We start from the raw sequence: 72,089 nt of genomic DNA, 5'->3' as shown, positions 1-72,089 counted from the left end.
TGGTTGGTTCCACGGTTGCTCCTAAACGAAGCCCGTGTCTTTCCCTCTGGGAGAACCTACCCTTCATCGGGTTGGAGTCACCCCAGCTCTTCCATATGTAGCACAGCCCTACAGGGTTAGTCCATATGTACTTCTCCACATAACTCCTTCGGGGAAGGATGTGGCTTCCGCAGCGTTCCTTTCCCAGCGAAGGGTACGCTTTCCCAGCGTTATCCAATAGTCTCACTGAATGGGTTTTGGGGAACAGCAGTGATCGACTCTCTCTGTGTTAGCCCTGTCCCACCATCTTCAGGCAAGGGGGTTCAGGTGGCTTGCAACAGAGCGCTGGAAGGGGGCAGCTCCTGTGGCGCTTTGGTAGGGATTCCTATTCGTCGGTCTGTCCGACGTACGTCGAACGTGACCGACTGAATGGGAACGTCTCGGTTACAAAGGTAACCCTCGTTCCCTGAAGGAGGGAACGGAGACGTACGTCCCGTCGCCACAGTCGCTGTACCCCGCTGATGCTGCCGCCTATCCGGTTCGGCTCCTCAGCGAAAACCTGAAGATGCAACGCACCTGCTGCTCATTATATACCCGCGCTGCGAGGCGAGCAGCTGATGCATATGATTGCATGCCAATGTGCATTGGCTCGTTTAGTTACACTCGAAGTAGATTGGCCTCTCTAGCGAGATTCCTATTCGTCGGTCTGTCCGACGTACGTCTCCGTTCCCTCCTTCAGGGAACGAGGGTTACCTTTGTAACCGAGACGTTCCTAATGTCTTAACAACCAGTGTTTCCTCCTGAGACCTGTGCTGCGTTCCAATTCGCCTACTTATACTACGCCCTAAAAGTATGTACTCTTTCTGTGAACAAAAAGTACTTACTTTTGAGTGTGTAGCAAAAGAGTAGACAAGCTTTGGGACATACTAACACGTCATACAATCGCGTCAATTCTCTCTGTCGCATCCAGTCACCGTAAACTGCCCTGTCAATCATCTTACATCCTCCACATTTCATTTAGTTAATTTCCTACCGTATCGGAGAGAAATACAGCACGTTGATCTGCAGTCCCGAGTCTTTCATGAGGAGAACTCTCCTCATATTAATGCATAATGATGCATTTAAAAGTTAATGGCCATTCGGATCTTTATAAAAGTCCACATTGGTATTTGCAGATGAAAAAATAACACGGGTAACATTAAATATATATTTTCTATCAGGTTAAACTGATTATTAGTCACTCAAATCTCTCAGCGTCGATCGCGCGTATCCGCCATGTTTTGTAGTTTTTAACACTTTTTACTCGTGTTTGTAGTTCTGAACTGAATCCTCGTACAACGCGCAATGGGTTGTGGGCAATATTAGCCTTTATAGTGTGCACGGATCCACACTTCAAAAATCTACCGGAAATAGTAGACCATCCGGGGACTTTTGGCATACTCTTTTCAACATACTATGCTTTGGGACACACTTATTTTAATCTCACATACTATTTAGGATGGATAGTATGGACATTGGAACGCAGGGATGGAGATTGATAGTGTGAGTGTGATGTGTTGCAGGTGTGTGTGTAATCAGTCCCAGGAATGAGGTCCTATGGGAAATGTAGTCTGAATGATGGAAAGTCAATATTCAGGTGACGGCTCCCTCTGGTGGTGTGGGGGAGGAAGTGCGGGATTGGCCTGTTCCTCCTGCCTTCTCACTGGACGCTGTAGGTGGTTATGGGCTAGATTCCAGGTCTCCTCGCTTCGTCGCATCCAGTCCGTCACCGATGGCAGATTGGATGGTTCACTGGACCAAGGAAAGAGTGGTGGTTGAAAGCCTTGAACACATTTGAAGGGTTGTGCATTGTGCACTGTCATTTTGCGCCTTCCACAGCTCTGTTCATAGCCCACGTTTGAGCTTAACTGAACTGAACTGATACAGTGAGTCTCAAACACCATTGTTTCCTCCTTCTTATGTAAATCTCATTTGTTTAAAAGACCTCTAAAGAACAGGTGAATATCAAAATAACATGATGATCCCGACGCACTAGTTTCATTAGCATGTTGCTAATGTACTGTTAAATGTGGTTAAAGTTACCATCGTTTCTTACTGTATTCACAGAGATCAGAGTCATGTTGTTATTTTCATTATTAAACACTTGCAGTCTGTATAATTCATAAACACAACTTCATTCTTTATAAATCTCTCCAACAGTGTGTAATGTTAACGTTAGCCACAGAGCATAGCCTCAAACTCATACAGAATCAAATAAACATCCAAATAAATACCATACTTACAATCCAACGTAAGCATGACGAACATTTTGTAAAGATCCATTTGAGGGTTATATTAGCTGTGTAAACTTTGGTTATGCAATGCATTATAGGGAGCGCAAGCATTTAAAGGGGCTGTGTGCTAAATCGGTGCATAGTTATGATGCCCCAAAATAGGCAGTTAAAATATTGAATAATAAAAAATCTATGGGGTATTTTGAGCTGAAACTTCACAGACACATTCAGGAGACACCTTAGACTTATATTATATCTTGTGAAAGAACGTCCTAGGGCAACTTATTGACTTGTCATGCGATACTGATGCACTGCATTCTGATCAGCGTTTTGGTGCTGTTTGTCCCAGGTATGTGTTTTATTGGGTTTTGTCATGTTCTGTGTTAAAATATTAGCCCCCGCTGACTGTTAGTTATTAACACAAAATATGTAAAATGATGGTTAAAGCGATCCTGGGTGGAGTAACTTTCTGTTGACATTCGAAGTATTGTCAAACAAAACAGATCCTCCTCCTGCCCCTCCCCTCCGTGCTTCCTGAAACAGTCATGAACGCGCATTTCAAATGTAAGTAGCTGCCAGTGGCTTGACCTTTTGCCTGTTATTTTTGATTACGGTTCTGGATTGTCCCTTAAATAAAACTGCATTTGGATCTCCAACTTTTGAGACTTGGAGCAGTTTGTGACTGAATTAGTGTGATATATTTTATTTTATTTAATTAATGTATGCTTCATATATATATATATATATATATATATATATACTGCCGTATTGCACATATCTGTGTGTCTTCTGTTCCATATGTATACCACATTATTTATTTGACTTATTTATTATTTTCTTAGTTTTACTTATTTAAATGTTCTTTCTGTTCTCATGTCATATGTATGTGTATATGTGTTTACCAACAGCCCCTGTAGAAAACCACAACACATTTCTTGTCTGTTTGTGCAGTAAAAGCTCATTCTGTTTCTATCATGTTTTTATGTTTATGTGTGAATTTCCAAACAGTCGGACAGTTTACAATTTACGTATTCATTTAGCCTAACTGAAGGGGTTGAAAAAGATGTTCAAATGTTCATTTTCACTTGAAAGCAAAATATAATTGATCCACCTTTGATTGCAACGCAACCTGCCACTATGCAAACTACAAAATAAAAGTCCCTAAGGAAGGACTACTTAAAATTAGTGAGGATGCATGACGCTTTCTTAACTACACTGAACAAAATTATAAACGCAACACTTTTGTTTTTGCCCCCATTTTTCATGAGCTGAACTCAAAGACTTTTTCTATGTACACAAAAGGCCTATTTCTATTAAATATTGTTCATAAATCTGTCTAAATCTGTGTTAGTGAGCACTTCTCCACTTCTCACAGGTGTGGCATATCAAGATGCTGATTAGACAGCAGGATTATTGCTCAGGTGTGCCGCAAGCTGGCCTCTATAGAGGGTATGCACGTGATGTCATCGTCACGTGTTATGACTGCGGTCACGCCCACTGAGTGGCACAAAGACTGAACATTAGTTTTGAGCGGAAATGCAGTGAAAAATACACAAAACACAATCAAAATGGGAAAGAGCTTTGTGATTGACATACAACATTGTGTATTTTGTACAACATTTGCAACTGCTGTTTATCATTGTGTCTTCTGTTAGTTACATAGCGACCACTGAACAGACATTTAAGTGTATTTTAAAATGCAGAGTATTGAAAATAATAATAATAATAATAATAATAATAATAAAAAGCTCTGTAAACACTTTGATTTTTTACAAGACTTTAAGTGTGTCCCATCGTTCTACGCACACTTGTGGTCTTCACGCCCACTTGAACACTTGAGCCAAATACAGGAAATGACAGGAAATACGTCATGTAAGTAGAGAAGTGGTCAAAGTGCAAAGACTGCAAGTGTTAGTATTTGAACAGGACAAAAGAAAGAACCGTTATAGTATCTGTCATTACAGTTTTCTGCACTTCTGCAGTCTTTCAGATTTGGAAACTTAAAATTTCTTGTTCTTTAGTAGCATATTATAATGAAAATTAATAAATCAGCTCCAGTCGGTATTAAGATCTCTCTGTAGGTGTTTAGCAGGTTTTGTTCACACTCATCTCTGTCAGTCAGGAGGGTGTGATTCAGAAACAACAGCGAACATTAATAATATTCATCGAAATCAGATTTTTCTGGAATCTTCGACAGTATGAAGAACAATTTCAAATTCGTTCAGATTGTTCTACTAATGTGCGGTAAGTTCATGATTTCTGTTCATCTTTTTATCAGTTTCGATTTAGCTCGGACACCGGAAACACACCGGGGTGGTCAACATTGTTCCTGGAAAGTCCTGCTGAGTTTTGCTTTAAATGAAACACATCTGAACTAGCTAATCTATGTTTTAAGGGTTACTGGGGAGCTTCGGGCAGGGGACTAAGTTTGTATTTATTTATTTATTTGGTTGAAGATAAGTCTGCAGAACTTCAGCTCTCTCTTATTTAACTAATGATCACATTCATCCAGATGAATTTGTCCTCAACTATTTGTAATTACTTGTCTCCTGCACTTTTATTCAATAGGTGTTCTCTGGCTAAATCAAAGCTGTGTACAAATAAATTAAATACTAACAAACAGATAAATCAGTTCAGATAAAGATGAAATGATGGGCAGGAAGGGAAATGAAGCTATCACTGGCTTATAACTACCTTAAATGAACTTTTGACCAAAGATACTTCATTAGTAGCCTAACATTTCCTTAGTTTTCTCACTGTACATTTCAAACAAACAATCATATTCTACTTCTTTTGTAGTGAGCTGAAATGTTCAAGACTCTGTCACAGCTGAACTAACAAATTCAAACCCACTTCAGAGGTCAGAGAAGGGACTAAATAAATACATAGAGTGAGGTAAAGTTAGTATTGGGTTTGATATTTGCCTAGGCTGCTTGAGGGACTGTCTGCAAATTACCCTACAAAACGAAGTCCAATAATTCATTCAAATGAATGTTTACAGGGCTATAGCAAACTGACTGATTATATTTTGCCAGTATGTTACTTTAGACCAGGGATGGGCAAACTCACCCCTGCTGACCCGCTGTCCTGCAGAGTTTAGCCAAAGAATTTACACTAACAAGAAACGACAGTCAATAGGACTGTCCGGCAGGAAAGTGACGTCGATGCATACCCTCTATATGCAGTGTTACATGTTTTGCTTGTGGTAATGGAGCAACTTGTAGTAGAACAGAACAATTAACCAATTAGTAACACTTTCTTTTTCTCATCCTCTTTTTTATTTTTACGATACTGAGCCTCTGATGGCTTTGACCTTTTCATGATGATGAAACTAAAACATTTAATCCAGGTAAACACAGATGATGACATTCCCTGACGCCTTCTACACCTCATTTCTTTATTCTCTTCCTAACAGCAGCGGCCACTATCACCAGGAGACTTGTCACTCAGATAATCACAAATAATCAAAATGCCTTGAAATGGCCAAATTACGAAATAATAATAATGCATCCAGCTGCAGCCGATGTCGAACGCACCTATTGCCTAGAAACAGCACTGCTCATGTCCCATTAGTTTATATGGAGATGGTGGGGTTTATGACCAGCCAGCCACCAGGGGGATTGAAACGATTTGGCTGTTTTCAGGATTTAATGTTTGTTCATAGCATATTATTTAGTGCACTTAAGAACAATGAATATTAAGAGTGACATTTTTGTACTTGTTGGTGCAAGTTATTTTTGACAGAGACCAGTTCTGTAATTGTGTCTCCTGAGGGATTACTGTTTTGGTGTTATATTGTGTAACTTTGAGAGTGTGATTATGTATTACCTCCCAATCTTAACATTTGTTGGGGAATTCTGTACATTCTGTATTGTTCTGATGGTTCTATGAAAAATAATTTAAAAAATAGAGCATTCAGACAGATGGTGAAAACTGATGCTGCAACAGTGTAAATTTATATTATAAATAGTTTTCTTGAACATTAAATCATGTAAACCCATTTTGCAGACCCCATAATCAAAATTATGAACCCATAAATGAGCATCATAGGAGCCTTGTAATAAGTTAAATTTTGTTTCTAAGTCAAGACTGATTTCTGTTGAACTCTGTTCAGTAACATGAGCAGCAGTGTTACATGAGTTTGATCTCTGAGAAACTGTTTGTGTTTGTTCTGCAGGAGTGTTTGGTGCTGGAACAGATGAAGAGAAGACCGTGATGGAGGGAGATTCAGTCACTCTAAACCCTGATCTTACTCAAATAGAGGAAATTATTCAGATGAAGTGGAGGTTTAGAGATTTATATTCAGTCATTGTTCTAATTAAGGAAAATGACATTTCATATCCCAGTCTCACTGAAATGTTTAGAGACAGACTGAAGCTGAATCATACTGGATCTCTGACAATCACAAACATGAGAACTAAACACTCTGGACTTTATAGACTAGAGATCTACCACGACCGTGGGATCTCACATTGGAATTTCATCGTTACTGTCTATGGTGAGGACACTTTTATTTATGGGTAACTCTTTACATTAATGTTCACTTTGTAAAGGGTTTATAAAGGTGTTTGTTAATGAGTAATAAGTCATTTACAAATGCATTATAAATCATTAATAATGCAGTTATAACTGCATGAATAAAAAGGGCGACTTTAATGGAATACCTGCCAAATAGTGAGCCGTTTTTAACTCACATGTTATAAATGCTTAATAAATGCATTTATTAACACTTTTTTTTTTTAACTCAAAACCAGATTCATGGTTTATTTCATGATGCAGCAAAAATTGACTATCATAATTAGACTAAGGGGTTTTATTTGACTTATTACTCATTAACAAACACCTTTATAAACCCTTTACAAAGGCAACATTAATGTAAGGTGTTACCTATTTATGAATAAGTAGATGTTTTGATATTCATTGTTGTTTTATTAATTAAAATTAATTAAGCTGAGATTTAAACTGCAGTCTGTAAATCTTACAAAAACAGTCTTACAGAATAGCTTTTGCCTATAGAGGGAGCAGATCCAATCAACACAAATAAAAGATACACTTAAATAAAAAAAATATGTTTAAATATGTAGTAAACAAACTGACTGTTAAAGTTAATATTCTAGCACCAGTAACTGTGTTTAATGTTTAATATCTGTGAATCTGTCTCATGCAGAGTCTCCAGCTGTTATTGATGCTTTTAAAGGTGAAATGAAGAGTGTATCAGAGACGGAGGGAGAATCTGTCACTCTTCAGACTGATACTGAAACACACGGAGATGAGCTGATAGTGTGGAGGTTTGGAGATGAAGGAAAACTCATAGCTAAACATGATCTAGAGGCCAAGAGTCCACCATTATATGATCCTGATGAGAGATTCAGAGACAGACTGAAGCTGGATCATCAGACCGGATCTCTGACCATCACAAACACCAGATTATCAGACTCTGGAGTTTATAAAGTGAAGATCAGCAGCAGCAAACAGACTTTACACAAGAGATTCACTGTCACTGTCAGCAGTGAGTAACTATTATAATTGTTTTGTGTGTTTGTTTTCACAAACTCAACAATATTTATATTTTTATGTTCCTCATTTTTTTTCTCAGAAGGCTGTTGTGGCTTTACTGAAGCTGTGATCCGATTGGCTCTCTCTGCTCTGGTGGGCGTGGCTACTGTGGTTGTTCTGGTTTATGACATCAGATCCTGCAGTCTTCAGCAGAAGAAGAGCGTGCAGAAATAACCATCAAAGTTAAGTTTGTTGATATCAAGACTAGGATCAGGCTGTGATCACATCAAATAATGTGTTGTTTCTATGTTCAGTCACTAGTAGGCGCTACAGCAGGATCTGTAGGAGAGACTCACTGAGAGAGTCATGTTGATCCATCAGGATTCAATCGTCTCATTTATGGCAAAACAACACAAGTACAGATGATGTTTAGAGTGGTTCTCAACCTGAGCCCGTCACAAATGATCTGCTGACCACACTTAAAAATTACAGTTTCACTATTTTTTATTTAAATTAAAATGGATTAAATTAATATAAGTTTGAACTATAATGTTTAAATACTTCCACATGATCTAGCATGATGACTCTTTGTGCATTTATTAGTCACCATATCGACAATATATGGAGAGAAAAAATGGTAAAAAGGTTGAGAACCCTGTATCACTCATATTTCAAGAGCATAGATCTGTAATCTTCAAAAATATTTAAAATAAGCTCATTCAAATGTATTTGTTCAGTATTAAACACAACATTTCCAAAGCACTGGTCAGTTTCTGCTCTGGGTTTCACACTTCATCTCTCACAGATTCACATGCATAAAAGCAGAAGTTACTGCAGATTTTGACACTTTTAGCTCCTGAGAGCTTCAGTGTCATGAAAGGATGCTTATCATCATTTGTTTTATCAGAAGAGCATTAAACCGAAGTGTGTTAATCATTAAAGTGTCTCTAAACGAGGGGTGTCCAAACCTGTTGCTGGAGGGCCACTGCTCAAATCCAGTTCAGATTAAAACAAAACTAGATCAAAATGTCTGATGATCCATGTACAGTGAATTATAGCAAAAATAAATCAACAAAGACTGTAATAATCATTTCTGACTGACACTGAGACACACAGATCTCTGTAAAGCTGCTTTGAGAAATGTATTGTGACATCAATAATAAATACATGATCTGTAAATAAGTTTGTCTCACATTCACACTGTTTAAAGAAATTATTAATTCAGAGTGAAACGATTCAGGTTTTACTTCATCTAGACAAGACTGAATTTCACTAGTTTATGTGTTTCATGAAAACACAATGTATCTGAAATAATAAAAAAAAGTGTAAAGTTCTGGTGTGTGTTGATGTTGTTTTCTGAGTGTCCAGCAGGAGGCGCCAGATATCATTATATCGAGATTATCAGTGTCAGTGATTCGATCACGTGGAACCGAAAGTGAAAGTACATCTGAACAGCATACAAAAGCAGTCATTTTAACAGTACAGTGTCGATTGATTTCTGTATTGGAACTAACAAAACGATCTTACTTCATATTTTTGTTTGTTTTCCTTTTTTTTTTTTTTTTTTCTAACAAATGCCGCCGTCACCTTGTTATGTTTTTTATATATTTTAGAATAAGACGACACGGACACGAGATGACTACAGCAACGGGGTCTCTTTACTGAAAAACGACTGCTGATGACGTCACACAGGTACGGGTAGTGCAATCCAGAGCCATATAGAGAGAGAGTTGCGACAACTCCATAGACTCCAATGGAACGGTTTTTTACAGCAATGGCGGCTCGTGGAGCCTCTCAATAGTTCCCGGAAGTAGCAGCTGCGCCGTAGAGTTACAGCAGAACAGACCGTTTGTGATGCACTTTTAGAAGGTAAGCGGTTTAAATTATAATATTTTATAGTATCAGTACATCTGAATCAAATTAACTTGTGTATTAAAGCATGCTAGTGGATATTGTTCACTAAATAAATAGTTCCAGGGGATAGTAGATTAGATAATAGATTAAAACAATTTATTCATCGTTGTGTAATTAGAGAAAAGGGATTCTAAACGGGGTTAAATATAACTTTGGGGCTTGTGGTTGGTGAAAGTGGTAAAATGAGAATATCCTTATTCCTTATTAAATGTACAACCCAGGTGAAAAAATACTATAGTAAATAGTATTGTGTTTTTGAACCATATTATAGTAAATTGTAGTACACTATATTATAGTATTTACAACACGTTGTAATAAATACTGTAGTATACTTTAGTTTTTTACTACAGTATACTGTATATTGTAGTATAATATACCCTAAAGTTGTAGAAAACTTAGTACAGTATTGGGTAACGTAATTTGTTTATATTACTATAGTTGTTTTATTATCACAGCAACTATAGAATTACCACAACAAATTAATTCAAGTACTTTACTATAGTATGGTTCAAAAACACTATGGTATTTACTATAAATTACTATAGTATTTTTTTTCACCTGGGAATAAAGAAAAAAATCCTTATTTTAGAAGTTATATTAGAGAATGTATTGTGATTCTGTTGACTGTCTATTATGTGTCAGCTCAGCTGATTTTTGGATTGATGGGGAGAGGGAAGTTTATAAGTGAGATTAAAAAAAACTGCTTAAAAGCAGCAGCAAAAAAAAAATTATATATAAATATATATATATATATATATATATATATATATATATATATATATATATATATATGTATATATATATACACACACACACACACACATATATATACACACACTAGGCTAAATGGGAAACCATACTAAATACCAAAACTGTATATTATACACTACTGTATTTAATTTATCCCATTTTGTTTCCTTTTATCTTGCTTTCAATACAAGCACAAAGGGGATTCAGATCCTGAAGACTCCATGCAATGATGCTGTCACCACCAGTCTCTGCTCCTTGGATTTTGCAAGCTTTTCCTTGCTCCTTATTTTTAATAAACCTTTAATAAACATAAAAGTTCCCAGTGTTAGTTTTTGTGAAAAAAGGCAGATACACCTTTATATGATTAACACACAACTTGGCGCACAATCTTTAGTTCTATTTAGATTGCTCCTGCTCACTAGAACATAACTTTCTCCTTTCCGTGTCAGTGGGGAAACCATGCATTCATACTGCTTTCTCTGAGTGACTGGATCATCCTCATGCAGCACTGCAAACCATAGCGGAGACTACAAGAACATGTAGGAAAGGACAGACGAAATACTTGACATGCAGTTTATTATAAATGTATAAATCCATTGCACTAAATCAGTGCAAAAGTCTATGTGTATAATCATGTTTTATTTTAGAGTTGAATATATTGTGTATGAATGTATATAGTAATAAGTGAATGGGGTGCATTACGCCTAAGCGGCGCGTGAGCAGCGCGTATTTTTTTCGGCGCCCATGTTAACCAACGGATGCATTCACACAGGCAGCAGGAGCAGCGCGTAAGCAGCAGTGAAGCGATCGTTTCGGCGCCGAGTCTATTTTTGCTGCGCTGCTGACGCTCAATTAAAGTGAAAGCACACTTTTGATGGACAAAATAAATATAATTTCACACAAAAAGTGTTCAAAATGCACAGAATAAGCATGTCTAATGTGTTTTAACAAGAATTTGAGTATGACAGGAAAAAAAAAATTAAGAATCAAAAATAATTATACAAGATTTACCTATTTAAACTTGTTTTTAATTGTTCAGTTTGGGTTAAAGTATGGTGTATTATGAAAAACTAAAGTAAACTAGCCAGAAAATATGATATATAAACATTATTTTAGTTATTACACAGACTGCTGGCTTTTTTCGCCGAGTTTGCTGTATTGTAAATATGTGCACGCGGCAGATGATGTTAAACACAAAGCTTACCTCATTCGTGTGCAGCAATGGATAACACGAGGCTTTTATTTGTATTTATTTTTTTTATTTATTCATTACGTTTATATGAGAATGTTGTACACCTCCCCATGTTAAACTTTCAAGACTCTCAAGTTCATAAATGACCAACTTATAAAAACAAATTTATAGCTGTCTTGATAAAGAAATGCTCACTTTATATGCATCTTCGAGCCGCTGCTGTGACGCTGTACAAACGCTTCCAGTGTGAATACTCGCGCGTCTCTGCAGCTGCAGTGACGGTGTAGTTACGCTCACGCGCTGCTCACGCGACGCTCACGCTTGCAGTGTGAAACAGGCGTTAGAATTGTTAACATTAAGATTAATTAAATTTCACTTAATTCAATTTTACATTTCACTTATTTGCAATGGTTTTTTTTAAGGCAATCACCTGTCACCTGCAGGTCTCCTGTCCCTCTAAAACCATAGTGAACATGACATGATTGCCCTTAACTAACATACAAGTTTAAAAACATTAAAATAATTCAAAACAACTGCAACGCAATCTTTAAACAAGGTAATGTTAGCCAGAAATATGTTAACAAGGCAGGCAACGCTGGTTGACAACACTAATCCTCAAATATTAGCAGGTTTTTATGTCTCTCAAACCCTATCATTTTGAATTGCCGCCGAAGCACTTCCTGGAACTATCTGAAAGCTACACGAATCACGTGACGATCAAGCGTTTTGAACTTCCGTTGTCGCAACTCTGTCTCTCTATGGCTCTGGTGCAATCATACAAAATACATTACATCCCCCTTCTTAAGTTCAACTGTCCAACTTTTAATCATTATTGCTTAACTAATGTATCTTGACACCAATCTGCAAAACAGTCTTATCTATTTAAAGTCAGTCTCAAAAGGTGATTTAGTAAACACTTGTAAATATAAACTCTTTATAACATATTTTGATTAAACAGTTATAAATTTATGAGCAATCTTATGAACATTGAACATTGAACTTTTTTTTTTTTTTTTTTTTTTTTAACTGCACAAATTATGCAAAACAAACTTAGGTTACCACTGAATACACATTTAGTGTATACCACTGTTCAGTCCTTGTACCTTGAAGGCATTTTCACTTCTCTACCTGACCTGGTAATGTATCCCTGTGTTTGAGACTCAGGTAATTCAGTGTTTTGTGTGTCCTTGTTAGTTGTAGATGATTGGGTGTCAGTGACATGCGAGTCCATCTCACTATTGGTGTCATTTACTGTGTTGTCTGCTGTTGTTGTGAGACTTTTTTCTCCAGTCTTGAGAAGATGTTTTCTGTTCCTCCTGTATGTTTTTCCATCTGAAGTTTGTATGATGAAGGATCTTGGTTGCTCATGTTTTTTTATGATCACTGCAGGTTGCCAGACATCTCCTCGTCGCACTCTCACTCTTTCTCCAATGTGAACATCTGGAAGCAACCTTGTTTGTCTGTCAAAGTAGGACTTTTGCTTGTCTTGTCTTTGTTTCAGGCTGTCTTGGATTTGTATCTTGCTCTCGGGTGACAATAAGGTGACTGAGGTAGGTATTTTGGATTTCAACCGACGTCCCATTAGTAACTGTACTGGTGAGTACCCAATACCATCCAATGGCGTATTTCGGTATTCCAACAAAGCAATGTAGGGGTCACTCTTGGCACTGTGAGCTTTCTTTAACAAGCTTTTTATGGTTTGAACTGCCCGTTCAGCTTGTCCATTCGACTGTGCGTGTCCTGGGCTGGATGTCACATGTTCAAATTCCCACACTTTTGCAAAGTTACTGAACTCTGCGCTGGCATACTGTGGACCATTGTCCGAGACAACAGTATCTGGTATGCCATGCCTCGCGAACATAGATTTCATTGCCACGATTACACTCTGAGCAGTTGTGTCAGACAGTTTGCTGATTTCTGGGAATTTAGAGTAGTAATCAACAGACAGTAAGTAATCAGAACCATTGCGGAATAGATCTGTGCCAATTTTTGACCAAGGTCTTCCTGGTATTTGATGTGATATCAATGGTTCTCTTGGATTACTGTTCTTGTGTGCGTTGCAAACTGAACATTGGGAGACAAACTCTTCAATTTGAGTTGACATGTTCGGCCAATATAGAACATCCCTGGCTCTTTCTTTGCATTTTACAACTCCAAGATGTGATTCATGAATTTTCTTCAGCATCTCTTGTATCAACTTGCTTGGAACAATGAGCTTTGCAGATTTGAAAAGAAGTCCTGATGTGAAGCTTATTTCTTCCTTGAATGTCCAGTATGCTTGAATCAGTTCTGGAACTTCACCTCTCTCTTTAGGCCATCCATCCATAGTCATTTTGCACAGTAGTTGCAGTTCTTGATCAGCAGCTGTTGCACTGCGGAAAACACGCAGCTTTTCTTCAGACACAGGCAAATATGTCGTTATCCAGCACAGCTCTAACTCTTGACCAAGTAAGTCTTCTGTATGCTCATTCAGATATGCACGACTTAGTGCATCAGCAATATGCATCTCTTTACCTGGTTTGTAGGTTACCTTTAGGTTGTATCTTTGAAGTCTGAGAAGCATGCGCTGTAATCTGGGTGGAGCTTGGTGCAGTGATTTCTTGAAAATACTTTCCAGTGGTTTGTGATCACTTTCAACTTCCACTTCCTTGCCATAGATGTATTGATGAAATTTCTCGCATCCATAGACTATTGCAAGTAATTCTTTTTCAATCTGTGCATATCTTTTTTGAGCATCAGTTAAGGCACGTGATCCATAAGCAAATGGTTTTTTATCTTGCAGAATGACTGCCCCGATGCCTTCTGAGCTGGCATCAACTGAGAGTGTTAGTGGTTTCTGTACATCAAATAACTTCAATGTTGGAGCATTCGTCAGCAAAGTCTTCATTTTTGTGAAGCTTTCTTGTTGCTCTTCCTCCCAGTGCCACTGAATATCATCTTCTAGCAGCTTTCGGAGAGGAGCACTGACATCCGATAAGTTTGGAATGAATTTGGATAGGTATTGCACCATACCCATGAATCTCATAAGTGCTTGTTTGTTTGTTTGTTGCTTTATGATTACACCCATGCTTTCCATCTTGCGTAGCTCTTCAACTATTTTGTCCTTGAGTGCTACAGGAACCTTTCTTGGTGAATGGATCACTGGTGATACATCGGGGTCTGTTTTGATGTGATGCTCAATTGGCAAGCAACCAAGGCCAGACAAGAGGTCATCAAAGTCTTTGAAGATGTCATCTTTAGTCTTTATTTCATATATTCTTCTCACCATCCCTAATTTTTCACAAGTTGTGCGGCCAAGAATTGCAGGTACGTTGCCGTCAACCACTTAGAATTGAATATTGTGGTTTTGGTTTTTGTAGGTGAAGGTGAGCTGAACTTGTCCCACAGGCGACATCTTGTGGCCAGAATTTGTAATTAAGTGACAGGTAGATTTTTTGAGTTTTCTTTGGGTTTCCAACGATTTAAACAAATTGTTTGGTATTACATTACATGCAGCCCCTGTGTCTAATTTAAATGTAATGTTCTTGTTGTTCATTTTCAGGCTTTCAGTCCATTTGTCATTTTCATTTTTTGTTTCAGTGATGACTGTGTGCATATTTTCCATTGTTTGTGTTATCTGCACATCCATGGTTCCAACAAAGAAATCATCTTGTTCATCACTTTGTTCATCTTGTTCTATTGCCTGTATTTTCTTGGTGGAGGCTTGCGTTCTGCACATTTTCGCAAAGTGGTTTCTTTTGTTGCATGCTTTGCAAGTTTGTCCATAAGCTGGGCACTTTTTGTATTCATGCTGATAACCACACCTTGAACATTTCACGTTTGATTTGTGGTGACTCTCCATTGCATGCTGTTTACTTTTTTGGTCACGTTGCATTATTGTGCCCTTTCTTGTCTTTTTGTTTTTGACACTACTTATTTTGTTCACGTCAATTTCTTCAGCTAGCATTTTCATCTGACTTGACGTCAACTCGTTGGCCCGACAGATGTCGATTGCTTTTTCCAATGTGAGGTCTGCCTCACGCAACAATCTTGCACGAACACTGTTGTCTTTTATCCCGCATACAATTCTGTCCCTGATAAGCGAATCAGTCAACTTGCCAAATTCACAGTCTTTCGCCTTGTGTTTGAGATCTGTGACGTATGCATCAATTGTTTCTTCTGAGCCTTGCGCTCTCGTAAAAAACATGTGGCGAATGTATGGAAGATTCTTTCTGGGCTCACAATATTCTTTGAATTTCTTTTTCAGTTCCTCAATTTTATTAACTTCTCGCTCCGTGAACTGGAATGTGTTGTACACTTTAATGGCTTCTTCACCCGCAATATGAAGAAACGTAGCACACTGTACTGTCTCTGATTTCTCTGCCACGCCACTAGCAATGAGGTACAACTCGAATTTCTGAAGCCATACCTTCCAATTTTCCGCCAAGTTGCCTTGAAGAGACAAAGCTGATGGTGGCTGCAGTAGCGACATCTTTTCAGTTGTGCTTTTCTTTTCTTTTCTTTATTATTATTTATTTTTTTTTATCCGTCTTCTGACACCATGTTATGTTTTTTATATATTTTAGAATAAGACGACACAGACACGAGATGACTACAGCAACGGGGTCTCTTTACTGAAAAACGACTGCTGATGACGTCACACAGGTACGGGTAGTGCAATCATACAAAATACATTACAACCTTTCCTCACAGGTCCTGCTCCACCACAAAAGATCTGCAAACATACAGACATCAAAAATCAATTTGATCAATCTATTTGGTTTAAATAGACGTTGTATTCATTTCTGTAGTATCGTCACTCAAAGTCTTTGATAGCTTCATTACTCACGTGATCATCTGTCCCTGTAACATCAGACAAGACTCAAGTTTCCTCTGAGATTTATGTGCTCAAATCTACATTCACATGTTGATGATGTGTTACTCACTTCTTATCCAATACAAATGTTCATTAATTTACCAACAGTACTAATGGAGAAATAAAATCAGACCAAAAATGGAAAACGCATGAAGTGACCAGGTGTAAACAGGCCCTATGAAACACATAAATTATACATTAATGTTTTTTTTTGTGCATTTATTCAAAGACCGCATGTGCTTTTTTTTTTTTTTTTGTCACTGGTGTTACCTTACTTCTCTGGCATTTTTAAACGTTTTTATGAAATATTACTTCTCAATTTTTTTCAGCACATGCAGTCAGAGTTACAGAATAATAATGATAATGCAAAAAAATAAAGAGATAATGTCTTTTTTTAAATTTCAATCAGGTTAGGTAAAAGTGTGATTGAATGATGATAATTCAGTTGCACAACCATGTATTTGCTATAACAATGAAAATATTTGAAAACAGTTATAAACAAGTAATGAACTTAGTGAAAGCAGTCAGTAAAAGAACGTTCAATCATAAAGAACGTTTTAAAAATGTCTGTAAAATACAGCTACAGCTACAGCACTGCTGAAATGACAACTGCGCAGCGGACTGGACCTGCTGAGACCAACAGGAACCAAGCAGATTGTTTTGTCACAACAGCGAATGCAGGTCGAGACAGTGCCGCGTTAAGCCTTCGCGGGGCCCTGGGCTAACGCAGCTCTGAGGCAATTTCAGCATTCAGAAACGCACACTGGAGCTGCTTGAGGATAAGCGAGAGGTCATTGGTCAAGGAGCAGCAAAACGCAATAAACTGCACAAGTTCATCATCTAAACGCTCCTGTAGATCTTCACAGTAAAAGGCATGCCAACTCTTCAGTTGGCATGCCTTTTACTGTGTTGTCAATAATGACAAGAAACACGGAGCTTTTCACTGTCCGTGAGAATATGATCGGGAGTTGTGGATTCATCTGCTCTTGTTTTCCTTTTTATTTTGCGACTGGTTGCGGTTCTGACAGACATTTGTTTAGCCATTATCTCAAACTCTTCAAACTGCTCGCGTAAATTTTCAGCGAAAGTTGCAAGTGACTGAAGCATTTCTACAGCTGTCACTAGATCCAGGTCTACTTTTTGAAGAATTGAGCTAGTTTTCTGAAAGTTTTGCAGGATCTTGTTCCATAATATGCATAAAAATACAGTCTCAAAACGGCCCATTTTTTTCACAAGAGATTGAGCTTCATTTCGAGTAGCAGGGTTTTGACTGTCGTCTGCTGACAAGTTAAGCAAGACATCCGTTATCTTTTTATAATGCAGTAAAAGGGCCTTGGTGGCCTGCGCGTGAGCGGCCCATCGGGTGTCGGACAGTCCTTTTAATGTCTCCAGGCGACGGTTTTCGTTTAATTCAAGTCCATCCATAAAAACTTTCCATCGCCTAGGGGATGCCGAAAAAAAATTAAAACATGACTGTATAAATCCAAAAAACGAAACTGTCTCACTGCAGCAAGCAACACTGTTCATTCCAACAAGGTTCAGTGAATGAGGGTATCCAGTCTGCTAATGGGTTCATCTCCTGAATGTGAGCCCTCAAACCCCCATAAAGACCAGACATATTCTGTAGAAACATAACGTACCACAAAGGTGAGCTGGTCCACATGTGCCAAGTCGGGGGTGGAATCAACTATTAGGGAAAAATATTTAGAGCTCTGTATTTGAAGAATTATTTCAGCTTGAACTCTCTGTCCCATCAGTGCAATAAATTCCTCACATACTGTGTTAGATAAGATGCAGTTCCCCTGCCCTTATTTCCATATGAATTACATCCCTAAATAATTGCCATTGTTTGGAGACCCGATCGTCTCAACGTCTCCCCGGAATGGCCGTGTTCTGAAAGGAACTGTATGACCGCAACCACCCGTTTTAGAACTTCTTGCCAACATTTCTGCTCGTCTTCACATTGCTCTTTCAGTTCTGCATCTATTCCACGAGCCTGTGTCCGTGCCAACTAAGCATGGCATATGAATCCGACTTGATTCATGTTACTCCGCACGCACGCATTCTGCTCATATCCTACAATAAAGAACTGTTTTACACCACTTACCTTGTCTGTCCTCTTCTGGTTGTGACAGCAACAAGTCAACTGCTTAAAGGGATAGTTCACCTGAAAATTAAAATGATCCCGTGATTCACTCTCTCTCAAGCCATTCTAGGTGTATAAATCTTCTTTCAGATGAACACAACCAGATAATAAATGCCTTCTGAAGTGAGGTGATTGTGTTTGTAAGAGAAGAACACACAACAGCAGAAGAAGTAGAAGAACACACAAAACATCACCAAACACAGAATTACTTTGCCAACGACTGTAGAGGATGGTTGTTTTTGATTATGATTTTTTTGTTTGTTTTTAGAATAAAATATGAGCATAAAATATGAACATGTTAATATAAATTAATATAAAACATTACCATAATTAATAAAATGTTCTGTTTTGATTTTCACAGGTGTTTTACCCATATATTTTGAACTACTCTTTGCATTGTTTTTTAGGGCTGAAGGACATTTTTGTAAACTTGACGGAAAAGGTACTAATAAATTAGTTTATTACCTCCCTAATCAACACAACAGCACCTTTACATGCAGCTAGAAGGCTATATGGCAAGTTTACATTTTACACTTTAAAAATTTGTTTAGTTTTGTTTTCATATGATTATAAGAGCATATAACATGTTCACACAAATGGTTTTTCTATTTAAATAATTTCTATTCAAATAAATACAAATTTTCTGGAGATCTTATATTTTATTATAATTTTTTTTTAACTATAGTGAATAAACTGTAATAACGAATGAAATGTTCAAGGTGTCTGAATAAATTTTGGTTTGACTGTATAGCATATTTGAATGGAGCATGTTGATCCAGATATTGTGTCATTTGAATTCAATTCAATTCAATTCACATTTATTTGTATAGCGCTTTTCATGATACATATCATTTCAAAGCAGCTTTACAGAGAATGCATGTCAGCATTACAATTTAAAGAATGCAGTTAGCAAATAATGTAATAATTTAGGCAATTCATTTACAATCACTGTTAGCAGTTTAACTGAACGTAGAAGCAATGAGCTCCTGAAAAATGAATTACATTAACAATAATTAGGATATAGAAATTGTGTAATGTGCATGTTGATCCAGATCAATGTCTGCAAACAACGTCAGATTGCGTCTTCTGAAGTCCTTGCAGGAGTTGGCGTTGTCTCTTCACAGGTGTTGGTCATCTGAGCTCTTCTTAAGAGGCTGGATCCAAACTGAAGTCCTCTCTAGTCACCTTGGGACGGGTGTCCCGAGGTAAAACAGAAAATCACATGAAGAATAATTAGCGTAGCTGCTGTTCATAACTTTAAGCAAAGATAGTCATGTGCAGTTGATCTGGTATGAGATGCATTATGTGAATGCTTGGCTAAAGAGATGCGTCTTTAATCTAGATTTAAACTGGGTGAGTGAGTCTGAGCCCCTAACATTATCAGAAAGGCTATTCCAGAGTTTCGGAGCCAAATGTGAAAACACTCTCCCTCCTTTAGTGGACTTAGATATCCTAGGTACAACCAGAAGTCCAGAGTTTTGTGATCTTAAAGAGCATGTAGGATTGTAGGGCGATAGAAGATTGGTTAAGTACACAGGAGCTAAACCATTTAGAGCCTTATAGGTCATTAGCAATACTTTATAATCGATACGGAACTTAATAGGTAACCAGTGTAGAGATGATAAGATTGGTGTTATATGATCATATTTTCTTGACCTGGTAAGAACTCTAGCAGCTGCATTTTGTACTAATTGTAGCTTGTTTATTGAGGAAGCAGGACAACCAGCTAATAATGCATTACAGTAATCTAGTCGAGACATCATGAAAGCATGAACTAACTTTTCCGCATCAGAAATAGATAACATATTCCGTATCTTAGCAATGTTTCTGAGGTGGAAGAAGGCTGTTTTTGTAACATATGAAATATGATTTTCAAAGGACAAGTTGCCGTTTAATATAACACCCAGGTCTTTAACTGTTGAGGATGGAGTAACAAATGCAGATTGTAGTCTGAGAGATTCTGTGTACAGGTTTTTGGCCCAATAAGTAATATTTCAGTCTTATCTGAATTTAATAGAAGAAAATTACTAGTCATCCAATGTTTTACTTCTTTAACACACTCTGTCAGATTGGATAATTTAGAGATTTCATCTGGTTGTGTTGAAATATATAACTGAGTATCATCGGCATAGCAGTGGAAACTAATTCCATGTTTTCTTATAATATTGCCGAGTGGTAGCATGTAGATTGAAAATAGCAGAGGGCCTAACACTGATCCTTGCGGCACTCCATAATTTACTATCATTATCTTAGATTTTTCCCCATTTAAATAAACAAAATTGTGACGGTCTGATAGGTACGACTTAAACCACCGTAATGCCTGTCCCTGAATACCAGTGTAATTTTGTAGTCAATCTAGGAGTATTTTATGATCTATAGTGTCAAACGCAGCACTGAGATCAAGTAACACTAGTATTGAGACACAGCCCTGGTCAGAAGCTAGAAGTAAGTCGTTTGTAATTTTAACGAGCGCAGTTTCAGTGCTATGATGCGGCCTGAATCCTGACTGAAATTTTTCATAGATATCATTTTCTTGCAAGAAAGAGCACAGTTGAGCGGACACCACTTTTTCTAGTATTTTAGACATAAATGGAAGATTTGAAATGGGTCTGTAATTTGCTAATACGTTTGGATCTAATTGTGGTTTCTTAATGAGAGGCTTAATAACTGCTAGCTTGAACGATCGTGGGACGTGACCTAGAGATAAAGACGAGTTGATAATATTGAGAAGAGGCTCTTCCACTACAGGTAACACTTCTTTCAGTAGTTTAGTGGGTATTGGATCTAATAAACATGTTGTTGGTTTAGACGCAGCGATAAGTTTATTTAGCTCTTCCTGTCCTATAGTTGTAAAGCACTGCAACTGTTCTTGAGGGGCGATAATTGAGGCTGAATCATAAAAATCTGTTAAAGGTTGTACATTTACAATTGTATTTCTGATACTTTCAATTTTCTCAGTGAAGAAATTCACAAAGTTATCACTACTCAATTGTAATGAAATGTTTTGTTCTGGTGATGTCTGTTTATTTGTTAATCTAGCTACTGTACTAAATAAGAACCGTGGATTGTTTTGGTTATTTTCTATGAGTTTGCGGAGATGCTCGGCTCTGGCTGCTTTTAGTGTCTTTCTATAACGAGACAAACTTTCTTTCAACGCGATTCTGAAGACTCTAAACGAGTTTGTCTCCATTTGCGTTCTAGATTACGAGTTTCTCGATTACGAGTTAACACCCAATTATGCAGAATATAAGATGGAAAATATTTAATTGATGAGTTGTCAACATAATATATAACAATACAATTATGATTTTACCTCAAATTCCAACAATTTGACACAAAATGATAACTGCAAATCTAGGGTGACCATATTTTAATTACCAAAAACCAGGACACTCGGCCCGGCAATACTCAAATGATACCTCGAAGTTTACTCAAAGATGCCTTATAATTTCAATACATTTAAAATATGCCTCCTCTGTATGGATATAAAATTGTTATATTACAAAACACTATCTATAACCAAAGACACAAATTCAGATAGGGTTCTCAGAGATTACTCAACATGTTTTATTATGACAAGTTAATGTCTCTTCTGTATTAGAAAAATAAATAAATAAATAAAAAATACCTCTGCTATATTAGCAATCCAAATTTAACAAAAATAGCTCTCAAAAACTTACAAAAACTAACAAAAAGTGTCTATATCTTTGATTTTCTTCATCCTCGTTTTCCTCTTCATCCTGTATTTCTTCCTCATATTTCTTGTTTGCCCATCTATATTTTGCTGTAGAGCTGATCTTTCCCAGCATTTTTTTTGTTTCTTATCAAATAGGCATGTTAAAAAGTTAAAAAGAAATTTATATAGGCCTATCAGCTGTTACATTGCAACAAAGGAAGAGCACAACGAGCTGAACTCATTGTAGAGTTACAGACGACTGCACAAATAATGCATACTAATAAAAACATTATAAACTGTTACCTAGAAGTAAACAGCTGTAGTTTAGGCATAAGTCAGCCGCGATGCTGAGAATATAGTTACCTTTATGGAATAATCCTGACTGAGATACAATGTGAACTAATATTCTCAGTTGCAAGTGTAATCGCTAATGTCTGCGATTAATGTATGCTTCGCCTTCAGAAACCAAAAATCTCAGAAACCGAAAATCTCGTAACACCGGTCAATTTAATGGCCCAATGAAAAATAATGAAAACCAGGACATTTTCATCACTTTATAAAAAACAACCAGGACGGCCAGGACAGGACGTGAAAACAGGACATGTCCTGGGAAAAAAGGATGTTTGGTCACCCTATGCAAATCCATGTTTCTCTGCTGGAGTCCAGTTGAATTGCAGTGATCAATTTGCTTATTTTTTCTGTAGCTTTCGGCAGTTTTTAAATATATTCCTCAGGTTTTTTGTCAAAGCTATTTGTACAGTCAATCACAAAGCTTATTCCCGTTTTGTAAGGGGTTGGTCAAAGTCCCTTTAAGACAAGTCATTTCACTCGGCGGCCATCTTTGAAATGCCTCTCGGGCATCCTGGGCATCATGAAGCTCTTTGAATGGGGAAACATGAAATTCTCCAAAGCTGTTTGCCAAGCTTTCGATTAAATTTCATATTTGTAATCACAAATCAAATCTAACAACAACTGTCTCATAATTTTTTTTTCCAAACGCTTGAATAATGACAAAAAACTGTATGCGCAGACGTAAATGTGCGTCTCCTGTGCCTCATTTCTGAGGCGCGCGTCTGGCTGTTTCTATAGAAACTGGTGCTTCTAACAGCCGCTGCAGTGATGCGATTGGCTCTAGAAGGCGGGACTTATTCCGCCATATTGTGCGTTTCACTTTCTCCCATTCAAAACAATACGAGTGACACGTCTTGTGTAATTCTGTAGTCTTTGGTTTTGTGTGTTTTTCGTGACATTCACTCTGAAAACCAATGCTGCCGCTCAGTCTTTTGCCACTCAGTGGGCGTGACCGCAGTCGTAACGGTCGATGGTGACGTCACGTGCATACCCTCTATACTGATTGTAGCGGGAAACTAGAACAAAGGAACATGTGACAGATGACAACAAACAAACTGAAAGTCCATGTGACTGTGACACTGACAAAGCTATCAAGGAAAATAAACTTTTCTTATTGTTAACAAATAATTCTTCCTACCGTCAACACAAACACTCCACAGTTATTTGAACAATCCTGCCTTGGAGCACCCTGTTGAGTTAAACTGAAATAAACATATTACAATTATTCAAAAATACAATCAAAAACAATGGGGTTGAATATCTAAAATGGAATTTAGTGATGGCAACAAGAAAACTGCTTACATTGAGATCATCACGTCCATACTCCTTCCACGGCCCAGGATGTAGTTGCTGTGCAAGTATTCTACAAAGCATTCTTCCATCTAAAAAATATATCTAAATTACGACATATGCTCTCAATGACAAATGCGGAACAGTTGGTTCATGCATTCATGACCTCAAGACTAGATTACTGTAACGCTCTACTGGGTGGTTGTTCTGCTCGGCTTTTAAACAGACTACAGTTGGTCCAAAATGCGGCAGCTAGAGTTCTTACTAGAACCAGAAAGTATGACCATATTAGCCCAGTTCTGTCAACATTACATTGGCTCCCTATTAAACATCGTATAGATTTTAAAATCTTGCTACTTACTTATAAAGCTCTAAATGGTTTAGCTCCCCAGTACCTAAGTGAGCTCTTAATGCATTATAGTCCTTCACGTCTATTGCGATCTCAGAATTCAGGCCAGTTGATAATACCCAGAATATCAAAATCAACTGAAGGCGGCAGATCCTTTTCCTATTTAGCACCTAAACTCTGGAACAATCTTCCTAGCATTGTTCGGGAAGCAGACACACTCTGTCAGTTTAAATCTAGACTAAAAACACATCTCTTTGCTCTTGCATACACATAACACATTATCAATACATTAACATTTTTTCAAATCCGTTAAAGGATTGTTACGCTGCAATAATTAGGTCGGCCGGAACTGAGAACATTTCCTATAACACTAGATATACCTGTACATCAGAATAAGAATGGCATCTACGCTAATATCTGTCTCTCTGCTTATCCTGAGGTTTGCCGGGTGCTGGATCCAGGCCGTATCCAGATCAGATGGAGAACCTGTGTCTGGACCTGCCTACAATGTAGCCCAGGAGACAATGGGCCTACAGATCCAGTTCTGGCTGCATCTATAATTCTGATTTTTAATCCCCGTATCCGCTTACATATATTTATATATAATCTATTTTTAATCTCTATAATAAAATGTATAATTTAGATTTTTGATCTCCATATCCATTTACATATATTATATATATCTTCCAAGGGGTTTTTTCCCTCCTAGGACTTTTTTCCCAGTGTTAGCACGCTGGGTTTTTCTCCTAGGGGGTTTTTTCCACCCCTGGGAGTCAGCCGACATTGGCTTAATGTAGCACCATCTTGTATATGTCACATATTACCACGCTTGTTTGTACAGCTTATTTTTAACCACTTCCCTTTTTTATGTGCTTCTAATATGTAAAGCTGCTTTGAAACAATTACCAATTGTAAAAGCGCTATATAAATAAATTTGACTTGACTTGACTTGACATTTAAACAACAACAACAACAACAATTAAAACAAAAATGGACTAAAAATAATAAATAATAATAAGCAATCAAACTGGGGTGGAACAACCCCAAACAAATTCTTGGCTCATTCATCAATGTTTAAAAATTGTATCTTTGAACTATAAAAGATAATTCCAGTGATTAGGTAGATTTAAATAGTTTAAGCATCAATGAAAAATTAGCCATAAAACAAAATGCATGCAAAAGGATGTATGGCACAAAACAGAACTACCATAATTCTGAACTTCTTTTGAACTCTTAATATTTTTTTCTGAAAAAACCTGTAGGGATCAATGTAACGACAATCGCTGAAGTCAGTGCCGTGCAGTGAATCAAGCAAACACATCTCTCTGCTTTTTGTTTTCATGATTTGTAAAACTGGTTCTATTAAATGATTCTTGGAAGATACAACTGTTAGTTATGTCAAAATATCTCAGTGTTACTTGCGTTAAGGAGAACTGATAATTTAAACACAATAGACTTACACATATCATCCAATGGTTTGATGCCCAGGAAGGCAGTAAGATGAATTCACATTCTGCTATATGGTCCTTATACAAACAACAAACATTTTTAAATGCCACCCAAAATGACCCTAGTTAACTTCTATTAAAAATGTCACAGTCGTACTTACAGGTAAGTTAGCTGAAAGGTCTGCACACAGTGGTGGCAACGGATGTCACTGTCACATATGAGCTAAACCAATGGACCTTTATGTTCTGTTAGATACCATTTAAAATTACAGTTAATAAAGGATCACTTATGCACACTTTCTCACTCAAAAAAAAAAAAAGTTTCTGCACAGAAGACAGGAAAAATATTACCTTTAAGTCAGCAATATCTGTGACAATTGAAAGGCAGGTATTTAAAATCTGTAATAATTTGAGAGAAACCAAATTTAATATTCGCTCATCACAAAACAAAAGCATGATTGTGCATGTGATAATACTCACAGTCCCTTCAACATCATTTGGATGTCCCAAGGTAATAAAATCTGATCTGTCCAGAATTGTTGCTCCTACTTGAGCCAAAAATGGTTGTTGCGATTCCTTTTCATTTAAAGCATTTTTTTTAATCTAGAAAAACACAAACAATTGTATGTATGTTACATATACATATATACACTTTGCATAAAAATGCAAAATAATTCAACATACCATCTTCATTTGGTCACTTTGTGGATGCATCCAGCATGCCCTGTTTGGCTGCACATTCGGTAGGGCTGTCATGTCCATCACTGAACCCCGCCTGGGGTCTGAAAAGAGACAAACTATTATGACCCAACTGCATTTATTAAGTGAAGTGAGATTTTGCAAGTGCAGTGTTTATCATGACATTACTTACAGTGTACTTGGTCTATTTGTGTAATATCACAGGTGAGTCTCTCACTATCATTTAGGGAGGTGTACCTTCACATACAGTACAAGAAAAAGTTACAATACATGAAAATTAATGGTCATTGTAAAATATAACAAAAAAAAAAAAAAACTTATTATAAAAGTACTATGTGACCATAACCATTTAAGGTCAACTGATCACTTGGTGATACAACTATTCTTAGGCTGTGTTATCATGGTGGATGTTTTGCATCAAAAATGTGTGTCCTGATGGCATAAGAATGTTCAGTTTTTGCAGTCTGTCCACATAGTGTTATGTACTGATGTATAAGATGAAAATATGAGTCGCTGTGAGCAAGTTTACACCGCTTCGGATACATAACACTAAAACATGATACATGAAACAACAAAACATAAAATAAAGATGTATTACCTGCCGACATACAATCACTGTTGCTAATTAATCCACCGTTTATCTGTAGATTCTTCTTGGAAGACCAAAGAACATGCGATCGTTCACCACATCTCTACTGCGCATCCGTCAATGACATCGTCAAAATACACCTTCGCGCATGCGCGTAACAACGTCCAGTACGTTTTGGATGTGATCCAGCTACGTCATCGTGCTACAGGCTGCAGTGAGGACAGTCTCGAGTTTTTTTTTTTTTTGTTTTTTTTTATAAAGGAGAGGACTCGGAAGAGTAAACACAAGTGAAACTAAAGCTAAACACACTCTGAACAGCAGCTCTACACTTGGTGAGTTTTTTTTTTTTTTTTTCCCCGCATCAACGTGTTTTATACAAATATCTATATAAAATATAGACCATATTGAAGTTTTGTAACTGTGTCAAATTGGATTTGTTTTCTAGGAAGTATTTTCATGAACTTTGCTCGGTCAGATCACAAGTGAGATCACAGTGGACATATGGCGACGGGGCCTGAACCAGGAATTGGTAGGAGAGTGTTTGTTTACACTGTTTATAGTGTTACTTTCGTATGAATATTAGACTTTAATCAGTTTAATTTGGGCTCGTAGTTAAGAGTCGGCATGCAGTTAAGTTTTTTTTTTTTTTTTTTTTGTATTTACGTCGTGTTCGATTTGTCAGTGCGGCCCTCAAATTCGTGTTAAAACCGAAAATGAGCTGTAGCTTTTAATGACAACGCTGTGTGCACGCGGGTGCCTGCATGTGACTTCAGTAAAGTTGGTTTTATATTCGCACATTCGGACTTCTGATAAATTCAGACTTTCCAATAAATGTGCAATAAATTAATGTTTGCGAATTTTAAGCAGCGACATGATATTGACAACCAACGATTGTCAACTTACAACATTTTTCACAGTCGATCAAAATAGGCAAGTATTGTTTTAATGGCATATTTACTTGTGAATGTCCACTGAATGTCCAATGTAGTGTGATTAACAAGACTATTGAATACGGATGTCCGAATGTGTGAATATAAAACCAACTTTACCGAAGTCTGCATGTGGCGGGGGAAAGCAAGCAGCAATTTCTAAACCGTCAGAGAACAAGACTAATGCTGTAATCACGTGAAGGCGACTTTATCGCATTCCAGTTTTGACGTTCATGGGCGTTCATGTCCATTTTATAACCAGAAAAAACTCGTTTACGATAATTCCGATAGCACGAAGGCAGCGAAGGTGTTTACACGGCAATGATGTGGTAAAAATGTGGTATTTTTTTATTTGCTGAATAATGGCCGCAAGTGCCTGCAACTGAACTGGCGCACATATGACATTTCAATAAACACCATTTTTGATAAAACTTAATTTAAAAAACGTAGACAAACAGCAACATATGACTAAATTTAGGTTCACTTTAATGTTTTGAAGCATATTTTTTATTGCAAATTAAGGTTAAATATATTAATAAACAACAAATACAAAATAAAATAGGGGGCACACGGACAAAACAAGTGGTTATATGAATTAAATCAACACAGTATTATACACACACACACACACACACACACACATATATATAACAACAGGTTCCTTACAACGAATTCAAAAATGTTAAACTTTGACACCTTTTGATTTCAAAGGTTTTGACATTTTCTTAAAGGAAGTAAAAAGGGACTTTATATCAGAAGAAAACTTTTTGAAATTGGGATTACATTGGATGGTTCTGGCTTTGTGAAGATTACATTTACCCAGAAGACAAAGCAGTAAAACCAAGTGTAACACTCTTAGGATGAAAATCAGACAAGAAAATGATAGATTCAGTTATTTGTACCAGTTTGTTACAGTAGCAGAAAACTAACATGGTAACTTCTGACCAGAAAGAAAGCATCAGAAAACATGCTCAAAAATAAATTACAAGGGTAATATCTATGAACAATTTTGAAATGGAGTTCTTTAATTTTACTAGGAATGAAAAATTTGTGAGGAAAAGTCCACAAGTTATTTAAATCAAAGTTCGGTTAACAGATACTCCAGGATAGATTGTATCTCTAGATTGTGATTTAGAGAGAGTTCTTGAAGAAAGGGCATTTCTAATGAAGAAGTTGTTAAAAATGTTTTAATCTAATCAATGAACACCACTGATTGCAAGTGAAGGAATATGATACAGCCATTTCTTAAATCAAAGTTTCTTTAATCAATGTTTTTAAACTGCCAGGAAAACTTTTAATCATTCTATTAAAATCTCTTACTGAAATGGTAGCACCTTTAAAGACACAAAATCAGAAAAAGATCTCTTTCAGCACAGAACAAATCAGAAACAAAATTATATATATTTTGATTCACCCATTCCAAGTGATTTGTTTCCAGAGAGTGCATTTTCATTATTCCAAATAATGCATGTGTGTGGGGAAACATTATGTTTGAAAGCAATCTTCCACAATTTTAGAGCTTTGTGAAAATTCGAGAGTTTTATAGGAAAAGTTACAAAATAATGAGAATTTAAGGTCACCACAGTGTTTGAAGATTAGGTTAGGGATACAAAACCAGTGTGGTGTCGCTTTCCAAGTCTTTATTTATACTCCAATAAAGATTCTCAAAAAACGATTTCTTGTAAGTTTTCCTTGTTCACATACATGTATAAACGTATATTGCAATTAATTTATTAGGTGGGTAGGCGAATATATAATTAATTTCTTTGAGGAGGTGTGTGTAGTTTTTACCTGTGTTTAGGTGTTTTAGGTTTTTTATAGGCCTATATAACATAACATATCATAATATAATATAATTTGACAGTGGTAGTAGCGAGTAGCCATGTATGGTTTTACCTGTGGTTACCTAGTCTCACTGTCAGAATCGACAGCTTGCAAACAAACAGTGGATTGCCATTCATGGACTGCCCTGTTTGCATGCGCTACCGTTTGTGTGAATACACTGCAGGTTCACTTTCGCTCGTATCAAAGGTAAATCATCAACAGTATCATTCCTTACAAGTATTTTATTGAACTAAATACATCACAATCTGCTAAAACATATGTCCACATTACTTTCTGAACAAGCGCACAGTTAGCGTCAGTGTTGCTTTCCCATTTATGCGAACCATGCCCCGTTCTGAACTAAACTGCCAGTGTTTGTGTAGCAGATACAAATGTGGGTAATAATGCATACTGTACATTTTTCTTTCAGAGATGTCAGCGATCTGCTCCAGTCCAGATGATCCAGTGATCCGGATTCTTCTGATGGGCAGAAATCGTTCTGGGAAAAGCTCGTCTGGAAACACTATAGTGGGAGCAGGAAAGTTTATAAAGAAGGATGAAGCTGAAGTTTGCTATGAAGTTAATCAGATTGGTGGAAAGCAGGTTGCTGTGATTGATTGTCCAAATCTACAGGATCTAAGTCTCAGCAAAGAGAAGCTTGAAAGTCTGAAAGAGCAGCTGGTCTCTAAATCTTCAGCAGGTCTCAGTTCAGTTCTGCTCACTGTTTCTCTAGAGGAGCCTGTGGTAAATGAGGAAGAGATCCTGGATTTCATCAAGTGTTTATTTGGTCCAGAAGTTCAGAAGTACATCATGATTCTGTTCACACATGGAGATGTTCTGGATGAGCTAGAATAGACCATTGATGAATATCTACAAAAACATGCAGATCATCAGCAGTTGGTGACAGAATGTGGAGGAAAGTTTCACTGTTTCAATAACAGGGGTAAATCAAATGACAAAAAAACACAGAAACAAGAACTACTGCAGAAGATAGAAGGAATGATGAAGGACAATAGGGGAAAATTTGTAATGGCAAAAATGAAGAGGAGTGACAGCAAAGAAATGCCTGATGTCAACTGTAAGATTATTATTTCTAATTACAAATTTTCTTGAATGTAAATGCAACACTGATCTTAAAGTTTCAGAATACTGAGATTTAATTCAACAGCACATGTGATTTGATATTTCTGTTGTAGTGTCAGGAAAACCTCCAGGTCAAGATCCAGATAAGATTTGTGCAATTCCTGAGAAGAAAGAGCCGATCAGGCTGGTTCTGCTGGGAAAAACTGGATCTGGGAAAAGTGCCACTGGAAACACCATCATCGGCAGAAACGTGTTCAAATCTTCAGCCGGTTCAAAGTCTCAGACGAAACAGTGTCAGTCAGAAACTACAGTGAGGAACGGTAAAGAGATCACAGTGATCGACACACCTGGACTTTATGATACTGAACTCAGTGAAGAGGAGGTTATTACAGAAGTAAGGAAATGTGTAACTTATGTCTCTCCGGGACCACATGCTTTTTTAATTGTCATTAGTGTGGGTCGATTTACTGAGGAGGAAAAAAATACAGTTCAACATCTCAGAAGAGTGTTTGGAGAAGAGATACTAAAATACACCATGATCATCTTCACTCACAAAGATCAGTTAGAGAAAGGAAAGCAAATTAGTCACCAGTTTTTACAGCACTGTGATCCAAATCTTAGAAAAGTCATACGCCGTTGTGAAAACAGATTTTTCTGTCTGGACAACAACTCTGAGAGTTTCCCACAGTTCAAAGATCTGCTCAGTAAAATAGAGACAATGGTGGAAGAGAATGGAGGGAAACACTTTGCACGTGTGTTTGAGAAAACAGAGAAATGCATTCAGAACGCACAGAGGATGAAAAGGCTCAGTTCATTAAATCAGAAAATTAAAAAGAGCACTCAACCAAAATTGGTTCAAAAAGATGCTGTTTCATCAAAGCAGCCTGTGGACACAGATAGTACAACTGAGCCTAAAGTAACCGGTTGTTGTGTAATTCAGTGATTCACAATTGACAAGCTCCTTCAACTAATTATATTGATAATAAGAAGACTATTTTTGTCTTCTGTGAATATTTTGAAACTATCTATGAAATAGACTAAACTTTGTTTGTTGGTCTCCTTTGCTTTTAAAAGATCATCACACTGCATTGTGCACACTGTAATGTTATGCAACAATCACTGCAATACAACATTTACACTGCATGCTGCAGTTGACACAGTAAAATTGTAATGACTGCATTAGTCTGCACTGATAATCTGTTATGCTGGTGTTTGATTATAGCTGTATCCAGAATGAGTGTGAATCTGGCACATGTTTGGAAACACTAGTCAAGATGAGAAAAATATATTCATAATCATGTGTTTTTTGTGCGATTGCCGCTACAACATTTTCATTTACATAGAACATTTCTTCTCTGACTTACCATCAAAGTGAAACTTTTACAATATTTTAGTTCTTGCCATAAACGGATAAATAGTTTTTAAATAGCATTTGGAATGTATTCAACATAAGGAAAATGTATCAGTTTTGTATGTATTTTATTGTATATTTGTGTATGATCAGTAAGTAGAGATTACTTTTTAAGAGGCGGTTACCATATTCTTTCTTTGACTTCATGTTCATCTGTTTTTTTGCATATTGGAAACCCTTGACCTTTTATTTCTGAAGGTCGGTCTGTAGACTGCTTTTCTTTTGTATTTAGTGGAATGTTTTGTTTTTTATGTTGACCTTGACCCCTCCTGAAATTTAATTCAGCTTTGTGAATAAAAATGTTTTCTTTGACTTAGTAGATGCTTGGTGTGGATATTCTTCAGGCTGCAGAGAGGCACTCACTGCATGTCCCCACTGCCACTCACTCCTTCCTACACCTAGGGTGCTTCTCAATATCCCTCCTCGTCTCCCCACCTCCGTCCTCCATCCTATGACCCAGAAAACGATCGAGCTCAGCCATCTTAGGACATCTCAATTCTCTAATTGCACCGCGAGGAGGCGAGGAGTGAGGAAGCTTCCCGAGGAGTCATGAGCGAGGATACACCGGTGCGTCCTTTGTGGAAGTCTTTGTCATCGAGAAACCTGACGCACGCATAAATTCTCCTCCCCCTTTATATCTGTCACAGTAATTTACATTTAAATAAACTTTACATATTTCAACAGGGCATCTTGCTTTATTAATATTTATTATATATTTCTTTAAATAAGCAAACTTTATCAACATATGGGTATCCCTCGTGCGCAGCTGATGACGCTTTGAAGTGACGCTAAAGGGAGCGAGGAAATATTTCACTTGATTCAATTCCTACGTCCTCACATCTTTTCCTTGCTTCCTTCCCTCGCATCCTGAAGCAAGGAAAGGAAACGAGGGGATGTACAAATAAGAATTGAGAAGCACCCCTAGACTCTATAAAGCCACTTTTCAACTGTTGCGGCAAACCATTCTTGTCTTATTGCCACCTTACAACTATCTCTGACAAGTCAAGTCACCTTTATTTATAGGCTAGTGCTTTTTACAATGCAGATTGTGTCAAAGCAGCTTTACAGTGATAACTGGTGAATAATTTTGTCCTGCTTAAGTAAATTCATTAGGCTATTGATTCATTTGGTTGTAAAAATCTATTATCAGCACTGGAAAAAAAACAACAACAAAAAAACAGTGATGTCATTGTCCAGCTCATTTCGCATACAATGGTGTGAATGCAGGCCAAACAGGTGACATCAGGTGTTAAATTGGAGAATAAATCCTTGGGAGAAACCAGGCTTAGTCGTGGGGCCAGTTCTCCTCTGGCGAACAGTGCTTTGTTACAATCAGGTTGCTATCATAAGTCTGATAGGATCACAACAATCAAAGTATTTATTTAAGTTCCATCCAGTTGAGGATCGTATTCATCACGCCGGTATGGACGGTCTGTTGAGGAACTGTGGCACTGGCTGTCGTGTTGATGATGTCTTCACAATGGATGATCTAGTCGACTCGATCTCTGCTGATACTTCAGGGCTGCGTTGTGGTCGTGTCCAGGCACCGACTGACCTGCCACGCTCTATCCGAGCAGCTGAATCTTTAGCCATTTTCAAAAAAATCTTTTTCGTCAGCACTTGACCCAGTAATATTAGCACTTAACTTGATTCCTATTTTCATTAAATCTATTTGTGTATGTACATTCATTTAAAAAAAAAAAAAAAAAAAAAACTTGCTACTGGCATATTACTGTCATTAGTGTCATAACTGTGACTTCACACAGCACTTGCGTAGGCCTACTCTTGTTCTCATGTTAATTTGATTGATTCTACTGTTCTCATTTGCAAGTCGCTTTGGATAAAAGCTTTGATAATTGGTATATAATTTTTCCTTTTAAAGAATAGTGTCAATGCAGGCAGATCAAAAGCACTGTTGAATAAATGTCAAGAATACTGTTGCATATCAAATGTCAAGTCAAATTAAATTAGGGCTGCACGATTAATCGTATTTTAATCACGATAACGATATCTGCTTCTCTCGATTGATTTTAAATAATCGCCACGATATTGGCCCGCTCTATGAAAATGAACATAATTTGGAAATATTGGAAGTAATATTAGGAGTTTCGCTGTTTTATCTTTTGAAGTTCCTAAAGATTTTACCAGAATCATTACACTCCAACATTTTCTGTCTCTAACTTATTTGCTAAGCAGTCATGAAATAAGTGGGATCATGTAGAGTTAAAGGGATAGTTCACCCAAAAATGAAAATTTGATGTTTATCTGCTTACCCCCAGCGCATCCAAGATGTAGGTGACTTTGTTTCTTCAGTAGAACACAAATGATGATTTTTAACTCCAACCGCTGCCGTCTGTCATTCAAATAATTGCAGTAGATGGGAACTTCTTCTATAAGAGTGAATAAACCTTGCTTAGACAAATCCAAATTAAACCCTGCGGCTCGTGACGACACATTGATGTCCTAAGACACGAAACGATCGGTTTGTGCAAGAAACCGAACAGTATTTATATCATTTTTTACCTCTAATACACCACTATGTCCAACTCTGTTCAGCTTCCTGTTAGTGAGGTCAAAAAACGCGTTGTGATGACGGAAGTGATGTCTCGCCCATATACTTCAATGAGCGCGAGACATCACTTCCGTTGTCAGAGCGTGATCTGACCTCACTCACCGGAAGCTGAACAGAGTTGGACATAGTGGTGTATTAGAGGTAAAAATGATATAAATACTGTTCGGTTTCTCACATAAACCTATCGTTTCGTGTCTTAGGACATCAATGTGTCGTCACGAGCCGCAGGGTTTCATTTGGATTTGTCTAAGCAAGGTTTATTCACTCTTATAGATTAAGTTCCCATCTACTGCAATTATTTGAATGACAGACAGCAGCGGTTGGAGTTAAAAATCATCATTTGTGATCGACTGAAGAAAAATGTCACCTACATCTTGGATGCACTGGGGGTAAGCAGATAAACATCAAATTTTCATTTTTGGGTGAACTATCCCTTTAACAGGTGTGATGTTTTCCTAAAGTCCATCAATAAAGCAGGAGAAGAGGGATCATCATCAGCTGTGAAGGGTGGGAATGGGTTCACTGCACACTTCATCCATCTCAACACATCTACAGTCAGCTACTTAAATGTGTAATCATGAAAGCCAGTTCACAGCTTTACTGTAAAGCAGGTCAACCGCTCGGGTCTCTGTCTCCACCTGCTGGACAGAGCCTGTAACTGCACGTCTCCGCGCGTCAACCGCCACAGGATAGTGATAGAAAACGTGGTCGACAAACACTGACCAGTTACATTCACAAACAAATGTAACGTCACATTTACCTCAGAAAAACATAAACTCGTTAGTCAGCTAGAAAAATGAACTCTAGAGAAGAGTATTTAGCTGAATATATGCACCATCATCATCAGTCCTATGACCTGGTGTGGGCGTCGGGTCGGTCACCGTGATTTTGCCAAGAAAGACATGCTCCCGGATCAACATTTGTCCGAATATTTAGTATTAACCCTATTCCTACCCCTAAACCTAATTCTACCCATAAGTTATCCATAAAATCAGAGGGAAATGATAGATGAATAACACTGATGTCGAAGCACCTAACCCTGGTTGTAAGCCTAAACTTGAAATAGTAAACTTGTCCCTCAAATCTGATTGGTTGATTGGAATGATGTTCAAGGATCAACAAATATGCTGATCCAGAAACATGGATCAACTTGGCAAAATCATGGTGCCGCGTCGGGTCCCTGCGTTGTTGAAGTGTCTCCCCTTGTCTCGGTTATGTGCTGGTGCCTGTGTCTCTGCAAAGCTATTCATGGTCCATTCTGTGATGTTATCCGCCCACTTCTTTCTCTGTCTGCCTCCTGGGACACTACCTTGGAGGATTGTTGTGGACAGGTTATTGGCTCTGACGACATGTCTGTACCATTTCAGCCTTTTCTTTCTAACTGCAGAAAGTAGGTCTTCATACTGATGATGTTTCTCACTGTTTCTTATGTGATGTGGTCCTTGTAAGAGATGCCAAGGATGATTCTATAGCATCTCATTTCTAGTGCCTGAATTCTTAGTTGCAACTCTGCTGTAAGGGTCCAGGACTCACAGGCATATAAGAAGATTGAGAGGACAAGTGCACGCAGAAGTCTAACTCTTGTTTTTAGAGATATTTTTGTCTCTCCATACAGCTTTCAGCTTTGACATAGCTGCTGTTGTTTGTGCTGTCCTCACTAAAACTCCTGGTTCTGACCCCTCTTCACTGATGATAGAGCCCAGATATTTGAAATGACTCACAGTTTCCAGTTCTTGTCCTCCGACTTCAATCTTAGTTGTGATCTGCTTGTCACTATTTGTCAGTGGTTCTCTAGGGCGACAGAAGGCGACCTTGTCGTACACCTACTTGCTCCGTATTAGATTTTAAATATAATTTGTAATGTTCTTCAATAGCCTATGCATGTTTGAATAACCCATAAATTTGACAGCCACCACTTAAATGTTTATACATAAATGGAGTAGAAATAAGCATATTATAACTTTATTATTATTAAATTTTTCTTTAGTGTAATTTAAGTCATTAAACAAATTTGTTCATTTAACCTTTAATATTAATGTAGAACCAACTGATTCCCATTTTACAGCATTAGCTGAGAGATTTTTTTTTTTTCTTGAGAAAATGTGCCATGTACTGTAGCTTACCTGATATACAGTACATCCAAAATAACTGATATTGACTTGAATCGCAAGCTTGTGAATCCAAATGCATAAATATGATGAGAGACTGGCAGGAAATGCTGCAAAACAGAGTTCAAACAGGGTGATATTGTGACAGGGTCATCCCTCTGGAAATGAAAGGAATAATGTCCAAAATCAGTGGCCTAATAAAGACTTTTGCAACCTTTTGTTATTCTCTGCCATCTGTTGTTTTGACCATGTGTGACTCCTGGATATACAGTTATGATCACTGATATAAATGAACAATTTATTTTGATACACAAACATTCATTATTTGGCATATATTCAGGTTGATCTGGAAACTTTTCCCAGTCATCTCAGTGGCAAAAAGTGTCCCAGTCAACCTGAATTCACTGGTCATTAATGTTCATAAACATGCATGATATTCATGGGGCTTTAATTAGGGGCACATTTGACCTCATGAATTTAAAAATTAATTAACTGGGAATAAAAGGAATAAACTGTTGGATCTGTGTCAAAACATATATTAACAAATCCTGGAATAAAGATGGGATTATGGCCTTGATTTTCTTTTTTTGTTACTGGATGTTGGGTATAACGGGAATGAGTGAACTTATGATAGTGTGTGAGACATTTAATGACATTTTGTCTTTATAAAAAAAGATGGGCCATGATCTTGCCAACAACAAATGTTAGCTAGCAGTCCCTTAATATATGAAAATTTGACACATAAACTATTCTCAGTTCAAAAAATTACATTTTTACCACCCTTTGAATTTTAATAACAAGTTTTAATTTTTTTTTAAATACTTTCTATAACACAATCTTTTTACATACAGTGGCCCCCAAATTATTTGCACAAATGCATTTGCATTAATATATACAACTATGGAAAAAATTAAGAGACCACTCTAAGTTCAGAAATCAATGTTAAGTGGTCTCTTAATTTTTTCCATAGCTGTATATATATGTATATAAATTAAAATGTATGGAATCACTGTAGTTTTTTTTTTTTTTTTTTTGAATTTTAATCCACAAGGGTGAATTGTATTAAACATGAATTAATAAATGGATTTAAAAAAAAAAAGAAGAAGAAGAAGACATTTATAATGTTACAAAAGATTTCTATTTCAATACTGCTCTTCAAACCTTCTGTTCTGTGAATCCTGAATACAGGCACAGTATAATCCTTTTGAAGAGCAATAGGCCTACATCATAAATGAACAAGAGAACAATACCAGAATAGATATGAGTCCTCAAAAACATTTAAACAGGTTTATTTCAGTTGTTACAGGCAGTGATGTAATGATAATAACTAGTAAAATACTGAGTTTTAAAACATTGCAAGGTACAAAGGAAGAGCAACGAGCTGAACTCATTGAAGATGATAGCTGAAGGTTGCTCTGCTGATACACGAAGAATCTGTTATTCAGTTACAGACGACTGCACAAATCGTGCAAACTAATGAAAACATTATGTAAACAACTGTAGTGTTCAGCCGCGACGCTGAGAATATAGTTACCTTTATAGAATAATCCACTATTGTCTTGAGATACAATGTGAACTAAAATTCTCAGTTGCACGTGCAATCGCGCATGTCTGCGAAACTCATTAATATTCATGTATGCTCCGCCTTCACAAACCGAAAATCTCTTAACACATTTTGGAAACAATGCACTTGTTTGTAGTCAGATGTTGCAAAATAATTTTTTAGTAAACTAAACTTAATTTACTGTGTTTATCCAATTGAATTTCCCTTGTATTTTAAATTGGCAAAAAATAAATAAATAAATAAATAAATAGAGTAAAACTCAAAAATCTCTGTAGTTTTTTTTTTTTTTTTTTTTTTGCGTGGTCAAAATCTGACAGAACTGAAAGTGATAATATTCGACATACCACCAGAGTTTTGTTAACATTGTCAACTATCTCTAAGCTGAGAATGTTAACAAAACCCTGGCATCAGAGGCATGTCGAATATTATCACTTTCAGTTCTGTCAGATTTTGACCCCATATAAAAACAGAACTTGAGTTACTATTTAACTCTAGTTAAGTATTTTGCTCAACTTTTACTTTCAAATAAGTTGCAGAATTACATGTAGCCTACTTCTGTCACTATATTAGTTTTTGAAGAACTGAAGAGCAGAAATCTTATATAACATTACTCCTCCCTCTGGTGGATGTTTGTATTCCAGGCTCCTCCCTGTTTTCTCAGTAGGGAACAGACTGTATTTCTGTCGTGCTTTAGCTGTCAACACGCTCCTTCCCTGCAAGTTTTGCAGAGATTCCTTCAGTTCTATTTTGCTTCGGATTTAGTTAGGACAAGGATCCGTTTAAGGTATGAAATTATGAAATGTGTTTCACTTGTACGTTTTTGCAACAGTAGCTACTGCAATGGTTTTGCACACTAACGTTTTTTGCATTTTTTTTTTTTTTTTTTTTTTGCACACTAGTTCTTTGCATACAGATGCTTTTTTTTGCACACTAGTTCTTTGCATACAGATGTTTTTTTTTTTTTTGCACACTACTGTGATGTTTTTTGCACACTACTTTTTTTGGAATGTAATTCTCTGCACACTCACTGCCTTTTAAAAGTTGTTTTCCTGTCAGATTGGCTGAGAGCGGGCGGCGCATGCGCTCTAAAGTTGTTTTTATCTGAATGTTGTTTTTATCAGACCATGCGCAGCAGCCACGCCCACGTGGGCAGTTCCTGCAGTTTCAGTTCTTTTATGTTTTGTTATTGGAAATCCATTCGAACTTATATAAGTACTGTAAGAAAAAGAGTTATATTTATTTATCTATTGTTAAGTAATTTGTCAAATAAGCTACACATGCTGTGTGGTGTTTTCTATATATCTATATCCATATTCTATTTTGCATTTACAGAACCACATATTTATGCACATTCAGTAAAGAGAAAAATGTGGATTATAACTTAAGTGAGACTTCAGTGTTCTGTCTGGACAACATGAAGTCTTCAAACAATGCAAACCAGCATTAAGATTTTTCTTTTGCAAATGCAGAACACGCGCCTGCAGCTTCACCTTCACACCAAGCAGAAAAATGACTTATTTTCCATATTTTTTTACAGGTCTATGATTCTTCATGTTTTTTGTCTCTTTCAGCAATCAGCTCCAGTCCAGATGATCTAGTGATGCAGATTCTTCTAATGGCCAGAAATGGTTCTGAGAAAAACTCGTCTGGAGAAAAGAGATTTAAACAGAAAAAGAGGCATGAAGCTGAAGACAGACAGATCGAAGAGAAGCAGGTGTTTGTCATTGATTGTCCAGATCTCCTGGATCCAGATCTGAATAAAGAGAAGATGGAGATGAAAGAACTACTGCAGAAGATTAAAGGAACGAGGACGGAGAACAGCGGGACATGTGTCAAACGAAGTGGCAGCATGGACAAGCTTATCAATTGTAAGCAGTGTTGGGTGTGACTACAGTGTAATTGCTGTAATGTAACCTTCTCCCTTTACATACTTCAGTCAGTTCACAAATAATTTTATATTTATTTGAAAGAATTGAAAGATCAGTTTCATGTCTATCCTTGTATTGGTACTTTGTATTGGTGCAATACTTTTTAGAAAAAGTAATAAGTACAGTAATTACACTGGTGAAGATGTAATATAGCTAATAATTAACGTAGTAGCTCAGAGTTTTTTAGAGTAACTTACCCAACACTGATTGTCAATTATTTCAATAATACTATTATATTATAACACTGATATTATTAAAAGAATAGTTTTATGTAAATATTTATTACCCCAACTTTAAGACAAGGTTTATTTTGTAATAATAACTGTTTGGATCATATTTACATGACTAATTGTCACATAAGTATAAATATTCATTTGAGTTTAAATATTTTTTTAGCTTATCTTTTTTTTTCTCAGCAGAAGCTTTGAGGTTATTACATATCATAGCATCTTTAAGTTGAAGTGAAACTAGCATCACTCTGATTACCTCGACTTAAGGTTTTTGAACACGGTTTGAACAGCCAATCAGAATCGAGTATTCAGACATTCTGATATTTAATTAAACTTCATGTGATGTAATGTGATGTGATATTGATGAGTGATGTGATCTTTGTAGTGTCAGGAGAAGATCCGGATGAGATTGATGTGATTCCTAAGGGGAAACACCAGATCCATCTGGGAAAAACCGGATGTGAGGAAAGTGCCTCTGGAAACACCATCATCAGCAGAAATGTCTTTGAATCTACAGTCTCTCAGACGAAACCTACGGTCAGGATCGGAAGAGAAATATCAGTGATCGACACGCCTGAAACACATTTGAGTGAATTTGGATGAGAAAGTGAATCAGTACCAACAGCAGCACAAACTGATCACTTTAGACAGGGCCGAATTTATCACATAAGCTTAAACACACAGTATTAAAGGTGATTGTTGCTTCTATTCTTATAGTTTTCAGTCCTGTGACTAATGTAGAGACCTGGAGGACATAACATCTGCAGAACTGCAGCACAGGCCTGTGTATTAACCATCTGTTATTAATATTTAGAGCAGCTACACTCAAATATGAGAGCTCGTGATCAGCTCCTGCTGCAGTATTTCAATCACTAACAGCAGCGTTTTATACGTTAACATGCAGTAACACTTCAACTGCCTTAATGTATTCAAACTGTGATGTTAAAAGATCATATTCAGCTTATTGATGATGAGCAGATCAACACAGGATATGAGAGAAACGCACTCAATGGTTAAGCGCTTTCTTTATTACTCCATGTGAAAACTATGATTATTATGCGTTGTTGCTGTAGTTTTCTTTTGAAACATGGATTAGCAGCAAATCCCGGAGGATGAATATGTCATTGGAGCCGAAGGGAAAGTGTGATTCAGTGAGAAAAATCATTAATGAAGCTACAGAAACATTATGTGCCTTTTCTGAAAACTTCGTCTTGATTGACATCATTGTTTGAAATAATGTGGTGTGTTTTATTTTTTTAGAAAGCTAATATATTTTTCTCACTCCATGTAGCCTAGGCTACTTCAGCATTTTAAACCAATGACTGTAACAAAACATGTAAAGTCAGAGCCGATCCTCCCTATACACAAACTAGGGAAGTTGCGTAAGGCTCCGAACCACCAGGGGGCCCCCTTGCTTACACTATATAAAATAAACATGACAATAATTTACCATAATGTGAATATTTCTTTATAATATGCAAACTTATGTGTGGTGTCTACTATACATTGGCGGAGTCATGTGAAAATATTTTAATAATGATTTATATTGATTTAATAACTTTTTCGTCATGCAGTGCGGCAGATAATAACATGCGTTGTGACATGGCTGCAAAACTAAACTATCCTTCTGCAACAGAAAAAGGTGCCAAGAACGAAGTATGTAGGCTACATATTTTTGTAACATTTTCATTTTCTTATTTGGTCTTCTTGACAAAGCAATAAATTCAGCAATAACAGGTCTCCTGGGTTGTTTATTTGGGTCAAAATGGACAAACACAACCTTTGGGTTAGAAACTGAATTAAAAACATGTAACCCAGTGGCTGGGTTTGTCTATATTCGACCTCAAATTTGGGGTTAAACAACCTAGAATTTTGTTTTTATTGTTTAACACGCTGTAATTTCGTAAAATTGCGCATTTAGAAAGCCAATACGGCAGTGTGTTATAGTTTTTCTGACAGCTAGATGGCGCCAGAGCATTACTACTATCAAAAAGCATTCAGCTGTCAACGGACATTTGGTTTTAATTTTACTTGGCTAATTGTTTTTACTGCCAATTAAACATTTTAATGGGTTTCCCTTTACATATTTTTATACGTTTTTCGAAACTTGCAGTTTGTTTCCTTGATGTTTTAATTTCATCGTTTTGGTATTTGATATTCTCTGTTGGTGGTTTGTGAAGTAGCATCACCTGAGGGGTATTCCAGAAAGCAGGGTTAACTTACTGTCACATATACCCTGAACTCTCGGTTGATTAACCCAAACCTTGCTTACTCGAGGTATGCTGGTTCCAAAAATGCGTCCGAGAGTAAGTTCAGCCAACCCAGAGTATGTTCCCGGTTAACACACAAGACATTCTCAACAGAGCGACGAATCGATGATTCACCATGGAAACAGACGCTAAGAAAATGCGCGCCATTCTACTTCATTCTTCTTCTTTTGTTTAATGGCGATTTACATAACCTACTTGGTGCACATCACCACCTATTGGTTGGTTGTGCAATCATTTTTTAATCTTAATATTGTTTGTTTGATGCTAATTATTTAATAAGAAATCACATATATGATATGTATTTTATTATAGAAATTATAGCATAGAAAATGTCCTGTTATAAAGGATAAAAAGCAGATCCATGTGTGAGATGACAATAAAATACATTCATATATTAGAATTGAATAAACAGTTATATATTGTATAATATAACATTGTGTATATAACTGTAACTATATAACAAATTTAGATACATTAATATAACCATATTGATAATATAACATGCATCTGAATTCCTCTTAAACTAACTAACCCTTTAACATAACCTGCTCCGGAGCAGGTTATGTTCAGAGATCAAGTTGCTATGGCTACTTATATACCCTAAAAGTTACCTCCGTTTTTGGAACCGAAAGTTAAGGTTATCCGCTTACTTACTCTTAAACATACCCAGGTATGTCACATAACCTGCTTTCTGGAATACCCCCCTGGGGTGATAGGTTTTTTTTATTATTATTATTATCCCTACTGGGGATAAAAATAATTCAGCAGAGCCAGGGATATTCATTCCTACTCTATGTACATTCCATGTACATTAATAAATGCTGTTTACATTCATTCCAAGAGGTGTCATGATTGAAATATAGGCTATATATTGTATACTAGGTCACTAAATTTGTACTTGTGAAACCACTAAAACACAGGATAGATAAATACATCTGTGACAAGACACTATACATATATTTCATTTGTTCAGTGAACTTAAATGTTCACACAAAATGATAATTCGGTCATTTATCATTTTTCATTTACTCACATTTGTGTTGTTTCAAACGTGAATGACATTCTTGATTCTTCTACATTTACAGTTAGTAATTTAGCAGACACTTTTCTCCAAAGCGACTATAGAAGCAATCAAATCAACATGAGCGCAACAGTACTGCTGTGTCAAGTCCCAGTTTAACCAGCAAAGTGCTTCTGAACAGAAGTCTAGATCAACAAATTGTTGGTTTTGTTAAATACACTTTATAATACCCAACATTAATCATTGTGTTCTTGTATAATCTGAATTAAGTAAAGCCAAAATATAACCCCACTGAACCTTTTGAAGTAGTAAATGAGCCTGGATTGATAAAGAAATTAAGTTAAGACAAAATAATCAAGGATCATGTTGCTCAAGTGAAGCCAGAAGAATTATGTGTTTCATCCAAATGAATGACAGAGTAAAGCAAGTACACCAAGGTAGTAAGTATACTAATATCAATCTATTAACAGTATACTTCTGAGTGTAGCCTACTATTTACGACTTTGGACTAAATTGCGTGCATATGATACGCACTTTATGACACGCTCTTGGGTAAGATGGGTGTGGGGTTCGTGTGTATAATACGCCATAAAGCGTATCAAAACTCATTTGGTGAATACATTCCACGACATTGCACACTCGTATTACTGATACGCATTTTCGTGTGATCCTGCTCACTTTTCAGTGTATAAAAGTATACTTAAGTATTCTGAATGAAAATTTCCTGATCATTTACTCACCCCATGTCATCCAATTTTTTATGTGAGTGAATTTTTCTATAACTCCTCCGTTTAAATTATATTAAGCCTTTAAAGTTCGCATGAAAAGAACCCGGGAGCGCACCGCGGTACCGAACCCGACCTACCTGAAGGAGATGGTCTGAGTTCGGCTGCACTCGAACTGCGACGCGGTCCGCATGAATATGAAAGCAACGCGGACTGAAAGCACATGCGCACTTGTTCAGGAAGTAAAGTAACCTGCGCATGCGTTTTCACCAATTACAATATGTTTAGTTCAGTAAAACACATAAGAGCTGACAGTGTTGATGATTTACCCTGGATTTGAACAGGAGCGAGCCTGCAGTGTATTCGTGCTTTGCAAGTGCAATTAAAACGGGAAATGAATGGCAATCTGCTGTCTCCTCAAAACAGGCTGCTTGCAAACAGCAGAAAACCATCTTCATGGGGCGCACATACAGTAAACACAGGTGTCGTTTACTCTGCTGTACTTAATAGCACCAAATTAATAAAAAAAAAAAAACACGATTTTGCCGCACGTTTAATGCCCGGGGTATACTTCGGCCGTCCGCGTTAGTGCACCATCCGCGTGACGCGTGAATGCGTGAGGATGACCAAGTTCGACATACGCAGTACAGTTTTTCTATACTCTTTACCAGACTTGTGTCATCAATCATCAACATTCGCTGGGCAGGATCGGAGACGAAAAATAGTGCTGCCATCATTGCATAGGTCAGAAGATACACCAAGAGATGACCAAAGAATTTATTACACACATTTAACAGCCCCATTAATTTAAAAACCAATACATTTATTACACAGTTATGTTATACAATCATTATATACAACCAGAAAAAGAGAAGAAGAAGTTTTTTTCTATGCTCTACCAGACATCGGAGAGCAGCTCTGAGTCGTGTCATCAACGGGACATTCACTGGGCATGATCGGAGAAGAAAAGAAGTACATCCTTTCCCATATTTTACTTATCCCCCTCCATGAATCTGCCGCCCTGAACACGTCTGTATCACATTTGTACTCTTTCAAACATGAATTGTACAAATGTGGTTACTTTCTATCACTTGACTTGACAAACGCTGGTCAAGTTCGCTGTGTTTTTCTCTTTTTTCAAGCGTGTTGTAAACCAGTCTTTTCACACTCTTCTTTGACGGCTGAACACTGTGCTCAATACTGTGCGTATTGCCATCTAGTGGACACTTCTATATTGCTTGCGCATGCGCTGTTGCACGCGGACTGTCCGCGCGGTCTCGAAATTTGGCCTGCACGCGGCCAGGGTGTGGTACCCGAAGGCCGAAGTATACCCGGGGCTTTAACGCTCCGCACACACGTGCAGTGTAAACGAAACGAGACTTAAGATAAACGCACCAGGGTTAGATGGAATCAGTTTGAGTGTGAAACCAGACCAACGCTGCGGGGAGCACCGGGAACAATCAAGCCTGGGCTTGGACCATGGCAAACAAGCCCAGTGTGAAATCCCCCTAATGCTAAACCAGTGAAAATGAAAGGCTCAAAATCCTAATGAATCAAATAGGAATGACTCAGAAATGAGTCAAAGAATGCACACATATCCCCTGATCCACAAATGCAGATCTTACTCATTGCACTCAAATTCTGACATGAAAATTCTCAAAAAAGAGAAAAGGAAAGTTCTCAGCTGGCATATACAATGAGTAAAAGTCATTCCTGTAAGTCACATGACATGTAAGAAAGTGAAAGTGTTTTGTTTGTTTTTTTAAACAATTGTGCTCTTGGAGTGTACTCAACTGTTTTATTTTGAGACAGCATGAAATATGAACTAAAATGTGCTTTTAATATACTATCTTTGTATTTAAAAAATATATTTAGTTACCACTTGTAGTACACTATGGGTTCAAATGAACTATAATAAATAAATATAAATATCAAATAAATAACATAAATGTTGATTTGTGTGTGTGTGTGTGTGTGTGTGTGTGTGTGTGTGTGTGTGTTATTTCCACAAATAGTTTAATACAAAATACAAACACTTCACTTTCACCTTCACTTTCTGCTGTGTTATATAAAGACCAGCAGAGGGCTTTCATTTGCAGTTTGGACCTCTAGAGTTGGACAGAAGACACAGAAATCAACACTCAGGTTTGTCTTTATTTCCTCAATACTGTGAGCGTCTCCTGTTACTCCTGTGTCGACCGGTGGGTGTGGCTGGGAGAATCTGAACATCGCGAGAGTCTGTACCTAACGTTGTCTGTGTGGACTAATTGAGAAAATGATTAGCACCTGTTTTGTCCTTTATAAAAAGGAAGCGTGCGAGAATGCGGGGAGGCTTGTATCATTGGAGTGTTGTGAGTTTGCTTCTGTTTAGCTTGTTTGGTTTTTTTGTTCGTGTTTATTTATTTTGTCTTGGTTGTTTCTTTGTATTTGGTTCTGTCTAATATTTTTACATCATGTGTCAGACAGAAATTGGTAGTGATGGGAAACCGAGGCTTTCTGAAGCATTTGAGGCTTTCATCAAATTGTGCTGAAAAATGGTTCATTACTCGGAGCTTTTAACACAGTGCGCATTTGTGACATCTGGTGGTCAGACTTGTTTTCTTCATATCTAAATCATTGCGGAGCAGATATACGGTTTGAAAAATCACGTGACCAAAGCTTCAAGTCCGTGACATACGGAATCACTCTTGTCTTGAATCTGTTTTTATCTAATCTGACGTAATCTCATCTAAATTAATTTGTGACAATGAGACCACAACTCGTGTCATGTGTAACCTGCATGGTCAACGGATTCACATATTTGTTCAGTAATATAAAATATACAATGATGTGATCATAACTGACATGAGTAGTTAAAAAAATATTTTAGATGAGCTGTTTAACCCTTATGTTCTGTTCGGGTTCTCTGAGACCACAGCAATAAAACATGATTAAATGCATTTTCCTTTATGTATCAGTGAAGCGCCAATGTTTTCAAACCAGCTGTCTCGACTTTCCGATACTGCATGACGTTTGAAGCTTCAAACGTCATCAATCACGTGGTATTGTCATTTCGATACAAGCATCGGTACAGTGTGTGATACAATAGTGGTTTGAAAACTGCGTCGGAGCATCGGAGCCCCGGTATCAACCGTCCCATCACTAGAAATTGGGGTTATTTTTGTACGGAATTTTCTGTTTTATATATTTTTTCTATTTTTTTAATAAACACTCTTGTTTAACCCTTACCAACTAGGGGTGGGAATCGGAGGGTAGCCTACCTCACGATACGACACAAATCATGATAAATGGCACACGATAACGATAATATTGCGAGTCAGCAATTCTACGATAATCGATATATCGCTAGACAATCCTATAATCGCGATATCGGTCTTAATATGAAAACAAAATGCAAGTAAAAAGGTTAAGTGCAGGTTAACGGATAAATCCGATCTTCAGTTCCTGCGATGTACATTTAATAGAGTTCACGTCACCGAAAGCAAGAAATATGACGTGCATTTTATTGACCATCAGTTAATTTCAAAATCAAGACCGCAATGGGAGAGAGCGGCAACAGCACTGGTAAGGTCTCATTACTTTTAATGAAGATAATCGTGTTACGCGTCTGCGACTTACCTTCACTTTCACATGCGGCAGTTTGCGCATCAGCTTGCTGAAGAGATCTGCGGCGATACGTGATGCAGTAGCGTTGTCCTATCTGACTCTCACATGATTTAAATTAGGGCTGGGCGATGTATCGAATGCTTTTGTCACGCGCATTTCTTCAGTAAAGCCGGTTCCCTGATTACCGCTAAATCGCCATCACCTGCTTTCAAATGGTGCGGCATTTAATAGACAGAGCCGTAGTTCACTGATAAGCCACGCAATATCGCGTTCAATATTGACGGCGATACATATCGATATTGAACGCGATATTGCGTGTCTTATCAGTGATCTACGGCTCTGTCTATTAAATGCCGCTTCATTTGAAAGCAGGTGATGGCGATTTAGCGGTAATCAGGGAACCGGCTTTACTGACGAAATGCTCGTGACAAAAGCATTCGATACATCGCCCAGCCCTAATTTAAATCCGTCTCAAATGCGTTTCGGAGGGCATTTAGACCTGGTCTTTTCACGATCGGATAGCTGTCAGATCAGAGAAAATGCATGAAGTGACCAGGTACAAACAGACCCTTTGACGTTCTTCACCGAGTGCTTAGATATACACGGGCGTTCGAAAGCAGGCGTCTATCAGCGGATCCCTAATATATGCTTTCAAAAGCTCTCGTGTGTATCTAAGCGCTCGATGAAGAGTTTCAGTTTTAGTATTTTTGGGAGAAGTAAAATTTACATATGTAGTTTCAACAACCAGATGCATTTAGACAGATGCATAGACAGTTTTGACTGGAATGCGTCCCAGACCACCTCCTGAAGTGGTTTGAGCGATCGGAGCGTCAAAGATGTCTAGTTTGTCACATCAATGGTATAAAAGTGTGTCAAGACTTTGAACTTAAATGTGGCTGGGGCATCTATTTTACTCACAATGCTGTCCGCCATCCTGTTAATAACCTCTTTTTCTTAGGCTAGTTAACTTCTGTTCACGTTTCCCTCATTCATGTGTTGAGCGCCGCCTTGAAGTAGTGACGCTTTGAGCAGAGAAATCTATTTATAGCGCTTTATTGTGTTTTAATTAAAATATCGATATTTGGCGCAGCGATACGATTCTCGCACGGAGAAGAACGACGATATATCGCCATATTGATATTTTGTCCCACCCCTATTACCAACCTCCTTTTATTTGTCGTGGCTTGAGCCGGTCGTGACAATATTATCAATTTTATCACTTTAAAGGGGTCATTTAATTACTCATTATGACAGGGGTGATATGAGGCCACTGGTCCAAAAAGTAAAATAAGAATCGTGCAACTCTTAACACAAATTAGAATAACACATGCATGTTCATCTTCCTCGCTGCAGCAGCAATGTTTTGAAATGTTATGTATTTAGCCCCGTATGTTTTGTCAGTTTTTGAATTGTTTGTCAACACACATTAGCATCTACTAATCTCCAACCATTCTGACTAGTGCTGGCTATTTGACAATTCATAATCATTCATAATTATTCTGAGCAATAGGATATAAAATATATAATATAAAATTAAATAAGTGGCCTATATAAAACGACAAAATAAACATTCATCAATCAGTACTTTTACAAATTATTATGCATGTGGCATATCAGTAAGATTTCAGTAGAATAAACATTCAGATTTTAGTTTTTCTAAGAAAACGTTTGTTTATTTATCCATGTCTTTTTAGATAACTGGTATCAATCTCAGACAAAATAACTTGCCAGGTCTGTGAAAACCCTACTTAGAGGTTGTTCCACATTATTAAAGGATTAGTCCACTTTATATACACTTTTCCTGATAATTTACTCACCCCCATGTCATCCAAGATGTTCATGTCTTTCTTTCGTCAGTCGAAAAGAAATTAAGGTTTTTGATGAAAACATTCCAGGATTATTCTCCATATAGTGGACTTCAATGGCTACCAACAGGTTGAAGGTCCGAATGTCAGCTTCAGTGCAGCTTCAAAGGGCTTTAAACGATACCAGACGAGGAATAAGAGTCTTATCTAGCGAAATGATCAGTCAATTATTGTCATGTTTATTTTATATAGTGTGAGCAAGGGGGCCCCCTGGTGGTTCGGGAGCCCTATGCAACTTCCCTAGTTTGTGTATAGGGAGGATCGCCCCTGCTTGAACCCCTAATAATTCCAGGATTGTGGAGGGCCCCTTGTTCAAAGCTACATACAGTGATTACATATTCCTGATCATCAACCCATTAAAGAATGAGACACACAGCAACTCAAAGAACAACCTTACAGACACACTAATGAACAAGTCAAAGATCACACTCAGGGCGTCAAGTAGGGGGAAGGGTGACAGAGTGCATACGGCCCTTGATTGAATGAGATTCTCTCCTTTATTAAAACCCTCTAAATTATATTAAAATATAAACTTTATATCGCTAATAATTGTCTAAATAATTACAGCTCTGTGGAAAAGAATTATCTTCACTCAAGTTTGCATTTTGACTGTAAGTTCTGCATAAATGCATCGATAACAGCATGCCAGATGAGATGGACTCATTTATTCCGATGATGTATTTGTTCCTGAAATTGTATGCCTATGTGTTCCAGTGAAGTATTTGTCCTCATTTAGCCTAAACAACACAAACCTTTTAAAACTTAAATGATTAAGTTTATAAAAACTCCTTTGTCATTTATTTATGATCTCCTTTGAGAAAGAGTAGACTTTGCCAAATTAGTTTGTCTATTGTTAATATTAGTGTTGCTGTTGCCGTTGTAATATGAAGATGACATTTAAAATGAAATATAACTTTCAACACCTTTTTGTGTTTAAGATTACTGAAAGGAAGAAAGATGGGTTTGCAGTTTAAATCTGAAGCAACAAAAATGAGCTCCAACCCGTGAAGAAGAAGCTGAAGAGGAAAATATATCAAGGCACATCCAAGGTTCTCTTCCCAAAATGTTTGATCAAGCTCGACCCGGAGCTTCTGTAGCTCCCTTCCATTTCCATTTATGCATTTGGCAGATGCTTTTATCCAAAGTGACTTACATTGCATTAAACTATACATTTGTGTCTGAATATGTGCAATCTCTGGGATCGAACCCATGACCTTGGAATTGTTAGTGCCATGCTTTAACCACTGAGCTACAAGAAAGCTTCCTACTGAGCTACCTTCCCTGGAAAAAGAAAGCTTGTTTGCAGCCATTTTGATACCGGTGTCAATGAAATGTTAAGTCAGTGTCGTTTTTGTGCTGGACCACATGTCTGTTGCTAGGGAAAAATACTGCTGAAATTCCAGCTTGCTGCAAATTTCACACATTTATGATTTTAGTGGAGTCTTCATCCAAAGTGACATGGAAAGTACAAGAGGAACAAAGTAATTCTTCAAGGAGACAAAAATATTAATAATTAGCAACGGCAGGTTTTCTTGACAGCTAGATTAGGAAGCAAATTATTATCTGTACTGTATCTTATATTGTCAAATTAACAGTAACTTACTGGCAACAATTATCCACTAGCTGCTGTATTTCATACCACAGTAAAATTACTGTAAAAATAAATACAGTAATTTTGATGCAAAAACAGGCAATGAAGGCAATGAGTTTCAGGCAGTCCAGCAATGTCCGAGATCATATTTGAATAAAGAATAATACATTTATTAAGCAAAAATTATAGTGACAAACAAATGTAAATAATAACAAAATAACAAAAGTAAATAATAGTTTATAATAAAAATCTAGAGTATTGTATTTAACAGATGATGAGTGAAGATCAGAATAAAGAGAAAGAAGGAACAAAATTAAGATATTGCCAGAATGAAATGAGAGATGAAGCAGAAACCAAAAAGAGCCCCACTATCAAAGACCCAGTCCGTTTTATACCATAAGCATAGCAAAACTTACATCCCACTCAAACTTATGTTTTGGTCTAATAAGAAAAGGTCAAACAGACTTATCCATTATGTCATAGTTGGTGTAACGGCTAAGTCCGAGTGACTGGCCAAATGTCAAAGATAGATGGAAATATGAGGTGTTGTTTTGACACCCTTAAGAGAATATTACAGATCTTGTGTTATCTCATGTCTGCAGAGATGAAAAAAGACATAGTTTCATACAGTGAAGTTCAAATGAGCAACTAATTCTGAAACCATCATCGCTTCTGCAGTACTTGGCAGGCGTCCAATATCTGACCACAAAGTGTCAACATGACCTGTCACATTGAAACACTTGAAGAACTATTGAAAGCATGCATACTTTTATATATAAAATTAGAATAACCATAAAGGAGTACAATAAAGAGTAAATACTTGAAATTATGATGAGGATTAATATATGGAGCAAATGGAGTAATATTGATAAATCATAAGCCAATAAAATACATGAATATGAATATCGACCATTTTGGATCCATCAAGTTTTAAGCATTCAGTAAAAAAAGTAAATATTATACAATATTTTAATTTTACTTTTATACATTCAATAACACAAGGTTTCATCTTTTACATTTCATAGCTGAATTTCAATAGAATATACAAATTTAACAGCATATTAATCATATTTTATTAATGATCAAAATACAATTATAGCCACACCAGTAAAGTCACAGTAACAGTGGAAAATAGGCCGTGACACATAAACTCGAACTCCTTCTAGAGCTTTAATCGATCTAGAGTTTTCACTGAAGGGCGTGTCCGTGGCGGCCTGACAAAGTCTGATGTTTCGCCATGAAAGAGGAAACTGTTGTAACTCAGGCATACAGTGTCTGATCTGCTCCAAACTTCACATGTTTGATAAAAGTTCTGGTCTGAAGACATCAACATGGCAATATTTAGTTACGGTCAAAGCGCCACCTGTTGGCAGCAGGAAGTGTGGCACTTTCAAATGACTTTGCCACATTTCCCTTGTATTTACTCGCTTACATGCATGTCACTCACTGTTCACTGTTTTCCTAAGGTGGTGGCTGTGAGTCTGGGTGCGAGGGCCCTTCCTTCGCTGCTTGCAGCTTTAATTTACATTATTTTAAGATGATAAATTACAGAAGATGAGAATCTTAATATTTAAATCCTCAACAATACACCCTTTCCATTAATGTTCAAATGTTTGTTGAAAGAAAAGTCATGCAATTCAATTATTTGTTCTGTGATTTAAAATAGTATTTCTTTTCAGTAGTGGATCATGTCTATCATCAACATGACGTGTGGAGAGATTAATTCCTCAGTGGGGTTTGTGTTCGTGATTCTGTCTGTGATTCTGAATCAAACACTCATTGATCCTGATTGTGAGCAGAGCTGGTATACTGAGGTGACTGTTACACACACACACACACACACACACACACATGTCCGTTTTTGTGAATTGTGGGGTCATTCCATAGGCGTAATGGTTTTTATACTGTACAAACTGTATTTTCTATTCCCCTACACTACCTCTACCCCTAAACCTACCCATCACAGGAAACTGTGCACACTTTTACTTTCTCACAAAAACTCATTCTGTTTGATTTATAAGCCTTTTGAAAAGTGGGGACATGGGTAATGTCCTCATAAATCACCTCTTTTTGTAATACCTATCCTACACAGCAAAAGGACTCCGTGGCGGATCGTCCGCGGAGGTATCGCGGCTTCCGGAACGTATCCCGTATCGGCGTCCATTTGAGCGCAGTGATGGATTCGCAACGAAGGTGGATTGCGGACACACCATGGCTCTGCTCCGCATCTGCGATTAAAACCTTACCTCCGCGGCGGGTCTGTTTGGCATAACCTGATATTGCTGAGTTCAACATGTTCCTGGGTCAACATGTTTGTTGATCCTGGAACAACATTCAAATCAACTGGTGCTTCTACATCAGTGTTATTCATCTATCATTTCCCTCTGAATTTTGGGATAACTTATGGGTAGGGTTAGGTTTAGGGGTAGGAATTGGGTTAAGACTAAATTTTCAGACTAGAATGATGTTCCAGGATCAACAAAATATGTTGACCCAGGAACACATTGAACTCAGTACTATCAGGACGTGCATTCGTTTGGGACCCCCAAATTGATACAACCGTTACAGTAAAGGCGCGTGCGCGTCCGCGGATTCGACATGGGTCCGCTCAGGATCCGCTGATTGACAGCAGAATTTACTAATGTGACAGTCACGTGGGTTTGGCGACTTGAATGCGGATCCGCCTAGGAGTCTCCTGCTGTGTGGGATGCATACCCATATTATTATACACTTTTGTGTCCTGATATGTCACAAAAACGCAAACACACACATACACTGACTGTGAGCAGAGGTGACTGTTTCACACACACAATTACTTCATCCTCTTGATTTCTTCAGGATGGGCGTCTGTTAGCAGATCCATCGAGTCCACACAAACTGAGTGATCCTGTGACATCTGTCTCATCTGATCGACTCATCTGTGTGAATCTGATACATGAGATCATCTGTGATGAATCAAGAGTAAGCCAACTCAGTCAATCTGTTTTCATATTTAATCCTTCATGAACTCTATAAATGCTTCTCTAACTCTTCTTTCCTTCATTACAGTTGACAATGGAGACCATGTTCAGAGGTGAGAGAGAGACTTCAGTAAAACACATCAATCTGTCCTGATTCAGATCAAACTCTGTGTTGAAGTGAATCTGTTCTGATTCAGATCAAACTCTGTGTTGAAGTGAATCTGTTCTGATTCAGATCAAACTCTGGGTTGAAGTGAATCTGTCCTGATTCAGATCAAACTCTGGGTTGAAGTGAATCTGTCCTGATTCAGATCAAATTCTGTGTTGAAGTGAATCTGTCCTGATTCAGATCAAACTCTGTGTTGAAGTCAGTCTGTCCTGATTCAGATCAAACTCTGTGTTGAAGTCAATCTGTCCTGATTCAGATCAAATTCTGTGTTGAAGTGAATCTGTCCTGATTCAGATCAAACTCTGTGTTGAAGTGAATCTGTCCTGATTCAGATCAAATTCTGTGTTGAAGTGAATCTGTCCTGATTCAGATCAAACTCTGTGTTGAAGTGAATCTGTTTTGATTCAGATCAAACTCTGTGTTGAAGTGAATCTGTCCTGATTCAGATCAAACTCTGTGTTGAAGTGAATCTGTCCTAATTCAGATCAAACTCTCTGTTGAAGTCAATCTGTTCTGATTCAGATCAAACTCTGTGTTGAAGTCAATCTTATGGAAGTAAATTAATGCCAAATGTTTTTGAAATAAAAAGCTTGTTGAATTGCTCTAACTGAAAACAAATATGCACTACATTAGCTGTACTTGCATTTAGATGCACTGTATTTTTAAGGCTTGCATTTTTATGGGATGAAATTCAACATGGTCGTATATTTAAGCTGTGAATATTTCAATTAAAAATATTTCACACACATTTTCATTATTAAAAATTCAATCATTCATATTCACATTTCAAATTTCACTTCCAAGATATTTATTCTGTTTAAAAATACAACCTATAAAATTCAACTAGCAATTTTCAGTCCATTTTATTTCGCTTTACAAATTCGCTTCCACAAATTCAGTGGTTCAAATTCGGCAGAAAATTCAACATTTCACATCCGGGAACTGCAGGAAGAGCAGTAGAGTGCCGATGCATCATCTCTATCTGCTGTTAGTCTTCTTCACTAGCAGGTGCCGCTAGCGGCTGTTTAGGAAGACCAAAGCAACGCTAGTAAATCATCATTCATTCATAAAAACGGATTTACAGAATTAGAGCAAGCATAAGTGAATATGTGATGATTATCAGGGCCAGTATAAATGCAGAAAAGCTGATAAAGACACAAAAGCTGCATTTATGTTTAATTCAGTGTATTTACGCTTACTTTCCCAGTGTAACGTCTCGGTTACATAGGTAACCCTCGTTCCCTGAAGGAGGGAACGGAGACGTACGTCGGACAGACCGACGAATAGGAATCTCGCTAGAGAGGCCAATCTACTTCGAGTGTAACTAAACGAGCCAATGCACATTGGCATGCAATCATATGCATCAGCTGCTCGCCTCGCAGCGCGGGTATATAATGAGCAGCAGGTGCGTTGCATCTTCAGGTTTTCGCTGAGGAGCCGAACCCAGCAGGCGGCAGCATCAGCAGGACAACGCCTGTGGCGACGGGACGTACGTCTCCGTTCCCTCCTTCAGGGAACGAGGGTTACCTATGTAACCGAGACGTTCCCATTCAGTCGGTCACGTTTCGACGTACGTCGGACAGACCGACGAATAGGAATCCCTACCAAAGCGCCACAGGGGCTGCCTTCTTCCAGCGCTCTGTCGTGAGCCACCTGAACCCCCTTGCCTAAGGACGGTGGGACCAGGCTCACGCAGAGAGGGTCGATCACTGTTGTTCCCAAAACCCACTCAGTGCGACAATTGGATAACGCTGGGAAAGCGTAGCCTTACATGCGATAAGGAACGCTGCGGAAGCCATATCCTTCCCCGAAGGAGTTATATGGATAAGTACAAATGGACTAACCTTGTAGGTTGTACAACATATGGAAGAACTGGGGTGACTCCACTCGGTGAGAGATGGGTTCTCCCAGAGGGAAAGACACGGGCTTCGTTTAGGAGCAGCCGTGGAAAAAGCCATATGGGATCCCCGTAGGGTCACACATATGGAACCCAGCCTAAATCCGGTTCTCAAGGATACAACGGAGTATAGGCCTGGCGCCAGACGCTCCGCCACGTCGGCTGCCGAAGGGTAACCGGAGGACTCAACAGGGTCTGCCCGTAGGGACTCTCTGGAGAATAGAATGCGCATGTAGCGCAGCAAGCCGACACTAAGCCGGGGCCTCTCCGTGCCTCTGACCTGAGGCGAGAACACGGGAGGAGACCGGCTCGACACGAAGGCTATAGTATCTAGCGAACGTGTTAGGTGTCGCCCAGCCCGCAGCTCTACAAATGTCTGTTAGCGAGGCGCCACGAGCCAGCGCCCAGGAGGATGCCACACCTCTCGTGGAGTGGGCATGCAACCTGAGCGGGCAGGGCACGCCCTGAGCTTGGTAAGCCAGGGCGATGGCATCCACTATCCAGTGGGCCATCCTCTGCTTGGAGACAGCCTTTCCCTTCTGCTGGCCTCCGTAACAGACGAAGAGTTGGTCTGAGGTCCTGAAGCTTCGAGTTCTGTCTATGTACAGTCGCAAGGCGCGAACTGGACAGAGCAAAGCCAGGGCTGGGTCTGCCTCCTCCGAGGGCAGCGCTTGCAGGCTCACCACCTGATCCCTGAAGGGAGTGGTAGGAACCTTGGGCACATAGCCAGGCCGGGGTCTCAGTACCACGTGGCTGTCACCCGGCCCGAACTCTAGGCACGATTCGTCGACCGAAAATGACTGCAGGTCCCCTACCCTCTTGATGGAGGCCAATGCCACCAGCAGCAAAGTTTTCATAGAGAGAATCTTTAAGTCTGCTGACAGCAAAGGCTCAAAGGGAGCAATCTGGAGTGCTCTGAGCACCAGAGTAAGGTCCCAAGAGGGTATGGATGGGGGACGAGGAGGATTTAACCGTCTCGCCCCCCTAAGGAACCTGACGACCAGGTCGTGCTGACCAACAGATTTGCCATCTATGTGGTCGTGGTAAGCGGAGATAGCAGCAGAATGGACTTTGAGGGTGGAGGGGGACAGCCTACGCTCCAACCCTTGCTGCAAGAAGGAAAGCACGACACCGATCGAGCATCTTCGGGGGTCTTCTCGGCGAGAAGAGCACCACTCGACGAACAGGTTCCACTTCGAGGCGTAAGCACGTCTCGTAGACAGTGCACGTGCCGAAGTGATGGTGTTAAGTACCTCGGGGGGTAAGTCACCTAGAACCTCCGCGTCCCGTCCAGGGACCAGACATGGAGTTTCCAGAGGTCTGGACGCGGGTGCCAAAGAGTGCCCCGTCTCTGAGAGAGGAGGTCCTTCCTCAGAGGGATGGGCCAGGGAGGGGCTGTCGCGAGGAGTGAGAGTTCTGGGAACCAGGTCCGGTTGGGCCAGTAAGGCGCAACTAACAAGACCTGCTCCTCGTCCTCCCTGACTTTGCACAGGGTCTGTGCAAGTAGGCTCACTGGGGGAAACGCATATTTGCGCAGGCCCCGGGGCCAGCTGTGAGCCAGTGCGTCTGTCCCGAGTGTTCCCTCGGTCAGAGAGTAAAACAACTGGCAGTGGGAGGTTTCTGGTGAGGCAAACAGGTCTACCTGAGCCTCTCCGAACTCTCTCCAGATCAGCTGAACCACCTGGGGGTGGAGTCGCCACTCTCCGGGCAGCGCAGCTCGTGATAGCTCGTCGGCCACACGGTTGAGCACACCGGGGACATGAATGGCGCGAAGCGACCTCAGATGCTTCCGACTCCACAGGAGGAGATGGCGGGCGAGTTGCGACATGTGACGGGAGCGTAGACCACCTTGGCGGTTGATGTACGCAACGGTCGCAGTGTTGTCCGTACGGACCAGTACATGCTTGTCGCGAAGCAGGCCTTTGAGGCGGCTCAGCGCAAGGCGTACTGCCAGCAACTCGAGGCAATTGATGTGCCAATGCAGATGGGGTCCCGTCCAAACCCCTGAGACTGCATGCCCGTTGTACGTGGCACCCCAGCCGGTGGCAGAAGCATCTGTGAAAACCACAGCATGCCGGGACACTTGTTCTAGGGGCACTCCTGCCCGGAGAAACAAAGGGTCCGACCACGGACTGAAGGTTCGGCGGCACTCCTGAGTGATTGGCACCCGGAACGTGCCGCGTTGCCACGCCCATCTCGGGACTCGGCCGTGAAGCCAGTGCTGAAGCGGTCTCATATGAAGCAGCCCGAGCGGTGTTACAGCCGCTGCAGCCGCCATATGCCCCAGGAGCCTCTGAAAAAACTTCAGTGGGACCGCTGTCCTGCCATTGAATCGTATTCAGGCAGTTCAACACCGACCGAGCACGTTCCTCTGTGAGGCGTGCTACCCGTTCGACCGAATCCAACTCCATACCGAGAAAAGAGATCCTCTGCACCGGGGCGAGTTTGCTCTTCTCCCAGTTGACCTGAAGCCCCAACTGGCTGAGGTGCCTGAGCACTAAGTCCCTGTGTTCGCACAACTGATCCCGAGACTGTGCTAGAATGAGCCAATCGTCCAGGTAGTTGAGAATGCGAACACCCTGTTCTCTCATGGGAACAAGGGCTCCCTCCACGACTTTCGTGAAGACGCGGGGAGACAGGGCCAGCCCGAAGGGTAAGACTCTGTACTGATATGCTCGACCTTCGAACGCGAATCTCAGGAATGGCCTGTGTCGCGGAAGAATCGAAACATGAAAGTACGCGTCCTTCAGGTCGATCGCTGCAAACCAATCTCGGGGACGGATGCACTCGAAAATGCGTTTCTGCGTAAGCATTTTGAACGGTAGCTTGTGAAGGCTCCGATTCAAAACTCGCAGGTCCAAGATCGGTCGTAACCCGCCGCTTTTCCTGGGTACAATGAAGTAGGGGCTGTAGAACCCCAACCTCAAATCGGCTGGAGGGACCGGCTCTATCGCGTCCTTCGCCAGTAGGACTGCGATCTCCGCACGCAGGACAGGGGCATCGGCATCTTTCACTGTAGTGAAGAGGACGTCCCTGAACTTGGGGGGGGAGCCGGGCGAACTGAATCGCAAAGCCGACCCTGATGGTCCGAAGGAGCCAGCGAGACGGACTGGGGAGCGCTAACCCAGCTCGCAGAGACCGTACAAGCAGGACCAAAGGGACCACCGGTGTACCCGCAGCAGGGCAGCGAGGTGGAACACAGGGACGCGGCTCGGGGGGCTCTCTTTGTGAGGCGGCCCGAAGCGGCGTCACAGTGTGCTAGGCAACACTTACCTGGCTCCACGGATGGACAGAGGGAGCAGTCGAGGCTTTGGCTGCCCGCTGCTCGCTGCTGTCCGCTGGCGACAGAAGAGGGGGATGAGAGTGGTGAGGTTTTTCTCCTCCCACTGCTCTCCAAACCCTCTTCAGACCTGGAAATGGAGGAACTGCTCTTTAAAATTTGGGTACCGCTGCCTCTTGGGTCAGTGGCGGAACAGAAACAAACCCAATAAAGGATTTACCACCTGGCCCTCCTCCAGGGGTGGAAGAGCAGCCCCACCCATCTCTGGGTCGCCCGTCTCAGGGGTGATTCTCACCAACCAGTTAAACAGCTGCAGAGACGGGAGGCGTCATCTCCCCGCAATGGATACAGCAGAGCCTGCTGGGCCGGAGTTTCTTGCAGGGGACGACACCCTTGGCGACGAGCAGACTGAGGGGCGGCCCAAGAGGAACTCAATGGTTTGTCATGGGAAGCTCCCCTATCCGCTACTAACTGAGGAGAACCGCTGGGCTCAGTCCTCGACAGTGTCACCGAAAGGCCACCTCGTAAGATGGGAGCATTGAGAAAGCATTTAGCTTGACAACCTCTCACACCTCACAAGGTAAGCCAGGGGGCACTTCTGGACCACGGAGGTGGACATCGTCTGGCTGAGGGCCTGCGCCGTGACTTTGATCACGGTTAGTCAACAAGCGCAGCTCAACCCCAGCACAGAACTACCCTCATGCAAAAAGAGTGCCTTGGCCTCACATGCAGGGTGGGTGTGGTCTGTGTACAGCCACCCCATCCAAGAGGGTAGTGAGAGAGGAAAAACTTATGCAGATTGGCACCTTTGGCATTCCATATTTATGGCACCAATATACCCCCATACTGCCAAGTTTTCCATGCACATCTGGAAGACCCAGGAAAGCATGGCTGTAAACTCTGAATCTGAGTCAGCATAAGCACACACCATTACAGTGGGCAGCGTCACCCTCATTTCCAGAGCATAACAGCACTCTCTCCGATGCTGCAATCGACGTCTGTCCCTCAGCTGGAGCTCTGAATGAAATGCTAGGTTCCCCTATGAAAAGGACCAGCAATCCAATCCAGAAACTGCACAGCTTGCAATGCGCTAGAGAGGGAGGGGCCCTAGGGGGTTGGTTCCCCGAAGGAACCCCTCAACCTCATGTCACCCAAGCCATATCAGCAAAGTAGACCTCTTCTGGTGCACCAGAGAGGGCGCTACAATGGAGATTACGCAAGGGAACCGCGCATCTAGAGCGCCGAGCGAGCGCTGGGTTGCCGTGACAACCCGCGCTGCAGCCCGGCAGCTCGACGGCACACGACACGCAGAGGAGCGAGAGGTTTGCTCTCGCTGATCTCCGCGGTCTCCCAGAGTGTCGGGCAGAGCCGCGGCTGTGCTTTTACACACAAGCGGCAGCTGGCCAACAACAGAGGGGACTCAAGCTTCCCGGAGAAAGAAGAGTCACGACCGGCGTGTCGACGTGATCATGTTCTCATATGAAAACATGAACACCCACGAACATCATTTCAGCACGCGCCCAGACATGCGAAACGGTGATCGTGGCCGTCAGTGAGGACAGGAACGATCGCATCCAGAAACACAAGTAGGATGTCGTCTTTAAAAAGACGCGAATCTACTTGTGTAAGCTCTTTCAGGGACTTTACTCTTTTAGAAGTGCTGAAGCACGCAGGGGAACGGCCACCGCAACACAGACAGGGATTGTGTGCAGCCTGTCATGTGCTTTCTCTCTCTTTGAAGGCGCTCACTCTTACCAGCCGTAAAACGGCTTTTCAGCACTCAAAAGCGCACCGTACCGGCCGTGAGAACAGCCTTCTGACGCTGTCAAACAGCTATTTGCTCAAAAACGGCAAACGAAACAGAAAAAGAGAGGACGTCGACCCCGCTGCTGTGCTGTTCGCCCGCACTCGGAAAAAAGAGAAGTTCAACCAAAAGCTTGACTCGTCTTCTAGCAGACACTCGCTTGCAGAGAACAGGAACAACACCGTTCGGCTCCGAAGCGAAAAGCTGAAGATGCAACGCACCTGCTGCTCATTATATACCCGCGCTGCGAGGCGAGCAGCTGATGCATATGATTGCATGCCAATGTGCATTGGCTCGTTTAGTTACACTCGAAGTAGATTGGCCTCTCTAGCGAGATTCCTATTCGTCGGTCTGTCCGACGTACGTCGAACGTGACCGACTGAATGGGAACTACAGCTTTCTGTACAGTGAACAAGATAACGTTATTGCCCGATGCTGGTGTACAGATCAAACGTTAAATCTGAGATAGACATATATTTCTCTCTGTTGCTTAGTTCCCTTAACTTTATATCGCGGCGCTGTGTTGTAATACTAGGGCTTCCCTCATCCGTCATAGGATTCCCCTGCCATCAGGACAAAAACTCTTAACACAGCTTAATGGACTCGTACAGTGATATAAAAGACCAAACTCGCACCTCATTTGTGATGTAGGTTAGACTATATAGGCTCCAAGAAAGCAGATACTGGCATAAAGTTGATTTGACGCTGAACGTTTGATTATGATACTCGGAAATTTAGGGACCGTCTCTAAAGTTACGACATTTGGTATTCACGTTTCTACCTTCTACCAAACTCTTGTAGACACACATGCACATATACATATTCAAACACACCTCACTCAAAGTACATGCATATATATATATATGCTATTTATTTATTTATTTATTTTACACGTTCATCACACTATTTTTTTTTACTTTGTTCATTTTTTATTTTACCTGATCATAGATTATCCTGCTTATACAAATTTTAAATAAAATTTAGAAATAAAATTAACTAAGTAGAACTAATTGTGTGATGAATGTGTAAAAAAAGAAAAAGTATATGTGCATGTACTTTGAGTTGAGTGTGTTTGAATATGTGTGTGTGTGTGTGTGTGTGTGTGTGTGTGTGTGTGTGTGTGTGAGAGAGAGAGAGAGAGAGAGAGAGAAGGGTGCATCACTCTTTGACCTGGCACCTATAGATGAACACTTCACAGGTAGTTTTGGTGACTAAATCATTCTCATCAAATGCTATTGAGCTTTAAATTATGGCATTTTTTGTATAATCCAATACAGTAGTGAAATACATAGCAATCTTTACATATTACTTGACAGTTTATTTGGAAACACTTTACAGTAAGGTTCATAATGTATTAACTAATGTGAACTATCCATGAGCAACACATTTGTTGTTGTATTTGTTAATCTTTGTTAACATTAATAAAAATACAGCAGTTCATTGTTCATGTTACTTCACTGTGCATTAACTAAAGTTGACAAATACAACTCTTGGTTTTAGTAATGTATTATTAAATGCTGGAATTAACATTAACAAAGATTAGTAAGTGCTGTAGAAGTGCAGTTCATTGTTCGTTCATATCAACTATTTAATATAAAGTGTTACCTTTTATTATAATAAACATCAAAAATCTAAAAGGTTTGCATTATACCTGACAGCTAGATGAACAATTTACAGTTGGTTTTGTGACTAAGTCATTCTCTTTAAATGCAATTGAAGGTAGAAACGTGAATACAGAATGTCGTAACTTTAGAGACGGTCCCTAAATTTGCGAGTATCATAATCAAACGTTCAGCGTCAAATCAACTTTATGCCAGTATCTGCTTTCTTGGAGCCTATATAGTCTAACCTACATCACAAATGAGGTGCGAGTTTGGTCTTTTATATCACTGTACGAGTCCATTAAGCTGTGTTAAGAGTTTATATGTCCTGATGGCAGGGGAATCCTATGACGGATGAGGGAAACCCTATTATTACAACACAGCGCTGCGATATAAAGTTAAGGAAACTAAACAACAGAGAGAAATATATGTCTACCTCAGATTTAACGTTTGCTCTGTACACCAGCATCGGGCAATAACGTTATCTTGTTCACTGGAGAGAAAGCTGTAGCTACACTGGGAAAGTAAGCGTAAATACACTGAATTAAACATAAATGCAGTTTTTGTGTCTTTATCAGCGTTTCTGCATTTATACTGGCCCTGATAATCATCACATATTCACTTATGCTTGCTCTAATTCTGTAAATCCGTTTTTATGAATGAATGATGATTTACTAGCGTTGCTTTGGTCTTCCTAAACAGCCGCTAGCGACACCTGCTGGTGAAGAAGACTAACAGCAGATAGAGATGATGCATCGGCACTCTACTGCTCTTCCTGCAGTTCCCGGATGTGAAATGTTGAATTTTCTGCCGAATTTGAACCACTGAATTTGTGGAAGCGAATTTGTAAAGCGAAATAAAATGGACTGAAAATTGCTAGTCGAATTTTATAGGTTGTATTTTTAAACAGAATAAATATCTTGGAAGTGAAATTTGAAAGGTGAATATGAATTATTGAATTTTTAATAATGAAAATGTGTGTGAAATATTTTTAATTGAAATATTCACAGCTTAAATATACGATTGTGTTGAATTTCATCCCATAAAAATGCAAGCCTTAAAAATACAGTGCATCTAAATGCAAGCACAGCTAATGTAATGCATATTTTTTTCAAATAGTGCAATTCAACAAGCTTTTTATTTCAAAAACATTTGGCATTATCTTACTTCCATACAATCTGTTCTGATTCAGATCAAACTCTGTGTTGAAGTCAATCTGTTCTGATTCAGATCAAACTCTGTGTTGAAGTCAATCTGTCCTAATTCAGATCAAACTCTCTGTTGAAGTCAATCTGTTCTGATTCAGATCAAACTCTGTGTTGAAGTCAATCTGTTCTGATTCAGATCAAACTCTGTGTTGAAGTGAATCTGTTCTGATTCAGATCAAACTCTGTGTTGAAGTGAATCTGTCCTAATTCAGATCAAACTCTCTGTTGAAGTCAATCTGTTCTGATTCAGATCAAACTCTGTGTTGAAGTGAATCTGTCCTGATTCAGATCAAACTGTGTTGAAGTGAATCTGTCCTGATTCAGATCAAACTCTGTGTTGAAGTGAATCTGTCCTGATTCAGATCAAACTGTGTTGAAGTGAATCTGTCCTGATTCAGATCAAACTCTGTGTTGAAGTGAATCTGTCCTGATTCAGATCAAACTGTGTTGAAGTGAATCTGTCCTGATTCAGATCAAACTGTGTTGAAGTGAATCTGTCCTGATTCAGATCAAACTGTGTTGAAGTGAATCTGTCCTGATTCAGATCAAACTCTGTGTTGAAGTGAATCTGTCCTGATTCAGATCAAACTGTGTTGAAGTGAATCTGTCCTGATTCAGATCAAACTCTGTGTTGAAGTGAATCTGTCCTGATTCAGATCAAACTCTGTGTTGAAGTGAATCTGTCCTGATTCAGATCAAACTCTGTGTTGAAGTGAATCTGTCCTGATTCAGATCAAACTCTGTGTTGAAGAGAATCTGTCCTGATTCAGATCAAACTCTGTGTTGAAGTGAATCTGTCCTGATTCAGATCAAACTCTGTGTTGAAGTGAATCTGTCCTGATTCAGATCAAACTCTGTGTTGAAGTGAATCTGTCCTGATTCAGATCAGACTCTGTGTCGAAGTGAATCTTCTGTAAGTGAATCATGATGATTATGAATGTGTTTTTCAGTGTTTAATGACACAGACTCCAGCGGCAGATTGACGCAAACTCCAGATTCACTTGAGTTCAGATGATGACTGAGTCTGAAATATCTGACTGAAGATCACATATAAGACACCTATTTAGATAAAGAGAATATATAATGTATAGCTCATTAATTCATGTGTTGTTGTTTTTGTCAATCAGCTGATATTATATTGTGAGGCTTGTATAGATCAGTTGAGGTGGATTTTGGCTCTTTTCATCATCACTATTGTTCTTCTGCATTTCTCTTTCATGCTGTATAAAAAGATGTTCAGCTTCAGATCTTCAGAATCATTCTGTCAGTGAGACTTCAAATACCCTTATGGAACAAAAATATATAGAAATATACTGCAAAATATAATGCGATATATTATAAAATACATTTCCATATATGAGAAACTAGTGCATATATTTTTCAATATACTGCAATAAATGCACTGACCATGTATGGCTATATATTGATACATATAAAATATTTATAAATGAAGACAAAAATAGCATTACATTCATAAAGTTTTATCCTTTATTATGTGCATATACTGTACATACATGTTTCCATATCAATGTGAATGTATTGTACACACACAATGAGTTACAACATACTTCTAGTTCCCAGCATGCTTTGCTTCTGACTGCTAAAGGAGAGAGAGTGTTAAAATGAAGTGCTAGTTCATGTGTTTTGCTCAGTATTGATATATGAGGGAGATCTGTTAGTGTTTAAAGGTTTTCTGGTATGTGTGAGTTTTTAGGGTCACCATTGTGCTGAAGAGTAGAGTCTGAGGTTAGGTTATGATCCGCTGAACAACATTAAGACTATAATAACTTTATTTCAAAAGTAACGGCTGTGAACGCTCTATCACAGTGATAGTCTCTTTGGCAAGAACTTTACGTTTGTTAACTAACTTGAAAATATGAAACATTTAAAATGTAAATAATTATAAAATATAAGAAATGGTTTACATAATATATTTACCATATATGTGTATATACTGTATGAGTAAATATTTCTGCAATATATTATGCATGCAGTACCATATCTGATCACATTTTAAATCTATATTATGAAGTATATTACTGAATATAATATGACATACATTATACACTCACCTAAAGGATTATTAGGAACACCTGTTCAATTTCTCATTAATGCAATCTAATCAACCAATCACATGACAGTTGCTTCAATGCATTTAGGGGTGTGGTCCTGGTCAAGACAATCTCCTGAACTCCAAACTGAATGTCAGAATGGGAAAGAAAGGTGATTTAAGCAATTTTGAGCGTGGCATGGTTGTTGGTGCCAGACGGCCGGTCTGAGTATTTGACAATCTGCTCAGTTACTGGGATTTTCACGCACAACCATTTCTAGGGTTTACAAAGAATGGTGTGAAAAGGGAAAAACATCCAGTATGCGGCAGTCCTGTGGGCGAAAATGCCTTGTTGATGCTAGAGGTCGGAGGAGAATGAGCCGACTGATTCAAGCTGATAGAAGAGCAACTTTGACTGAAATAACCACTCGTTACAACCGAGGTATGCAGCAAAGCATTTGTGAAGCCACAACACGCACAACCTTGAGGCGGATGGGCTACAACAGCAGAAGACCCCACCAGGTACCATTCATCTCCACTACAAATAGGAACAAGAGGCTACAATTTGCACGAGCTCACCAAAATTGGACAGTTGAAGACTGGAAAAATGTTGCCTGGTCTGATGAGTCTCGATTTCTGTTGAGACATTCAGATGATAGAGTCAGAATTTGGCGTAAACAGAATGAGAACATGGATCCATCATGCCTTGTTACCACTGTGCAGGCTGGTGGTGGTGGTGTAATGGTGTGGGGGATGTTTTCTTGGCACACTTTAGGCCCCTTAGTGCCAATTGGGCATCGTTTAAATGCCACGGCCTACCTGAGCATTGTTTCTGACCATGTCCATCCCTTTATGACCACCATGTACCCATCCTCTGATGGCTACTTCCAGCAGGATAATGCACCATGTCACAAAGCTCGAATCATTTCAAATTGGTTTCTTGAACATGACAATGAGTTCACTGTACTAAAATGGCCCCCACAGTCACCAGATCTCAACCCAATAGAGCATCTTTGGGATGTGGTGGAACGGGAGCTTCGTGCCCTGGATGTGCATCCCACAAATCTCCATCAACTGCAAGATGCTATCCTATCAATATGGGCCAACATTTCTAAAGAATGCTTTCAGCACCTTGTTGAATCAATGCCACGTAGAATTAAGGCAGTTCTGAAGGTGAAAGGGGGTCAAACACAGTATTAGTATGGTGTTCCTAATAATCCTTTAGGTGAGTGTATTAGTAAATATATTTGAAAAACATTATATATATATATATATATATATATATATATATATATATATATATATATTAAAAGCGGCCATTTATTATGTATTATTCAATATATTGTAATATATTTACACAATATATTTTTTCTGTATATTTTCAAGTATACTGTTAAATCATGTAATATATTGATCATTCATATATGGGGGTATATATATTTTCCTTCCATAAGGGTAATCATGGAAGCTAAATGATGAGACTGACATTAAGAGGTGAAAATATAATTTATGATTTACTCCTCTAACAAGTTATGGCATATCTGACATGATGTCCTTGTGACTGATATTGCACATTCACATTGCACAATCTCTATATCCTAATTTATTGTTAATGTAATTCATTTTCCAGGAGCTCTTTGCTTCTACCTTCAGTTAAACTGCTAACAGTGATTGTAATTAATTACCTAAAGTATATTATTTGCTAACTACATTCTTTAAATTGTAATGTTGACATCCATTTTCTGTAAAGCTGCTTTGAAATGATATGTATCGTGAAAAGCGCTATACAAATAGATTTGAATTGAATTGAATTGAATTGAGTACAAAGTTAAGCCGTGTGTTCACACAAAACATGGGAAAATGAAAGCACACAGCCAATGAAAAACACAAGCTATGTGCAGCACAGCACAAGACACAACATATATGGAAGCCCGCGGCTGATGTAAACACAAACCATGCGTTACACAGAACACAACACACGCTGACAGAAGAGCGAACTCGAAACTGAACTAGACTCGAGTGCTGGGATCCAAACACCACGCTCCAAACATGAAACTAGAGACCACGGTGTACACTAGACTGAAGTGACAGAGGCCTGACAAAAACAACTTCATTTCGTTAAAGACAAAATAACTCTGTATAGATTTAGAGTTTTCTGTACACTGATGAAATTGATTTTTACTGCTTGTGTTCAGTTTATTTATTTAAAATGAGTTAAAGCAACACAACGGCTAAACATTTTTTTTCTTTTTGTTCAATCCACCTTAATATGTTCAATTCACATTTATTTGTGTAGCGCTTTTCACAATAGACATGTCATTTCCAAGCAGCTTTACAGAAAACACATGTTTCTTCATTATGATTTAGAGTGATCTGAGGTTACTGTCCAAATTAAGTCTATATTCAGAAATGTACAGTTCTAAGATTATACAATACAATATTTAGATCAGTAGTTACCAGCATCCTTTGTTTAGTGCTGAAATTGCTGAAATTAAGTGTTATTTTATGTTTTTGAGTTCAATTACAGAAATGTTCTGATCTAAATCCAGTTATGACTGGTTAATGTGAACAGACCTTATTTTTGTTTTGTAATGGTGTTTAACATTTATTTATTTATTTATTTACACTATACTGGGAGAATTATTTATTTTTATTTTTTTAAACACTGAATTTCAGAAAAATATCATGATTCTGTTTGCAACAATAATGAACCGGAGGATCTGGATCAGACCATTTATAAACATGTACACCAAGATCATCAGCAGCTGCCGATTGAATTTGGAGGAAACTTTCATGGTCTTAATTACAAGAGAGAAGCAAACGTTGAGATTCAAGTACTACTGCAGAAGACTGAAGGCCTGACGATGGAGAATGAAGAGAAATCGATCAAAAGGAGTAGCAGCATGGACATGCTTATCAATTGTAAGTTGTTGTCAATAATGCAAGTTTCTATGTGTTGTGAGATCTAATTAAACATGTTGATAAATGAGTGATGGGATCTTCTTCTGTAGTTTCAGATGAAGGTCCGGATGAGATTGATGAGATTTCTGAGATGAAAAACCAGATCGGACTGGGAAATACTCACAGCACATGCAGTGATGAAGTGCGCAGCATTTACTTTGAACAGAACCGCTCTGAGATTAAACCATGGCTGGTCATCTTTGTAATTAAATTAAAAATAGTCATTTGATAAAGAGTGCAATAAAGCAAGATAATTAGGGTGAATTCAGGGTGATTGGGACACTTTTTGCCATTGATATGAACTGGAAAAAGTGTCAATCTCCCTGAATTCACCCTAATCAATTTAAAAAGTCTATTATTCATCTCTTGTGTCTTCGACAGCGTTTTAATCATTGGTGTGGATAACACCATAAAAAAGTGTGTGTAGCTATAGCTACTCCCCAACACTGCATTTGAAAACAGTTTTCATTTAAACGCTCCTCATCCACACTATATATTAATATCCACACTATATTATATTACAGTTTTTTACAGACGCTAGGACACATTTCTCAATAGTTAGGTCACTTTTGCAAAACTCTTCACACAGTGAGCACAACAGAAGGCTAAACTGAGGATCAGTTATCATTGCTTTGGCACAAAATGCATTCAATGACTACATCTCTCAAATGTCATGAATTCTTTTCTCACTCAGACACAACAACTGACAAAACTCTGTATGTACAGGCCAATCTGCACATGCTTACATACTGTTTTCAAAACTGTTAAACTTATGTTCAAAACAATAACATCATACAAAACTGAATAAGGCAGAAATATGCTGCATTTCTACAGTAATATTTTAATAAAATATATTCTGAATCTAAAAAATCTAATACTATCAAAGCAATTAGATGAAACTGAACACCAACACAAGCATTCGTCTTTCAGTTTCATTATCATCCATTCAAAGAGGAAAACTTAGGAATAATTTTGTATGTAACATATACTGCAGTGAATTATAAACAATAGAGAGTGTTATTCTTGTTTTGTTAAGAAATTTAAAAAAAGAAAACATTGTATAATGCTAACTGATGTTAGTGTTTTTAGGTCAGTGTTTTATGACTGACAAAGTGTGTTTGCTGGTGAAAACCTTTGCTAGTGTTCTGGAAGAATGAGTTGATTTGAGACATGAATGAAGTGTTTTGGTAGATTTAGTGCATTTTGAATGTGAAATTAACTGCTGTGCCAAGATGAAAGTTGGTTAGGAGAACTGTGTGAAGAGTTTTGCAAAAGTGACCTAAGTATTGAGAAATGTGTCCTAACGATTGTATAAAAAAAAAAAAAAAAAAAAAAAAAAATATATATATATATATATATATATATATATATATATATATATATAACACAAACAATTGATAAGCATTTTTAATTAGCAGATCACTAGCAGATTCCAATCTCAGTTGGAGGAATAGTCAGGTGTTGAATTTGTTTTTATTACATGAACACACAGTAAAATAGGACTCTTTGAATCAGATTTGTTCAGTGTTTATAGGGGACACATCTGACCAGTGTCTGCCCTGAGCAATTCTGTTACTTTCTTCTTCTTCTCTTTTTTTTTCTACTGCACATTCTATAAAATAATGAATTAATCACTTTTAGATTCGACCAAAATGTACATTTCTTTTACTATTACTGCAGTAAAAGAAAACTGAATTTTAAAAACTATGAATTTCATATTTTCTGCAGGTAGAACAGAAACATGTAATAACAGTAATGCAGTTTTCATAATGTCATCAACTGTTAGTATTTTGACAGTCATTGACTGACATGTTGGATGGAAAATGAAATGTTTCCAGTGCAAGTTAAAGGCTATTTTCAATCAACAGATGAGTATGGTAAACCTGATTACTGCTGACATAAATGAGCAAGAAAATGTGCTGGATAGTTATCTTCGAGGAACACTAATACTGTCTGATTTGCACATAACGTAACTGCTGAATTTGTTAACTTTCAGCGGGGTTGTCTACATTTATGCTGAGTAATGTAATAGTTTGACTTGTCTAGGCACAGCTGTGTTTTGTGTCCTTGCTGCCAGCTAGACAGTAACTTGGTCAGCAATACACAAAATCCCTGGACAGATATCGATATTCAGTGTCCTGGATATGATTGCAAAGTACACAATTATAATAGTACAGGGTAATAAACCCCATTGCTTAATTAGTGTAATACATTAGTGTAATCTGCTACCACTGTTTACGGACATCTAAATGGTCTATTGTCTTTAATAGAAAAATGTTATGTGAACTCATAAACTGATTATATTAAACTGCATGTGTAAGCGCAGATTTCTAGTTAGAATAAGTGTTATTTTGTGTGTTTTTGCACTAGATGAATATAGTGAGAGATATGTTCATGCTTAATCTTCTGTTCTGATGGTATTTAT

The 72,089-nt window shown here is 38.6% G+C and overlaps 3 protein-coding genes and 1 long non-coding RNA gene across 12 annotated transcripts; 3 read left to right on the top strand and 1 right to left on the bottom strand.

The window, feature by feature from the left end:
- Positions 1-4,191: 4,191 nt before the first annotated feature.
- On the top strand, positions 4,192-19,150 carry LOC137015670 (uncharacterized). Of its 4 annotated transcripts, none has more exons than XR_010894020.1 (6): positions 4,192-4,496; positions 6,430-6,750; positions 7,420-7,761; positions 7,849-9,440; positions 16,170-16,248; positions 19,013-19,150. XR_010894020.1 is itself a non-coding variant. In XM_067380708.1 (4 exons), the coding sequence occupies exons 1-4, from the start codon at positions 4,451-4,453 to the stop codon at positions 7,980-7,982; spliced, it is 843 nt and encodes a 280-aa protein (XP_067236809.1). In that variant the 5' UTR covers positions 4,192-4,450; the 3' UTR covers positions 7,983-10,051. The 4 variants fall into 4 exon arrangements, 1 of the variants encoding a protein (XP_067236809.1); XR_010894021.1 differs by lacking the exons at positions 16,170-16,248; positions 19,013-19,150 and adding exons at positions 9,521-9,617; positions 10,604-10,721; XR_010894019.1 differs by lacking the exons at positions 16,170-16,248; positions 19,013-19,150 and adding an exon at positions 10,604-10,721 and having other exon boundaries at positions 7,849-9,617.
- An 8,083-nt stretch (positions 19,151-27,233) lies between these two features.
- LOC137015634 (GTPase IMAP family member 7-like) lies at positions 27,234-32,925 on the top strand. Of its 2 annotated transcripts, none has more exons than XM_067380690.1 (4): positions 27,234-27,339; positions 27,453-27,536; positions 30,191-30,838; positions 30,957-32,925. In XM_067380690.1, the coding sequence occupies exons 3-4, from the start codon at positions 30,760-30,762 to the stop codon at positions 31,784-31,786; spliced, it is 909 nt and encodes a 302-aa protein (XP_067236791.1). In that variant the 5' UTR covers positions 27,234-27,339; positions 27,453-27,536; positions 30,191-30,759; the 3' UTR covers positions 31,787-32,925. The 2 variants fall into 2 exon arrangements, with proteins under 2 accessions (XP_067236791.1, XP_067236801.1); XM_067380700.1 differs by having other exon boundaries at positions 30,957-32,922.
- Positions 32,926-40,505: 7,580 nt separating this feature from the next.
- On the bottom strand, positions 40,506-44,824 carry LOC137016957 (uncharacterized). The gene is made up of 2 exons (XR_010894518.1): positions 44,688-44,824; positions 40,506-41,188 (listed from the first exon to the last, which is right to left on the bottom strand). It is a non-coding gene; the product is annotated as an uncharacterized lncRNA (long non-coding RNA).
- A 1,956-nt stretch (positions 44,825-46,780) lies between these two features.
- LOC137015935 (uncharacterized) lies at positions 46,781-70,918 on the top strand. Of its 5 annotated transcripts, none has more exons than XM_067380741.1 (7): positions 46,781-46,817; positions 51,082-51,192; positions 53,417-53,548; positions 54,573-54,695; positions 54,783-54,807; positions 69,380-69,625; positions 69,715-70,918. In XM_067380741.1, exons 3-7 carry the CDS (start codon positions 53,423-53,425, stop codon positions 69,891-69,893), a joined length of 699 nt encoding a protein of 232 aa, XP_067236842.1. In that variant the 5' UTR covers positions 46,781-46,817; positions 51,082-51,192; positions 53,417-53,422; the 3' UTR covers positions 69,894-70,918. The 5 variants fall into 5 exon arrangements, with proteins under 5 accessions (XP_067236842.1, XP_067236841.1, XP_067236845.1 ...); XM_067380740.1 differs by having other exon boundaries at positions 53,414-53,548; XM_067380744.1 differs by having other exon boundaries at positions 53,401-53,548.
- The last annotated feature ends 1,171 nt before the right edge of the window (positions 70,919-72,089 follow it).

Source organism: Chanodichthys erythropterus, chromosome 3 (assembly GCF_024489055.1).
Source record: "Chanodichthys erythropterus isolate Z2021 chromosome 3, ASM2448905v1, whole genome shotgun sequence".
NCBI classification, from domain to species: domain Eukaryota; kingdom Metazoa; phylum Chordata; class Actinopteri; order Cypriniformes; family Xenocyprididae; genus Chanodichthys; species Chanodichthys erythropterus.
Note: the sequence above shows the minus strand (reverse complement) of the source record. Positions and strands in the feature narration are given on the sequence as shown.

Coding starts and splice junctions, on each gene's coding strand:
- LOC137015634 (XM_067380690.1), top strand. CDS start 30,760: ATGATGAAGGACAATAGGGGAAAATTTGTAATGGCAAAAATGAAGAGG. Junction 30,839..30,956: donor AGAAATGCCTGATGTCAACT/GTAAGATTATTA, acceptor TTTCTGTTGTAG/TGTCAGGAAAACCTCCAGGT.
- LOC137015935 (XM_067380741.1), top strand. CDS start 53,423: ATGTCTATCATCAACATGACGTGTGGAGAGATTAATTCCTCAGTGGGG. Junction 54,696..54,782: donor TCATCTGTGATGAATCAAGA/GTAAGCCAACTC, acceptor CCTTCATTACAG/TTGACAATGGAGACCATGTT. Junction 69,626..69,714: donor CATGGACATGCTTATCAATT/GTAAGTTGTTGT, acceptor CTTCTTCTGTAG/TTTCAGATGAAGGTCCGGAT.
- LOC137015670 (XM_067380708.1), top strand. CDS start 4,451: ATGAAGAACAATTTCAAATTCGTTCAGATTGTTCTACTAATGTGCG. Junction 6,751..7,419: donor TTTCATCGTTACTGTCTATG/GTGAGGACACTT, acceptor TGTCTCATGCAG/AGTCTCCAGCTGTTATTGAT. Junction 7,762..7,848: donor ATTCACTGTCACTGTCAGCA/GTGAGTAACTAT, acceptor TTTTTTTCTCAG/AAGGCTGTTGTGGCTTTACT.